At 34.4% G+C, this 72,089-nt stretch overlaps 3 protein-coding genes and 1 pseudogene across 4 annotated transcripts; 1 reads left to right on the top strand and 3 right to left on the bottom strand.

The window, feature by feature from the left end:
• The first annotated feature begins 26,383 nt into the window (after window positions 1-26,383).
• Window positions 26,384-35,828, top strand: LOC139861233 (CSC1-like protein At1g32090; annotated as a pseudogene).
• Window positions 35,829-36,214: 386 nt separating this feature from the next.
• LOC139886459 (phosphoribulokinase, chloroplastic-like) lies at window positions 36,215-39,392 on the bottom strand. The gene is made up of 5 exons (XM_071870280.1): window positions 38,752-39,392; window positions 38,500-38,584; window positions 38,177-38,261; window positions 37,428-37,672; window positions 36,215-36,708 (listed from the first exon to the last, which is right to left on the bottom strand). The coding sequence occupies exons 1-5, from the start codon at window positions 39,297-39,299 to the stop codon at window positions 36,457-36,459; spliced, it is 1,215 nt and encodes a 404-aa protein (XP_071726381.1). The 5' UTR covers window positions 39,300-39,392; the 3' UTR covers window positions 36,215-36,456.
• A 1,317-nt stretch (window positions 39,393-40,709) lies between these two features.
• Window positions 40,710-45,413, bottom strand: LOC139886460 (secretory carrier-associated membrane protein 4). 2 transcript variants are annotated; one of them, XM_071870282.1, is made up of 12 exons: window positions 45,253-45,413; window positions 43,319-43,432; window positions 43,169-43,231; window positions 43,001-43,034; window positions 42,779-42,901; window positions 41,967-42,029; window positions 41,783-41,876; window positions 41,656-41,701; window positions 41,495-41,562; window positions 41,352-41,400; window positions 41,017-41,082; window positions 40,710-40,927 (listed from the first exon to the last, which is right to left on the bottom strand). In XM_071870282.1, exons 1-12 carry the CDS (start codon window positions 45,304-45,306, stop codon window positions 40,895-40,897), a joined length of 807 nt encoding a protein of 268 aa, XP_071726383.1. In that variant the 5' UTR covers window positions 45,307-45,413; the 3' UTR covers window positions 40,710-40,894. The 2 variants fall into 2 exon arrangements, with proteins under 2 accessions (XP_071726383.1, XP_071726382.1); XM_071870281.1 differs by lacking the exon at window positions 45,253-45,413.
• A 1,470-nt stretch (window positions 45,414-46,883) lies between these two features.
• On the bottom strand, window positions 46,884-53,285 carry LOC139861222 (uncharacterized). Its single transcript, XM_071849542.1, has 11 exons — window positions 52,994-53,285; window positions 52,280-52,563; window positions 51,983-52,177; window positions 51,540-51,886; window positions 49,875-50,166; window positions 49,534-49,692; window positions 48,551-48,916; window positions 47,619-47,684; window positions 47,482-47,530; window positions 47,230-47,353; window positions 46,884-47,147 (listed from the first exon to the last, which is right to left on the bottom strand). The coding sequence occupies exons 1-11, from the start codon at window positions 53,208-53,210 to the stop codon at window positions 47,069-47,071; spliced, it is 2,178 nt and encodes a 725-aa protein (XP_071705643.1). The 5' UTR covers window positions 53,211-53,285; the 3' UTR covers window positions 46,884-47,068.
• Window positions 53,286-72,089: the final 18,804 nt, after the last annotated feature.

Below are 72,089 nucleotides of genomic sequence, written 5' to 3'. Positions count from 1 at the left end.
TTCAATCTATTTGCAGATTGAGTTTTAGTTTGTGAAAAAAAAATTCAATCTGCAAAAAAAAAAAAAAAAAAAAATGCAAAATAAAAACAGTCAATCTGCACACACAAAAAAAGTCAATCTGCACAAAAAAAAAAGTCAATTTGCAAAAAAAAAACTGCAAAAAAAAAAACTGCAAAAAAGTCAATCTGCACAAAAAAAGTCAATCTGCACAGGAAAAAAAATCAATCTGCAAAAAAAAAAAAACTGCAAAAAAGTCAATCTGCACGCAGATTGACTCAATCTGCAACAAAAAAGTCAATCTGTACAGAAAAAGTCAATCTGCAAAAAAAAAAAATCTGCACGCAGATTGACTCAATATGCACAAAAAAAGTCAATCTGCACGCAAGTATGAAAGGTTAGTCGATGATTCCATAGGTTCTCTACTACCTTTGGTTCTCCATGGATCCTCACCATATATATATATATATATATATATATATATATATATATATATATATATATATATATATATATATATATATATATATATATATATAATTTCTTTGTTAAGAAAAAATCAAAAAGAAAAAGAAAAAAATCTAAGTATGGTGGGTAATGTCATTAATCTAAATAATTTTAAATTAAATTTAAATCTTATTAATTAATTATTATTATTAAATCTTATTAATAATTATTTTAATTAACAAAATTAAATAATTTTGAATTATTTTAATTAATTATTTTGAATTGAGTACGAGAAGGTATAAAGCTAGGCAGAAGGAAACCAAAATTTATATTTTAATTTACACTTTTAAAATAAAATGATAATTAATATTATCTCTTATGATTGGATGTAGATTGTTTAATATGCATTTTAGGTGTTTGATGAAATGTTCAGCTGACGCGTTTCTTAGTGAGTAGACTCTGTGGTTCTACGGGTCATTAAACTAAATAACTTTATCATTTACGTTCACTTAATACTTAAAACATATCATTAAACTATTTCGTTTAAACAAATCCATGGTTTCACGAGTCATTTATGGAGAGGATCCAGTGATACTTTTTTAGTGTGAGAACTCTAGAAACTCCAAAATATACCCAAATACACTAAAATTCGAGCAAAAAAAGGGGGAATTCGAGCAAAAAAAAGGGAAGTCGAGCAAAAATTAAAAACACGGACGAACAAAAAAATCATAGTCGAGCAATTTTTTTTTTCTAATACCAAAATGTAGAACACAAATGTAACATCCCGCCTTTTTCCGTTTACTTTTCCGTTTATTTAATTATTTAAAGTCCGTTATATTATTATAACATCCTTCGTTGTTACGCGTATTCAAAAAAAAAAATCTTGTTTAGGTAATTCACGCACCCGCAACTGAACTCGAGGGACTAATTTCGCCAAGGGAGCAAAGATGTGACTAGCTTTTGACTAGTCAACACCCACCTCCCCATTCTTTTTCCATTTTCATTTTCATTTTCTTTCAATACTTTCAAGTTTTCTCTCAAACTTCATCACAAAGAATCATCATCCATTTCAAATCTAGCACGCTTCAATCCAAACAAATAACATATTTGGAATCCTTGCAACTTCCTCTTCGATTCCATACCAATTACATCTAATTTGGGTAACTTTCTAAAATCACTAGATTTTGTGTTCTTGATATTCTTAACTTATAAAGTTGTTAATTAGCGTCTATGACTCAAGTCTAACATGAATATATGAATTGTATATTCGATCTTGTTATTTTTGGTAACTAGCATGAACTTGAAAGTTTGGTGTGTTTGATTGATGAATTGGTTGCTTAAATGTTGTTGTTATGATAAAGTGCAAGTATTAAATGTGTTTCTAGTATCACTAGCTTCAATTTGATGCGTAGGTTGCTTTAGAAAACTTCATGAACTTGATTAGTGATTTTGGTGAAATTGGGTTAGGGTTTGATGAACTTGAAATGGACTTTTGATGCTTTGAATGACATGAAATGTTATTTGTAAGTGTTAGGTTGTATTGTATGCTTGATCACCTTCGAAACGGCATATCATTCATGTAAATTGGTTGCCGAATCATCGAATTTCATTTATGAACTTGAATGCATTAAATGAGGAGCTTTGAATGTGATTTTGGTTGTTGTAAAAGTAAATGTGATTGATGAAATATGTTTAGTTGTTTTCCTTGTCAAAATACCTTTTCGATGATATAAGATACATGTTTTGGTTGTTTGCGGGTCATAAATGGTGATTGTTTGAAGTTAGGTCCGTGCATTAAACATGAAAACTGCCAGAATTTTCTGCACAGGAAATGGCGCGGCGCGCCATATCCCCGCGCGGCGCGCCAAAGTGGGCTGACCAACTTGTCACTTCTAAGAAAAATGTTTGCTATGCTAGGGACCTCCGATTCACATGAAACTTGTTCTAACATGCTTAATATACATATATATATATATATATATATATATATATATATATATATATATATATATATATATATATACATATATATATATATACATATATATATATATATATATATATATATATGATTAAAAACCTCATAAAATTTGTTCGGGACCCGACCCGAACGTGTTGACTTTTTCGTTGACTTTGACCCGACCAAAGTTTGACTTTTTGTCAAACTTAACCAAATAATTATGCAACCTTTCTAACGTGATTCTATACTTGTATCTTGCATGAAACTTGGCAATGTGATTCACATGCTATACAATCGAGTCGTAACGAGCCATAGGACTAATTGAACACTTTGACCTATCGTGTTTACCGATATTGATACAAACCTATTTGTTTAGGTCAAGACTAGCATTCGTTCTTGCACACGTTACTTGTTGAAGTACTTTTGTGACAACCCGAAAATTTCCAATCAAATTTAAACTTTATCTTTAAATTATTCCGACACGATAAGCAAAGTTTGTTAAGTTAAATCTCAAGAATTTTAAATTGTGTTCATACATTCATTATAACCTCGACCAAATTCAGACGATTCACGAACTGTTATATATAAATAAATATGTATATATATGTATATATATGTATATATATATATATATATATTATAACTTGAGAATATTAATAAAGTATTAAACGTATAATACTTTACATGATCGTATTTATTTCAATATGTTTATCGATGGAATTAGAAGATAATATCAAATTGTTGATTTATCAGATATAATGTATATGAACGGGTCCTTTCAGTTGGTATCAGAGCGGTAGTCTTAGCGAACCAGGTCTGCATTAGTGTGTCTAACAGATAAGTCGATAGGATGCATTAGTGAGTCTGGACTTCGACCGTGTCTGCACGTCAATAGTTTTGCTTATCATTTTGTGTCAAAAATTAACTACTTATCATCCTCAGAAAATTACCTGCTTATCATTTTTAGTCTAAGACACATCTTGCTGCATTGATTGCATGAATAGTGTATAGACAAAAATTCATATCTTAGCGTATCTGCTAAATCATATCTTATCGTATCTATTACTGTAAACGTTGCCTGATATATCCCGTAAATTCCTCCGTAATTTACGAAATCTTTTGTTCTATATATATGGATATTCTATGTAATTAGAATACCATCCGATAACCGAAAATCATTTCATATCGAAAAAAAAATAAAAATCCTTATTCAATCGTACGAAATGGAATTTGTCATCAGTTCAAGTCACTCGGATTCCGAAATGGAATTTCACTCAAGCCCCGAAAGCAGTGTGACCGGAATGGATCAACCAATCAGTCATCACCTATTCTGAATGAATTGGGGATGGGTTCGTAGCCTCCTCAATCATTGGAAACAAGAAGAAGGTGATCCCTTCCATCCACCACATTGCCCTCTTGATGAAGAACCTGAAGCACTTACCGGCGAACCTGTTCGAAACACCATTTTCTCGCTCATTTCCAGAGTATCTCGTCACGATTATATATTACATCAAATTTTAGATTTTATTTATCCGCTCGTCCGAACCGACAATCACCCCGGTGTAATAGAAGAAGTCAACGAGCTTCGCGCTCGGGTAGTGGCTTTGGAGAATATGGTGCAGAGATTACAAACACCAGCAGCAGCATCAGCAGCATAACCAGTAACACCATCATCAACGCCAATAGTACCATTACCACCCCAACCACAACCACGTCGTAAACCTCAACTTTACACTCTGTCCCACGAGCACCAATGTCATACGCCCTGTAGATACCAAGGAATACCAACAACAATAACCGACGAAGTATTAATTCATAACTTCATTGGAGAAACATTCCGCGCAGATTATGTAATCACTAAAGTCTTAGAGATTATCTAATCTAGCCCTAACCATAAATCAGTTAAGCGAACCAAAATGATAGAAGGAAGAGTAGAAACCCTGGCAAAAATGGTGTGTGATTAACAAGCTAAACTTGTTTTACCAACAGCATCAACAGTACCGTCAGCGTCACCAGCATCATCAGTACAGTCAACATCAGAATCAACAACACCTATAACATCACAAACTCCGTCAGCTCAAGAATCACTATGGACATCATTACTAATCAATAACCCGTATATTGTATCAACGAGTTATGAAGAATTAACTCATTCCCTTTGAAGAAATTATATGTATATTTTATATATTTTGAAATAAAAATAAATCTTTCTGTGCTAAGCTATTGTGTGTGAATCTTAACTACTCGGTTAATTCATATTACAAATATGCAATAATGTACGTCCTTCGGTCGCAACTTAACCAGCGTTAACTACAATCTCTGTCGCAATTCAACAAATTCCAATTCATAATAAATCAAGTATATATTTGATTTTACACTTTCATCATCGATGTACCCGAAACTTTTCAGATAACATCATTCGTACTTTGCGAAATTCACAAGAATTCCACGAACCGAACATCATACATCAACAAATAACGAAGTATTGATTCATAATTTCAATGTCATTAAAGAAATACTGCGTAAAAGTTATGTACTTTTTAAAGCCTTTAGGGATTATTCAATTCTAGTTTCAACCGTAAATCAAATGAGTTTAATTTAACATTAACTCATTAAATCTATGTTACATCTGAAGAAAATATACATATATATATATATTTTCATAAAGACTGTAATAAAATTCTTTTGTACAAAATATTAATTGTGAAATTTTTTTTAACGGGTAGGTAATACCCGAGAGATATATAAATTCACAATTAATATATTACATTCTTCGAATCTGATTCAGCAAATCATCCATTATACTCCCTACTTTCACAACAATATACATTGTTTTATAGAAATCAAAATAACCATACTCATTCAAAATTTAATTACATATTCTGATTTTGAAATCTCAAAATTCAACTTGAGATATGACCAAAATCATCACTCTTAGATCCTTACATCTTTCACAAGCTATATTTTGACTTCAAAATTGTGTTAGAACATCAAATGTATGTTAACGATTACAATCTGTGTTCAAACCCTTCGAAAATTTCTGAAGACACTTCGAATGATGAGCAATCGAGATGATGATCCAACCACATGTTACCCACAGTTATGAACCCAAAAAACTCTTGAAACCAAAGTAAAAGTTTAAACAACGTATCCGCGTCAGATTCTTTAGCATTTATTAGCAAAAATAACTTTGCGACTCCTATTCAAAGTAGCCAGTTTTGTCACAGCTCCAGCAAGTCAACTTCGACTTTTCAGTCAGACTAACCTTATTATAACCTTGAGATATACACCATCGTTATCAGGGAACCTTTTACATTCCACCACATTATTAACAGATGTATCAACAACTTCATTACCCTTTGACTTTAGCCTCTCCAAAAAGTCATTATAATTATTCATTGAAACCCCATCATTTACTCATTCGCATCTTGTAATGAGAATTTCCATATGAATCATTGGGAATTAGCAATCAGTATTTTGAAATCTCGCAGCATGTCTACGCCAACAGTTATATGTGTATATATAACGTATATCTTCTTGACTTAATTTGAATGTGAAGATTCTGAAAAACACTTCGAACTACGAATTGGTTCTCCGAAAATGGAAAAATACTGATGAAGCAGCAAAAAAAAAAACTATAAACGACCTTAACAGTAAAAGTTTGATGATAATGAATAGGTGTGCTGGCAAAGCGCAGAAAAAGAGAAGTCTTGGAACTGGAAAACGGATTGAGCAAAGTAGGAAGGAGGCTGTGGGCAAATTACAAAGACTGAACCTGACTTCAAAGGATCCAAATAATTCAGTATCTGCTGAAGTCATTAACGAATACCTTGCTCCTAACTCTAAACCCCCTGCGGACAATATTCTTCATCATCCTCCGATATTAGAAATTCTAAAATATCATCATATCTTTCATTATAAATATCCTCCATATTTCTGAAGATATTTTCTTAATTTTTCTTATTTGAAATCATTTACCTCTTCGCGCTATCTGTATTACATCATAAAAGAAACTATTTTAGTTTCTAAATTCTGAAACATTCAAGTTTAAAATAGGAATATTTTGAAGTAGTGTTGGGAACTGAAGCATGAATTAGTATAATATAATGACACTTGATCAATGTGATTATATTACAGTAAGTCATGCTGAGTTTCTAAATGGAACGTGATTATTCACAGATCATAACATCATCATGTGCCATGTTATACGACTCTTGTATTCTATTTAACCTCTAAAATATCAAGAAAATATTTCTTGATGATTCGGCCTTTTCCAAGGTATTTTAGTAATTTGACAAGTCAAGATCGTGCCATCATAATTTCCTTCCTAGAACATTAACAATGTTCATTTCGAAATTCATATCTGTGAATTCTGGACCATTACAAGCGGTGCTTAATCGCAAGAAGAAGAAACGAAAGTACAAAACTCCGAAATAGAAATTGGGGTATAAATTGCAGCAAATAAAAGAGAGCATTAACTGTGAATGATAATGATTATAGAAGACAGAAGCAGAGACTTTGAAATATAAGGGAACATATAAAGCCCAACGACAAACCAGAAATTATAAACCATATATATCGATGCATATAGCAATATAAAGACACGGGAGAACTAGGAACACTATAAATCCAAGAGTATAGTAGAAGTAAATAGATTCTTCCGGCGGTAGATGAAAAAAAAAGAAGAATGACCGATATGAAAGTTAGAAGTATATCGAGAATCAGAACTGGATGGAGCATATTGATGAATACTTTAAAATATGAGTTGAGGGGGAAAGAATAGAAGGTGATGAAACATGACTAGGAACTTAGAAATCAACCGATTTAACTCACACAATGGCAGAATAAGTGAATCAAACCCTCTAGTGAATAGGTTAAGTTTTTTTTTGATTAATTTAGTCAAACCACAACTAAATCAAGTGTGATTAGATCAACACCTAGAGCTATTATTCACCACCTGGGTGATTTGGACTGAGAGAGAATCGAAGGAGCTCACTAGATCTAAGTGTGTGTAATAAATGAGAGGCTTAACCTAAAATGAAGAACATAAGACTTTATATACCCCTGCTGTTGACACACCCATACGATTCATTCATCACACGTACGAGTTGGCTTCATCAACCGTACGGGTGATCACTCACTCGTGTCTTCTCATTTAGATTGTAATTGTGACTTAGCTCAGCATCAACCGTGCGTATGAGCCTGTCAGCCGTACGAGTGAGGCTTCACTCGGACGTATGACTAAGTCTAACATAGTCAAACATCCACATCTCGTTCCTGCAGTTGCTGTAACCACATACAAACACGGATAGGATAATAACGAACGATCATGGAGGCCTGTAAACTGTTGTACCTGCAATGGACGTGGGTAGATGTCTAGGGACTTGCATAAAATGCATCAACAGAAGGTGTGAGTTGTAAGAAAAGGAAAGAGGTGAATTTATAAGAAAATCTCCGACAGAACAATTAAAATGGACGATCGCATTTAAAGCGGATCCTAATTCCTTTTGTTACCGGAGAATCAAATCTTATTACAAAGATTTTCTTCAAATCCCTTGAAATCTGGAAATCAATCATATCTACGTCAAATGATAAGATGAATCTACACTTACTCATTTCACTCTTCTATGTTAGCTTCATTCGTACTCTTCATATAAATGGATTGTTTATCCAAATTATTCGCTGATGATAAAACTCTAATTTTCAGTCTGTATGCATCATGAAAACATACTTATTATCATTCACGACCTTTCCACTCAAATTTCGGGACGAAATTTCTTTAACGGGTAGGTACTGTGACAACCCGGAAATTTCCAATCAAATTTAAACTTTATCTTTAAATTATTCCGACACGATAAGCAAAGTTTGTTAAGTTAAATCTCAAGAATTTTAAATTGTGTTCATACATTCATTATAACCTCGACCAAATTCAGACGATTCACGAACTGTTATATATAAATAAATATGTATATATATGTATATCTATATATATATATTATAACTTGAGAATATTAATAAAGTATTAAACGTATAATACTTTACATGATCGTATTTATTTCAATATGTTTATCGATGGAATTAGAAGATAATATCAAATTGTTGATTTATCAGATATAATGTATATGAACGGGTCCTTTCAACTTTTACATACGTACACTCAAGGTGAGATCATAGTCCCATTTTTACTCTTTTTGAACTTACATTTGGGATGAGAAAACATAAACGTTCTTTTTACTAAGTGAACACAAGTACAGGAAAACAAACATTCTACATACGAGTTTGAACAAAAATCCTCAATTCGATTATCATTAGTTACACTTGCCGGGTGTAAGCGAGAACTTATGTTATATGGCCATATGGGTTTGACAAACCCTCATTCAAACGGTTCGCTACCGTTTACGAATGGAATATATTTTCGAGAAACAGTGTATGTTCTAACACTATTGTGATGGGGTTCTATGGAAGGAATGTTAAGCATTGATAATTGGGTGCTCGTGAATATTAACTTTTGGAATGTATTACTATGATGTGTCAAGACGTAACCTTTAAAATGTAGACAATATGCTTAATAATTAACACATAATACAGGCAACTAAAACCCGATCATGTAGTAACTAGCAAGTAAATTGACCAGTTCGATCCACAGGGAGAAGTTTGTTTAAATGATTTTACCACAATTAATTATTCTAAAAAGGGGGTTTATATTTGAAGTTGTGTTTTTGTTTAACGAAACAGTAAATAAATATAATGAATAACAATAATGAGAATGCGGTGTTTACTTCTATGCTTGATAGATGACAGGGGTTGTTCTTTTATAATTAAAACCGTTATGCGATAGTTACAATAGAGTAGTTTATATCAATTTCACAATATCTATAAACTTAAGAACTATGTTTAATCAACAGGATTCTTTCTTGGTTAAATTCACATAAAACCTAGTTTACTAAGATCACTCTAAGTAAACTACATGATTTTAAAACCTAAATATCATCCAATTACCATCCTATATTCACATATAGGTGTTGAAGTACAAATTATAGCCTTTGATAAATTCACATAAATCAAGTCATAACTCGTATAATTGAACTAGAATGTAAAGATAGTTACAACAATGGATTTCTTGAAAGAACATGGTGATTTAGATTGATTTAACTAACTAGACCCAACCCGGTTAAACTCACGTAAAACCTAAATTACAACAATCACTTGAGGTAATTTCATAACTATATTGCTTTGGAACTTATTCAATTACCGAATTAAACACATAACAAAATCACTTAAGCTATGTATCTAATCGTCTAGATTACTAGGTGTATTGAAGTATAGATTGTTTTTCTAATTAACTCACATTAATAGATTAACAATCTATATAATTGAAGTAATGAACTAAGCAAGCATAACAATGGTTCTGATGGTTGAACTAGATTAATAAATCAATCAAAGCATACTTGTAACTATTATAACATCAAAATATAGAACAACCTCAAGCCATAAATCTTACATTGAAGTAAACACACAAGGTTTTTAGCTAGACATGATTAAAACAAGAACAATAACACAATACATACAATTGAAATTCATAATTTGAATGAAAACAAGAGTACCAATTGAAATGGCTGATCTAAATTCAATCCTGGTGTTGAAATAATGAAGATTCCTTCAAAACAAGCTCTTGAACCCTTCCTTCAGCCTTTTATTACGTATATATCTTACTGGTCTCAGTTCTTCCCAGATTATGAATGTTAACCATCATTAAATAGGCTTAAAAATTAGGTAAAATAGTGATTCAGGGGCCGATGTGCCGCATCTGAAAGGGATGCGCCGCATCTCTTTAAGTTCTATGGATTCCAGCTCGATTAGCACTCAAAACTGTCGGCAGGCAATGGATGCGCCGCATCACCCCTCAGATGCGCCGCATCTATTTACTAAAATGAGAAAATGTCTGAATGAAAGTTGTAGTGCTCTGAGTTACGGATGTCTGGGCTCCGGATTCACCCTTTTTCGAGTTCGTATGACCGAGTTATGGCCAAAACCGTGCAGGTGCGCAGAATCTTCTAAAATCAGCACTCTTTTCCATAAATCTTCGCTTCAACACTCGCAACGGATTATACACACATTTTAACTTATTACAATACACAATTACAACAATTACATACAAAATGATACAAAATCGAATCGAAATAACGACAACAAATATGTATGATTTTGGCGTTATCAAAATCCCCACACTTAAACCTTGCTTGTCCTCAAGCAAGACTTACAAGAAATCGAAATTTACTATAGTGAACACACACATTTAATTGAGAACACAAAAATGGGAATCACACTCACACTTTTTATTTATTTCACAATGTAACACACGCACGCGTTTTGAGTATACACACATCTTTGGAGTACACACGCTTTTATTTATTTCATAATGTAATACGCACACTTAGAGTACACACGCGAAATGAAATTACACCAAAGTCGAAAGGTGGGTTTTAAAGTCCACATTTCTTGAAAATTTGGATCCTTAGGGAAATTAGGACCTTTGCGAAAAACCTTTTATGTTTTGAAAATTATTCATGTTAGTTTTTACACTAATCAAGTTTTCCGGTTTTAACCTCAAAGTCCGGTTGAGGGTAACTGAAAATCGAAGCCTCAGTCGGCGATTAGCAAGCTACTCGCCCCCATGATTGAAGTATCATGGAACTTGAAACCGAATGTCCTAAAAATGGTTTTACATAATATAGTTCATAAAATAGCATAAGTTTTAGAAGAAACTATATCATGTCCAAATATCATCGGTGAACCATGAGTTTGCACACATCAATTTGTTATGGCATATGTATGTTGACCGCGGTCAAACATAGATGCAGTTGATCTTTACGGAGATCATCCATCTGGGGATTAGATTCATTAGTCTTAAAAGCTAATTTGCATTGTGCCCCCCATTGTACGAGACAGATCCATCTCATGGTTAGGATAAGTCTGACCACCAAAAACCCTGTTTGATGCTGAGGTGAGGTGGATTTCCAGCCGATGATAGAGATGACTTTTCAAGATTTTTCGTCAACCTACAGCTGTTCTGGACAACATCTTCTAACATAAGTTAGCAAGTGTGTCATTTTGGAAGACTTGACCTCCTTTACAATCATTACATAGATGAGCATTGGATTTGATTGTTACTTACTTTTGATACTTTCTCGGATGTCGAGTATACATGCATACGTGGAGCGTCTTTTGGCTACTTTTAAATTGTGTCGCATATGTTTCAATCGTACTTTAAAACTTTGTAATGTAACTAGTTGTCGAACTACTTTGTAAACCTTGAAACATCTTTACTTTTGAAATGAATGCGACATACTTTTGGTCAAACGTTGTTTTAAAGACTTATGACCACGTAACGGGACCTAAGTAGACGGCGCCGTCAATGACGATTTTGTCGGGTTGCTACAGATGGTATCAGAGCGTTGGTTATAGGGATTTAGAGTTCATTGGTGTCAACCCCGGGTCATAGGGTACATTAGTGAGTCTAGACTACAACCGGCATATAGACTTGAAGTAGGAATTACTTGACTACTTGTGCATTATACTCGAACGTTTCTACTCATATTTACTCTTTGTTCATCTTAATCTCACGTTGTTTAATTTGATTGACACGCCACCTTGACTATATGAAATGATGTCGAATGCACATATGAATCAGGGTAATATAATTTCCGGGATTATATTACGGTGACTCATATGAATGTCCCGACATTGTGGCATAAAGAATTTAAGGCGAGTCAAGGAAATTTTTTCTCTCTATCCTTATTCCATATCATGATTAGTATTATTGAAAATACTAATCAACGGTATTCTTGTGTTTTAAAGGAACAATGCCTCCTCGTCGTGTGCCACGCCATGAGACTCCCGAACAAGCTCTACAACGAATGATAGCCACCTCCGTGGATGCGGCCATGACCGGTCACTCCTCCAACAACAACAATAATAACAACCACAACAACAATAATCAAGGAGCCGGTAACTCAAGCGAGGGATGCTCCTATAAAACCTTCATGGGGTGCAAACCTCATACTTTTGATGGGACTGGGGGACCGGTTACTCTCACTCAATGGTTCGAACAAACGGAGGCCGTCTTAAGCATAAGCGGTTGTCGGGATCAAGATAAGGTCAAATACTCCACTCACACTTTCGCCGGTGTCTCCCTCATATGGTGGAACACCTATGTACAATCGTGGGTACCGATGAAGCTCACGCCCTCTCTTGGGCCGACCTAAGGGAAAATATGATCGTCGAATATTTCCCTCGTGAAGAAACCCGAAGGCTCGAACAAGAGCTAAGAACTTTGAAAGCGGTCGGAAATGATCTCAAGGCTTATAATCAACGATTTTCCGAACTAGCCTTGATGTGCCCAAACCTTGTGAACCCCGAAGCTTTAAGGGTTGAACTTTACATGGATAGTCTCCCAAAGAGCATCAAACACGGGGTAATGTCATCCAAACCCACTAATCATCAAGAAGCTTTGAACATGGCCAGCAAGTTGATAGAAACGGTGGATGAAATTATAGTGCCGACACCTAAAGCCGAGGATAAGTCGGGTAACAACAAAAGAAAATGGGAAGCCCCCCAATCAAGCAACAACAACTATACCAAGAAGCCTTTCACCTCCGACGGCAAGAAGGGTTATGCCGGAAACCTACCTCTTTGCAACAAATGCAACAAACATCACTTTGGTGAATGTGGCAAGCTAATTTGCCATCGGTGCCAAGGAGTTGGTCATAAGGTCAACGAATATAAAAATGTCACCCCCATCGCTCGAAAGGGGCCCAATGCACCAAAGACTTGCATTTGTTACGAATGTGGCCAAACGGGCCATTATAGAAATGCATGCCTGAAGAAGAAAGATAACCCCAACACGCGCGGCCGAGCTTTCAATATCAACACCGAGGAAGCCCGAGATGACAATGAATTAGTCACGGGTACGTTTCTTTTCAACAAATCTTATGTTACTTGCTTATTCAATTCGGGTGCCGATAAATGCTTTGTATCCAAGACTTTGACTCATTCTTTAGCACTCCCCCACTTCCATTAGATACCACTTATACCATTAAAGTGGCCAACTGGAAACTATTGAGCGCTGACACATATTATCGGGGTGTACGTTAAACATTTTGGGTAATGAGTTTGAAATTGACTTGATACCCATGAAACTAGGAAGCTTCGATGTAATAATCGGTATGAATTGGTTAGCCAAAACGAAATCTCATATCCTTTGTGATCTTAACGCAATCTGAATTCCTATCGAGAATGGTGAACCTTTGATTGTTTATGGCGATAAGAGTTGCACCGGACTCAACCTCGTTTCGTGCCTTAAAGTTAGAAAACTACTCCGTAAGGGTTGTTTTGCGATCCTTGCTCACGTTAAGAAAGTCGAGTCCGATGAGAAGCATGTCGATGATGTACCAATTGTTAGTGACTTTTCCGATGTATTTCCCGACGAATTGCCGGGTCTTCCACCTCATCGACCGGTTGAATTCCAAATCGATCTTATTCCGGGAGCCGCACCCGTAGCACGTGCACCATATAGACTCGCTCCATCCAAAATGCAAGAATTGCAAAGTCAAATCTAAGAACTACTTGATCGTGGTTTTATCTAACCTAGCCATTCACCTTGGGGCGCTCCGATTTTATTCGTTAAGAAGAAAGATGGATCCCTACGAATGTGCATTGATTATCGTGAACTAAACAAATTGACGGTTAAGAACCGATATCCTCTTCCTCGCATCGATGACCTCTTTGATCAATTATAAGGGTCTTGTGTATATTCGAAAATCGATCTCCGTTCGGGTTATCATCAACTAAGGGTTAAGGAGGAAGACGTCTCCAAAACCGCTTTCCGGACTCGTTATGGTAGTTATGAATTCCTTGTCATGCCATTTGGTCTCACTAACACACCGGCAGTGTTCATGGATCTTATGAACCGCATGTGCAAATCGTACCTTGACAAATTCGTTATTGTGTTCATCGATGATATTTTGGTCTATTCTAAAAACGAAGAAGAACACGAGGAACATCTCCGACTTGTGCTTGAACTTTTAAGACAAGAACGACTCTATGCTAAATTCTCCAAGTGTGAATTTTGGTTGAAGGAAGTTCAATTTCTTGGTCATGTTGTAAGTGATCAAGGTATTAAAGTCGATCCATCAAAAATCGAAGCCATTAGTAAATGGGAGACTCCTACTACTCCTACTCACATTCGTAAATTCTTGGGTCTCGCCGGATACTATCATAGATTCATCAAAGATTTCTCTTTGGTCGCTCATCCTCTAACCGCGTTAACTCATAAGGGAAGAAAATTCGTTTGGGCAACCGAACAAGAATCCGCATTTCAAATCTTGAAAACGAAGCTAACCACCGCTCCTATCTTGTCACTTCCCGAAGGCAACGATAATTTTGTTGTGTATTGCGACGCCTCGAAATATGGTTTTGGGTGTGTGTTGATGCAACGAACGAAAGTCATTGCTTATGCTTCTCGACAACTCAAAATTCATGAACGAAACTACACGACACATGATCTCGAACTCGGAGCCGTTGTCTTTGCACTTAAAATGTGGAGACACTATCTTTATAGAACCAAGAGTACTATCTTTACCGATCACAAAAGTCTTCAACACATCTTCGATCAAAAGCAACTAAACATGAGACAACGAAGGTGGATTGAAACCTTAAACGATTACGATTGCGAGCTTTGTTACCATCCCGGAAAGGCAAATGTAGTAGCCGATGCCTTAAGTCGAAAAGAAAGAGCGGTGCCTCTTCGTGTCCGAGCTTTAAACATCACCATCCACACAAACCTTAATAGCCAAATTCGGGTAGCCCAAGATGAGGCTCTCAAGGATGAAAACGTTTCACACGAGCTCTTGAACATTCTCGTCTCTCGATTCGAAGTTAGGGAGACCGGACTTTGATATTTCGCCGGAAGGATTTGGGTGCCTAGATATGGGGACCTACGAAGCCTTATTTTAGATGAAGCCCATAAGTCACGATACTCGATTCACCCCGGTGCCAATAAGATGTACCACGACCTTAAAGAACAATATTTGTGGCCGAACATCAAAAGGGACGTAGCTACTTATGTTGCCAAGTGTTTGACATGTTCCAAGGTCAAAGCCGAACACCAAAGAGCGTCAGGGTTACTTCAACAACCTGAAATACCGCAATGGAAGTGGGAAAGAATAACAATGGATTTTATCACCAAGCTACCAAAGACGGTGGGCGGTTATGATACTATTTGGGTTATTGTTGACCATCTCACAAAATCCGCACACTTTCTCGCTATGAAAGAAACTGACAAAATGGAGAAACTTGCACAACTTTACATTAAGGAGATAGTAGCCCGACACGGTGTACCGTTATCGATTATCTCCGGCCGAGATGGCCGTTTTGTTTCTAGATTTTGGCGTACTTTACAAGAAGCGTTGGGAACGCGTTTAGACATGAGCACCGCATATCATCCTCAAACCGACGGACAAAGCGAACGCACAATCCAAACTTTGGAAGACATGTTACGAGCTTGCGTTGTCGATTTTGGAAAAGCTTGGGACAAGCACTTACCTCTCGCCGAATTCTCTTACAATAATAGTTATCACGCGAGTATTAAAGCCGCACCTTTTGAAGCGTTGTATGGCCGAAAATGTCGCTCTCCTCTTTGTTGGGCCGAAGTTGGCGACGCACAAATTACCGGACCCGAACTCATTCATGAAGCAACCGAGAAAATCGTTCAAATCCGAGATAGGCTTAGGACGGCCCGTAGTCGTCAAAAGTGCTATACCGACAAGAGACGCAACGACCTCGAATTTCAAGTTGGTGACCGTGTAATGTTAAAAGTTGTACCTTGGAAAGGTGTAATCCATTTCGGGAAACGCGGGAAGCTAAATCCGCGGTATATTGGTCCTTTCGAAATCTTGGAGCGTATTGGAACCGTTGCTTATCGTTTAGATCTTCCACCTCAATTGAGCTCCGTTCATCCTACCTTCCATGTATCTAACTTGAAAAAGTGTCTTGCCGAACCCGATATCGTCATCCCTCTCGAAGAACTTACTATTGATGACAAACTTCATTTTGTGGAAGAACCGGTTGAAATTGTGGACACCTCCGTCAAGACGTTGAAACAAAGCCGAATTACGATTGTTAAGGTTCGTTGGAATGCCAAAAGAGGACCCGAGTTTACTTGGGAAAGGCAAGATCAAATGCAAAAGAAATACCCTCACTTGTTTCCGGTTCCGGAAACGCAAGATCCCGAGGAAGAAACAACGACTACTACGCCTACTTAAATTTCGGGACGAAATTTCTTTTAAGGAGTAGGTAATGTAACATCCCGCCTTTTTCCGTTTATTTATTTATTTAAAGTCCGTTATATTATTATAATATCCTTCGTTGTTACGCGTATTCAAAAAAAAAAATCTTGTTTAGGTAATTCACGCACCCGCAACCGAACTCGAGGGACTAATTTCGCCAAGGGAGCAAAGATGTGACTAGCTTTTGACTAGTCAACACCCACCTCCCCATTCTTTTTCCATTTTCATTTTCATTTTCTTTCAATACTTTCAAGTTTTCTCTCAAACTTCATCACAAAGAATCATCATCCATTTCAAATCTAGCAAGCTTCAATCCAAACAAATTACATATTTGGAATCCTTGCAACTTCCACTTCAATTCCACACCGATTACATATAATTTGGGTAACTTTCTAAAATCACTAGATTTTGTGTTCTTGATGTTCTTAACTTATAAAGTTGTTAATTAGTGTCTATGGCTCAAGTCTAACATGAATATATGAATTGTATGTTCGATCTTGTTATTTTTGGTAACTAGCATGAACTTGAAAGTTTGGTGTGTTTGATTGATGAATTGGTTGCTTAAATGTTGTTGTTATGATAAAGTGCAAGTATTAAATTGTTCCTAGTATCACTAGCTTCAATTTGATGTGTAGGTTGCTTTAGAAAACTTCATGAACTTGATTAGTGATTTTGGTGAAATTGGGTTAGGGTTTGATGAACTTGAAATGGACTTTTGATGCTTTGAATGACATGAAATGTTATTTGTAAGTGTTAGGTTGTATTGTATACTTGATCACCTTCGAAACGGCATATCATTCATGTAAATTGGTTGCCGAATCATTGAATTTCATTTATGAACTTGAATGCATTAAATGAGGAGCTTTGAATGTGATTTTGGTTGTTGTAAAAGTAAATGTGATTGATGAAATGTGTTTAGTTGTTTTCCTTGTCAAAATACCTTTCCGATGATATAAGATACATGTTTTGGTTGTTTGCGGGTCATAAATGGTGATTGTTTGAAGTTAGGTCCGTGCATTAAACTTGAAAACTGCCAGAATTTTCTGCACAGGAAATGGCGCGGCGCGCCATATCCCCGCGCGGCGCGCCAAAGTGGGCTGACCAACTTGTCACTTCTAAGAAAAATGTTTGCTATGCTAGGGACCTCCGATTCACATGAAACTTGTTCTAACATGCTTAATATATATATATATATATATATATATATATATATATATATATATATATATATATATATATATATATATATATATATATATATATATATATGATTAAAAACCTCAGAAAATTTGTTCGGCACCCGACCCGAACGTGTTGACTTTTTCGTTGACTTTGACCCGACCAAAGTTTGACTTTTTGTCAAACTTAACCAAATAATTATGCAACCTTTCTAACGTGATTCTATACTTGTATCTTGCATGAAACTTGACAATGTGATTCACATGCTATACAACGTGTTCTACTTTTTGTTCGAATATCAACGTGTTCTACTTTTTTTGTTCGACTATCAAAATGTAAAACACAAATTGTTCGCCCGCCTTTTTTTTTCGAATATCACGTTTTTTGTTCGAATAGCACATTTTTTGTTCGTCCGTGTCCTATTTTTGCTCGAATTTCATCTTTTTTGCTCGAATTTCCTCTTTTTTGCTCGAATTTCAGTGTATTTTTGAGTTCTCATGGTTCTCATACAAAAAAAGTTCTCATTTGATCCCTCTACTATCTATATATATATATATATATATATATATATATATATATATATATATATATATATATATATATATATATATATATATATATATATATATATATAGTGGTAGAATCAAGAGGGAAGTAACCAATCGGGGGGAAGCGGGGGGAAGCAATTTTTTTTTCGTTTTTTGAAAAACTTTGTTCACGAACATTATAGATTGGATGAAAATAAGAACATTTAGAAAAGACACTTCGTGATGAATGTTATTATTTTGGCGGGAAAACGCACGAAGAAGTAATATATAACAATTATCGTGTTTTTCGAGCGTATGTTGAGGTTTTAGACATTAGGGTTTAGATATTAGTGTTTATATATTAGGTTTTATATAGGGTTTAGATATTGGGGTTTAGAAATTTAGGGTTTAGGGTTTAGATTTAGGGTTTAGATTGAGTTTTTAACACGAACGGTTTAGAGTTTAGAGTTTAGGGTTTGATGTTTTGGGTTTATGGAATAAACCCAAAACACCAAACCCTAAACCCTAAACCCTAAACTCTAAATCGGGCTAAATTTTACTTCACAAAACATGAAAAAAAAAACGTTAACATTCTTCACGAACAATATTATCTTGAATGTTATTTGTGTCGATCGTTTTCCCGCCAAAATAATAACATTCATCACGAAGTGTCTTTTCTAAATGTTCTTATTTTCATCCAATCTATAATGTTCGTGAACAAAGTTTTTTAAAAAAACGATTTTTTTTTTCTTTCACCGCTTTCCCCCGATTGATTACTTCCCTATTGATCATGCCCATATATATATATATATATATGCTCCTCTCTCTCCCCCTCTCTCTCTCTCTCTCTCTATATATATATATATATATATATATATATATATATATATATATATATATATATATATATATATATATATATATATATATATATATCCCTATAAAATATTATGTGTGTTATAAATATAGTAGATTATAACTACCTTTAATGGTCTATATACTTATTATTAACTTATACTAATCTTATAAGAATGAAAGAAAGAAGAATAGAGAGAGAAAGGAATGATATATTCAGAAAATGTGTGTTTACAAGCTTTCATTGATGTAGTATTTATACTAAAAATTGGCCATCCATATTTGACTTTGTTTACATTTATATTATATTATAACACTCCCCCTTAGATGACAATTTTATTAAAGAGCAACTAGTACTGCCTCGTTAAAAACCTTGCTAAAGAAAAACCCAGTGGGATAAAAACTTTAGTCAAGGGAAAAAGAGTGCAGTATAGAGTTGACTCCCCCTCAAGTAGACATCGCTGAGTCGTCACATCTTTTGAATATGCCTCATGCCAATATTGTGAACGTGTGTTCTGAAAACAGCAGTTGGAAGTGCTTTGGTTAAAAGATCGGCAGAGTTTTGCTGGATTGAACAAATCTCATTTCAAACTGGTTGTCCTTGATGAGATCTTGAGTGTATGAGAAGAATCTAGGAGGTATGCGTTTTGTTCGGTCACTTTTGATATACCCTTCTTTTATCTGTGTTATGCAAGCTGCATTATCTTCATAGATAGTTGTTGGACTTTTATCGCGTTCTAGTCCACAAGAATCAGTAATGAGTTGTGGCATTGATCTCAACCAAAAACATTCCCGAGTGGCTTCATGTAATGCAATCACTTTGGCATGATTTGATGATGTTGCAACAAGTGTTTGTTTTTGAGAACGTCATGATATTGCGGTGCCTCTATTTTAGGAATACATATTCAGTTTGAGATTTAGCTTTATGTGAATCAGATAAATAATCTGCATCTGTATAACCAAACAAATCTTGTTTCGAGTTGTTAGAATAAAATAATTATAAATCGGTAGTTCCCTGAAGGTATCAAAATATGTGTTTGATCTCATTCCAATGTCTTTTGGTAGGGGCTGAGTTGAACGTTGTCAACAAATTAACTGCAAAGAAATGTCAGGCCTTGTACAATTTGTAAAATACATAATAACCCCAATTGCACTAAGATATGGAACTTTTGATCCGTAAAGATCTTCATGATCTTCACGGGGATGAAATGGATCGGTGTCAATATTGAGTGATATATCAACCAATGGTTTTGTCTTTAAAAATGTTTTAAAAGCTTTTCGGTATAGTTTGTTTGATGTGCAAGTAAACCATTAGGCATATGTTCAATCTGTAAACCAAGGCAATACTAGGTTTTTCCGATATCTTTCATTTGCATCCCATACGTTTCACATCTTTAAAAGTGATAACGATTAATCTGAAAACTTTTCTTTTATTGAGCGATTCTAATTCAGCTCATATTGCTCCTTTCCATTGAGCTCAATCATGTCTGTTTTGATATTCAATAACAGATTTTGGTTCCAGCTCATATCTTTATTCATGATGTCATTATATGAAAAAAAAAATCTCATCAATATTTGTCATTCCATTTCGGTTCCATATGATTGCATAATTTATTGCAATTTATGTATTTACATTTATCAATATCCTCTGCAGAAGGAATATTGATTTGTGGTTCTTCTTGAACACTTTCTTTTACCTCATTATCAGCTGATTTTTCTTTTCGAGGATTTTTATCTTTGGAACCAATTGGTCTTCCACGTTTCAGGCGTGGCAAAGACTCATGAGTGACATTTCCAGCTTTTAGAATTTCAATTCTAGCTGAAGCATTTACTGCTGGTATATATGATTTAGTCACTTCTTTTTGTATCTGTAAATGCATCAGGTAATTTATTTGCAAGTTCTTGCATATGCATTATTTTTTTTTTTTTAAACTTTCTTTTCGCATTCTTTTGTGTGATGATCAAGATACATTAATTTATGCTCACACCATGAAACATCATTTTCTTTATTTTTCATTTCTCCCCCTAATCTAGGGAACAATGATAATCAGCAAAACGTGCTGTAAAAACATCACCCGTTATAGGTTCAATATATCTTATAATTTAAGATATTTCATATTTAATATATATATATATATATATATATCCCCATCCTCCTTTGAGGGCACATTTTAGTGCGTTGTGGTTGTGCAACTAGAACATACACTGCACAATCAAATGTTCTAATGGTGGGAAATATTTGGCTCTCGGCCAAAATCAAGTTGTAGGGGAGAATATTTATGAGTTGCACTTTGTCTAATGTGAAATAATATCGCAGCATGTAAATTTGCATGTCTCCATATATATCACCTTGAATTTTTTCAAGAAACATTGGTGATTCTTTCTCAATGTGTTTTTTATTAATCACCATATGTGCTTTTCATTAATCACCATATGTGCTTTTAATCATATGTGCTTTTTCATTAATCACCATATGTGCTTTTCATTAATCACCATATGTGCTTTTTCATTAATCACCATATGTGTTATGGTCTAAAACCATTTATTTATGAGTGATACATAACAAGCTAGACATCTTAGAAAATTCAAACCATTCAAGTCTCAAGGTAGCTCAGGGTTTATGTAATCAAGATTTTTCAACAAATTCACTCTCGTTTTCTTTTCTGTTGGGACTTATTTGTAGAGCTAAATAAGATGTTTATGTATTCAAGAAATAGTTACGCACAAGGAATTCAAATGATTCCAAACTTTAATTGCGCTCACAATTTGAGCATCATCTTCCCTTTCATTAACTTTGGGAGCGGTTCAACCAAGAATATCGCAAGGTTCAACGTGGTCAGCTAAAAGAATATCTTTTACTGCCAACGTTTAAAGTTCACACGAGTGAACTTCTCAAGTTTCTCAACATGAGTAAGCACTATTTAAGGATCATACCAGAATCACAACATAGTTAATAAGCACTATAATAATTATTAACTAACATATACCATGATCTCATTATCCTTGTCATTAGGCATAAGTTAATAGCTTAATCCGGAACATGTTTATATGTATTATCAGTATCATATTAGCCATATTAAATTATCTACACAATATGTTGGCATAACATATTATAGGTAATAATTCCATTAAATTATTATTTATCATTGATATAAGTAAGATGATATTATATATAGGCCCGATTATATTTCATATCTTCTAAAGTCATGATCTTTATCAAATATGCATTATTATTACTTATATTCATACATCTGAATAAAAGTCCATATATAAGACAACTCGGCAGATTAAATAACACAAATATTTTCCTTGAACATGTGCATACGAATAAACCGATTCTTACATTTTCTAAACAGTCTTGTTTGTATACATATATAATCAAATATGTAATATTCGTGGCAGTAAACAATCTTAGTTTACACATCAATTAGCTAGCATACATATAATAATATATAACATGCATCTAGCACATATATGATGAAAGGTCATCACAATATATTAAGTCCACATAATATATTCTAATGCAATCAGTCCACAAATTATATATCTCAATATTTTACTACCAATAAAATATAATTTATAATTTGTATTAGGGTGCACAAGATAGCATAAGGATTTCAAGTGACATCACTCACAAAAATAGATAATAATACCACATGAAAATGGTATTGTCACATATATGTTATTATTTTATTAATCTTGGAGTGGTTATTATTATTACATAAAAGTCATTTACAAGAGTTAATGGCAACCCCTTATTGGCTCCTTAGTTACCGTTTGCTCGTCCCATCTTAGAATCAACACTTGAGTTACCAGAAAGACCACCACCTCCACCGTTGCTCCTCCACCGCCGCTACTACCACGTCCGTCGTCGCTGCTACAACGTGCGTACTTATACGCCCAAGTTTCTATTATTTTTTTTTTTATCTTCTTTTTTTTTTTTTTTTTTATATATTTTGGTCTTTCGTAATTGATATAAATTATGGATCCATGAAAGTGTTCGATTTTGATTTATGTGTTAACTTTAATCAAGGAGGAGGCTAATTGATGAAAGGAATTAGGGATGTTTATAATATAATTACAAAAGGAGGTAGTGCTTACGACGTCAACGGCAACGGCGGGGGTGTCGGAGGTGACGACGGTTTGAAGGTGGTGGGGCGGTGGCGGTTGAGAGATGAGAATGTGTGACCTTTTGTTTCTATTTGATACGTAGTATATTTTTATATAAAAATAAATAAATAAATAATATACTACGTACTAAACATCTAAAAAAAATACTCTGTAGTTGGAAAGCAGCTGTATGAGATTACCATACTCATTTTTATGCTTTTTAATTGAGGACATGTGGTAGGTAGAAATGAATTTGGATTGTCATATTTCATTTACTTTTTCATTACCTAAGTTTTTTTATTTATTTATTATATCTGTATAGTTTTATATATAATTTATATATGGAGAAATATATATTTTAAATATTTTTATTCAAAATATGTATTACTACGTGTATTCTAGCATTCTAATTTATATATATAGGTTAATAAATAAACAATAGTTGTTTCATTTGATTTGTCCAACGAAGTGGGCACACCATCTTTCTTGTTATCATAAAAAAAAAAAAACAGGTAACAACTATATTACTATCATCATCTTTCTTTCTTTTTCTTTCACGCTTCTTAATGCCCTTTCAATTATTAATCCTTTTTCATTTCTTAATTTATATATTTAATTTAATTTAATTTAATATATGAATACAATTAATTTATAATCCATCCATATAAATAAATAAAATAAAAGATTATATGAAACAGAATAATAATCTATATATCTTTATGTCTAAATTATTTATGTAATAAATAACTAATCCACAAAGCAAAAGATTCAAAGTAGCCGACTATTATGCAACAAGCCAACAACCTCTGCCAAACGAGTTTATAAATAAATAAATCCATATAAATAAATAAAATAAACTCATATATTATCCTACTCCCTAAATTAAATAAATAACCAATGTCAAATTAATAAAACGAAAAAAATAATAATTTGTTTATAACTGATTACAAGTTATAACATGTATTAGAATATAAGGAACTCATAATCATAATCAATTAACGCATATTAGTTTCATGGATTTGCATATATCAATTAAAATAATTAAATTCAGTTTCGTTAATGGGAGCTCGATTCTGTTTAAGTTTTTAAGTAAAATATATACGAAACTGAAAGCAAATATACATATTATCACAAACATAATAATATGTATAATAAATAATCAAGATAAGAGCGTAAAGTTAAACGATCTAACCGAATTGAAGGTTGAACTGGACTTGTGTTTGACACAATTCCCTTAAACAGATTATGCGTCTGTTCCCAGGGTACACCGGTCCGAAACAGCGTACTGTCGGACTTGAACACTTGTCTTGATTAGTGACTTGTACTTGCTTAGATAAACCTTGATTATACGGAGCACTTCGTGCTGATAACGTGTTATAAATATAGTAGATTATAACTACCTTTAATGGTCTATATACTTATTATTAACTTATACTAATCTTATAAGAATGAAAGAAAGAAGAATAGAGAGAGAAAGGAATGATATATTCAGAAAATGTGTGTTTACAAGCTTTCATTGATGTAGTATTTATACTAAAAATTGGCCATCCATATTTGACTTTGTTTACATTTATATTATATTATAACAATGTGCGTATAAATAGGAAATTCACCACTATCAACCCATTAGAATTGGTCCACCATATCCCACGTGATACTCCTCAATTTCAAGTACATCAATATCTAGTCAACTAATACCAACTAATTTATCTAACCTCTAATTAAACGTGACATGCCAAATATTAAATACTAATACTAACAAACAACATATTTAATCCAAACTTATAGTAATAAATTGATTAACCCCACAAAAACATTGATCTTATAAGGTCATGATGAATGCTAAGGTTTATTTTTTTTTTTAAGTTCTCCTCTAAGAGTGGACTTATCTTGAATAAATGGTTGTCGGGTATATCGTTAGCGAAGAAGGATCTCATGAAGGTTCCAGTATGGGTTAAGGTCTATGAAATTCCGTCGACGGGGTTCATTGAGATAGGGCTTAGTGTGATTGCTTCAAAATTTACAAGCACTATTTGCATGGAGGCATGGGGTATGTCAAACTTTGCTCGAGCAGTGATCAGAGGCGGATTTATAGTGTAAGGAGGAGGGCGCCCGCCCCCGGTGGATTTCGAAATTTTAGTGTAAAAATTTTGGATTTTTCTACTTTGCCCCGGTGGATTTTTTTTTTGCCCCAAAACCTATATATTTTGCCCCAAAAATCTCTAAATTTTGTTCAAAAATCTCTAAATTTTGCCTCAAAACCTTCAAATTTTACCCACAAATTTTCAAATTTTGCCTAAAAGCTTCGATTTTTTGCCCCAAAACCTCCATATTTTACTCAAAAAAATTGCTATGGTTTTAAAAAAAATTTCGCCCCCGGTGAAAAAAAATTCTGGATCCGCCACCGGTAGTGATTGAAGTTAGTACGAACCAAGAGCTTCGTGAATTGAAAGTTGCTACTCCTTGTTTGGAGGGAAAAAAATAATACTGTTGATCTGGTCAGGGTTGAATATGAGTGGAAGCTAGTTATCACTAATTAAACATGAATTAAAGTATATAATCAAAATTACGTGTGTTAAAAATGAATGCAGATGAGGCTTTAACATATAAACTTCACGCCTTCAAAATCTTATTTTTAACACGAGGCTTTAAAAACTTCACTAACTAATTGAACGTAATCAATATGAAGTCATATGACGTGATGATCCAGAAGATTAACTAAAAGTCATCAACCTATTACTTAAAAATTCGGTGGTGGACCAGATGATTAATTTGATTTGTAGTTAATGATAGTGTAACTTTAATTATTGATCAATGCTAATTGAATCTAATTATTGATGTTGTTTTTGATTATTTGTCCGATATATGTCCTTTTATACCCACACGTACACCCAGATATTCATACATCCAACCGTCTTTTTTTTTCCCCTCTTCTTAGTCACCTTATTCTCATAACACTTTCAATGGCTAGTCTTGGTGATATTGGTGTTTCTGCACTTATTAATATAATCACAGCTTTTGCTTTCTTAATAGCTTTTGCTTTACTTAGAATCCAACCCATTAATGAAAGAGTTTATTTTCCTAAATGGTATCATATTGGTGCAAGAAGCAGTCCAAAAAATTCTAATATGAGTAAATATGTAAATCTTAATTACAAGAATTATCTTACTTTCCTTAATTGGATGCCTCAAGCTTTGAGAATGAAGGAACCTGAGATTATTGAACATGCTGGTCTCGATTCTGCTGCTTTTTTGAGAATTTATGTTCTTGGGTTAGTTTGAGTTCTCATTTTTTAAACTGGGTTTTCATTCATGTTGTAGTTAAGGTATTTATTGGAGTATTAAATTTTTTTAAAAGTTGTGAAATTTGAGTTTTCACTTCACTTTTTTCATGATATCTTAGATGGTTGTTAAATGTTGGGTGGTTTTAATGGGTTTTTCTTGATATTCACAAGTTAATTAGTTTAGTTTTTACGTTTTTGAAAAACTAGGAACTAAATAAATAAAAGCTCTTTCATCAACAAATGAAAGAGCTGAAAATACAAGACAGGATACAACACCACATCGAACACCAACCTACAACTCGTGTAGGATCGATTTTAACATAATAAAACGATCGTATAGACAATCAATAGTGCAGTTGATTAAGTTTTCTAACAAAATAAACTTCAAGAACGGATTGATTCTAGTAATTAGATGAACGTTTTGATGCTTAAAAATCAAACCAAGAGTTGTACTAATGATCTGTAACGAAAGCAAATGAGAGAAAACGACCAGGGTTATGCAAAAATGTGTACACTTACAATGAAACTCATCCCTGCAGGTGAGTGTCATCCGTACGGACGTGTTCTTGTCTGTGCGGATGTATCACTCATCCGTGCAGGTGATTGTCATCCGTACTTATGAGGAGAACTTTGATTTTAACTTTACGAACTTATACTTGAATAACTTACGATTAATTAAACACATAAAGCATATAAGTAATAAAATAAACAATAACCAACGTCCATTTGTATACAAATGTTCGATTATAGATAATGAACTAGGAACTTATACGTATTATGCACCAATAGCTCAAAGAACACTACAACCTAAACTAAGCAAATGGAAAGCGCAACAAACAACTTGAAGAACCACCAACCACCAACCAAAGAAAACAGCAGCAACACAACAAACAAACTGAAGCAACAAACCAATCAAAACCTGAAATGACGAAGGAACCTAACAAAAAAGAAAGTCTCCTAACAACCGGGGAAAAAGCTACAAAGCCATCAACACCGAACCAACAACCAACAGGCATCGACCTAAGAGAGCTAACTTTCTTATAGTTCTTGCGACTATCCTCCAAGCTATCTATGGGGATACCAAGCTTCACCGAATCACTACTTAGACTTTTTATTCTTAAGGTTGATTAATTAACCCTTAACCATAACCTTAACCTTGAAGAATCTAATAGCAGGGCCTGTCAAAGTTTTTGTGTGCCCCGAGCGAAATGATTATAAAATGCCCCCAACAGTTACGCAAACATATATCTTTATGAGGTTTAAACTATGCGTATTAATAATTTTTTTCAAAATGATTGCCCCTAACCACGTGATGCCCCGAGCCGTCGCCCTCTTCACCCATAGCCTTAGCCGGCCCTGTCTAATAGCTTTGCTCGCTATAGCAGAAATCAGTGGATGTTATTAGAACTTGTGGCTTTATTTATTTAAATTGTTAGACAAACGTGTGCTGTTTCGGTTACGCGGATCTATGTTTGTAGCGGACTATTATGTGTTGGAAAAAATGGCTTCGCTAATTTCCAACGCAACCAATGAAAAACAGTTAGAAATTAAAACACAAGAATACATGTAAAAAATCCGAAACTGAAGAAAAATCACGGACCTTCAAAGAGAGAAATTCACTGTATGATAAATTGTTATAATCACATAGACCCCTCTCTTTAGTCCAACTACACTCTCTGAAGATTTGACTAACTATACTCTTAAGTAAGAGAATAAATAAATAATCAAATACTTCAGGTGTATTGATTTAGTGCAAATTGAAAGTAAGCCCATGACCTCCTTTTATAGCCAAGGAGTTCACCTCCAACTTCTTTCATTAACAAGCAACCAAATTTTTTCTTCAAGCCAAAAACCAACAAATCTTCACCGTAGATAGAAAAAAATAACCATGAACTGGCAATGATTGTCAAAAGTCAAAACTGACGATCATGATTCTTGTCGAATTATCATACTCCACCATAACTCATTCTAAGAATTTCACCTCGGCACATGTTGAAAAACTTGCTGAAACTATTATGGTACACCTTTCATGTTTGGCTCCCTTGGAAGTTCACATCAGTCATCCACATCAATTTCTACCACACAACTTGCAATAAAGCCAAACCAATGCCCATGTAAAACCGTGAAACCGCTAACAAACATCCATTTCCATGGTGGCGTGGACACACCATGAGGTTGACATGACTTAAGAAGAATTCATCATTCTCCGTAACAACGAAGACGTTGTTAGCGACGTTGGAGCCCTTTGTTGAATCCGCTTCACCTGGACAATTCATCCTAACATGCTCGGAATCCCGCACCACCAACATAACATATAAGATTCTTCCTGGAGTATTTCTTTTTCCTATCTTCACACACCAGTTTCGTCCCTTCCGATGAAGAGATGTCATTACCTTCCAGTCTTTTCTCCTCACATAGGAGTTTGTTACTAACATCTTCAAACTTCAAAGTTTCTTTCTCGTATATCAGAAGAGGTTATATGTGCTCATAGGACAATGACAAAGATAATATTTAGCCTCAATGTTTTATCTTCATCATCAACCTCAACTCCAATAGCCTCTAATTCTAAAACCATACAATTAATAATGCTGAAAATTGTGTACCTCCATCCATACTTAAACTATGGAATCGTTCCTTGAGATATCAACTGATTTGAGATGCCCTTTCACAGGTGCAACTGCTCCAGCTTATCCCAAACTCTTTAGCCACTGATAACTCATGCACATTTGTAAGAACTTCTTTTGAAAGACACAAAAGAATCGCAATTGCTACTCTCATGTCCATATCTAACCATTTTTCTTCATCGAACTTACTGGTTCTGCCAGAATTACTGCTAGAAAAAAGGGTGGGTTCCTGACTGAATCAACACATCCTTGACTTGAACGTGCCACAAGCCAAAGTTGATCCTTCCATTAAATTTCTCTACATCAAATCTCATTGGACCGAACTTCGACATCGTATTCGTATCTTATAAATAACTGGTGGTTATATATTAGAATAATATGACAGCAGCCACTTAGTAATACACTCGAAAGAAGATCTCAGGAAAGAGATGTGGGTCATTCCGGACTACTTAAGTACCAAGTCTTTCCTTAGCCCTACCTTTTCAACCATAGTAAATACTCCAGGCTCACATATAATTTTATCGTTACAAGACAAACCCAGATACCTTATACGATCAATATAATCCGTTTATGATGTGGAAGCTCGAACAAAGCTGCAATCATAGAGTATACTATGAACATCTATCATCGAGACCCCCGCCAAACCTATGCCTGTGATATTAGTTGTTGGAAATAATGGTCTTAGTAATTCTCAACACACAACCAAAGAAAAAAGTAAAGAAACTAAAACACAAGAATATACGTGGAAACTCCAAAACTAGAGAAAAACTACGGGCCTCCAAAGAGAAAAGTTAACTATAAATACTATTAGATAGTAGAAGAAATGAATAATTTAATACTAGTACTTAAAGTTTATTGATTTGAAAGAAACAAGTTAGGTGGTCACCGCGCTTCACGGCGGTTAATGATCGGTTAAAAAGGAAGGAGAAAAAAGGAAGTTAAAAAGAAATTGTAAAAAAAATGGATCGGATCAGGCCGGGTCAACCCGATTAACCGGGGCGGGTTGACCCGTTACTGCACTAACGTCTTGTCAAACCATATGAATTTTGATATATATGGTAATTTGATAGAAATTAAGCCCATGACCTCCTTTTATAGTGAAGGAGTTCACCCACTTCTTCCATCTACCTCTTATAGCCAAAAACCAACATTATGCTTGTAGAAAGCAATTTGTATGCTTTAAAAATAGACTTCAGTTGACTTTCAACCCCTTTTGACTCGTTTGAGACCTTTACTCATGTACTAATTTTAATGTTTCTTTTGATTTGGCTCATTTGACTTGTCGAAAATAAAACACCGAGAAACCTTTTGTTGTAGCTCATGTGATAGTGGTCTGCCTCTCTTAGCGAGAGGTCGGGAGTTCGACTCCCGTGGGGTGCAGGATTGCACACAAGGTTGCCCCTTAACCCTTGAATTCCACCCAAGGGTGTCTTCCGCACATCGCGTTGTTGGGGCAGTGGGGGAGGGGGTTTTACCTCCCATGCCCTCGGATTGGGCCGGGTTTCCTCATGGGCAGCAGTTGAGGGCGGGTTATGCAACTGCGGGAGATGAACGCATGAGTAGTTTAGTCCCCTGGGTGATCCCGAACTGCTGTTAAAAAAAAGAAACAAGACACCGAGCAAATTACCTCATTTAGTCATTTATAAGTTATTCATCAGGTGCATTCTCATCAACGGTTTATCATATTCATTTAATTTTATTAACTTAATACTATCCAACTTAATTGCAGCTTAAAAATTTTCGGGCCAGCTACGATTGTGATATTCTTGGTTCTTATTCCAGTTAATGTATCTGGAGGGCTTTTGTTTGACCTCAAGAAAGAATTGCTATTCAATGATATCGATAAGCTTTCACTATCAAATGTTGAACCAAAATCTCCAAAGTAAGTCTACATTCTTCATTATTTCTATTTCTATAAAGAAGACTTATGTCCCGTATATGAGTCTATGAAATGATATATAATCTAATGGTACTATAATATACAATGTTTGTTTGACCACGTACTTTACATTGCAACAATAATAACATTCAATCCTGCGTATGTGAGGTATGAGAGAGATAAGATGTACACAAACATTCCTTTACTTGAGGGTTAAAGAGACTAGTTCCTTAACCCTCAGGCAGAAAAAGTCATCCCTCTACCCTAAGGCAAAGAGTCTACTTTGGCCACATACTTTACATTGTTGGTACCTTTTGCATATTGAGCCTACATTTTCGGTTGAAAATTCCAATTATTTTGTAAAATTTGCCCGTAATGAGCAAATTTTATTGCATTTTCATAGTTGGAAAGTTAACTGGGTCGGGCAGGTTTGAGTAGGTCAAAGTAGACCAGCTCGAGTTAATGCAAAACGATTTCATGTCCGAAAAATAGATTTTGTACAAGTAATGAATGTATGACATAGAACAAGTAGTGTAAAATAAAATTTTTGTTCTCATAAAGATGTGTTCCTCACCTATTTAACCACATGGCAGAAAGACGCGTATTGCAAATAAGATCTTTTTGACCATTGATGTTTTAATTTTCAGATTTTTTGCTCACATATTTATGATGTATGCATTCACGTTTTGGACTTGTTACATGCTCTACAAGGAGTATGATGTGGTAACATCAATGAGAATGAACTTTTTGGCTTCCAAAAGTAGGTGTGCTGAGCAATTTACGGTATGCGAGTTCTAGAGTTTTGCTAACCCCTTTATATTTCAAAGTTGACATGACCTAATTCTATTCTATTCAGATTAATAATATCCATAACTAGCTACATTAGTACTAACCGTGTACCTTTTCTTTGTGACAAATATTTAAATCTAAAATTTCTAACCCTAAGAGATTATTTTTGCAGGTCATGGTAAAAAATGTGCCTCGTGTCCCTGGCCGCTCTGTCTCCGAAACTGTTGATGATTTCTTTAAAAAGAATCACTCTGCTCACTATCTTTGTCACCAGGTACTATCATTTTTTATTCTTTTTTTTTTTTTTTTTTTTTTTTTGCATATCATATGAATCCATGGACCATGTATGTACATATATAATATGCTCTGTAGTTACTAGCAACCATGATAATGTCTAATATTTACTCAGGTTGTCTACAATGCAAACAAGCACGTTGGAACAGTAAGGAAAAGACAAAAACTGCAAAATCATTTAGACTACGACCATCTTAAGTTTGAGAGACATCCAGACAAACGTCCAACAAAAAAGGTATCTCTTATGCACTGAAATCTTGTACACTTATGATGTGTACAAATACAAACATATAACCATCTTAAGTTTCGGCTAACATAACCTAAATTGCCTTATCTATAGTATATAGCATCACTATTGAAATATTCAACCCAAATATCTCAACTCTCAGATGGGCTTCCTTGGACTTTGGGGCAAAAAGGTTGATTCCATAGAATACTACCAACATCAGATTAAAGAGCTAGACGAAAAGGTGCGTTACTACTAATCACTTTAGTGTTCTATCAGCTGCATTCGTTTCTGGTTCTAAATTGTATGAAATGCATTATCATTAATTTTATATACAGTTAAGAGAGGAGCATCAGAAAATTGTTAAGGACCCAAAAAGCATTATGCAAGCTGCGTTTGTATCGTTCAACTCTCGATGGGGTGCGGCTATATGTGCTCAGACACAACAAAGCAAAAACCCGATTATATGGTTAACCGATTGGGCCCCTGAACCTCAAGATATTTACTGGAAAAATCATGCTATATCATTTGTTTCTTTGACCATTCGTAAACTAGTTATAACGGTTGCAGTCTTTGCTCTAGCGTTCTTCTACATAATACCCATTGCATTCGTTCAGTCTCTCGCAAATCTTGAAGGTCTTGAAAAAGAAGTTTCTTTTATCCGGCCCATTATTAAACGGTATGTAATGTCTTGATTGACAAATAGTAAATAAAAAATAAAAAAATTACTGTAATTTTATTGTTTCAATCTGTTTGACCTATCATTAGACATTGTATATAACCCAAACCGGCATAGTAAATGGTTCAATATTGCCATTTCCAGTATAATTGTTTCTGCAAGTTTTCATATGTATTGTCCCAACATCCCATGGAAACAGTAACATTTAACTTTATAGTTCACACATAGTTGAAGTGTAATTGCAACTTATATTCATTTCTGATTAGGTCAATGGATTCAAAATCTGTTACTAAACCCACTATACTTTTAAGTCTATTAACCAAATTAAAAGTCTGATCATAGCAATTTTGTCATTTAAAAAAAAAAAAAAAACCATCAAAAGAAAGGTGGAAGGTTTTCCCTATTCGGGTTACCCAGGAGAGCGAGTAATCTGACCCCATACTCTGATGTACGCAGCCCAGCAGGATTACTCCGGGACTGTTTCCAAACCATCCCTAGCCATCACTAAATATTCGTCCTTGACAGGATTCGAATATGAGATCTCTTGCAAAGAACTCAGGGCCCCACCACTGGGCTATCTTGTGATGGTTATAAAAATACCTTCAGATACGCAAAATAAACATATATATTGTGCAACATAATCAGTAACATCATGTTAACTTTGATGATTATGGAATGTGTACAGGAGGCTTATCAAGTCTTTCCTTCAAGGTTTTCTTCCTGGACTTGCTCTTAAGATGTTTTTGAGGCTTCTTCCGCGTATTCTTATGAGTATGTCAAAATTTGAGGGGCATGCTACATATTCTGTATTGGAAAAGAGCACAGCTGCAAAATACTACTTCTTCATGCTGGTGAATGTCTTCTTAGGGAGTATTGTAACTGGAACAGCCATTGAGCAGCTTTATTATTTCGTACATGAATCCCCAATACAGTAATATTTCTCTTCCTTTTTTACAATTGATACATATACATACCTACCTTCAAGCAAAGGGTTATTTTACACATTTTTAGATGTGGCAAATATGGGGATGTGAAGAGGGTTGGGTAACAGGTTAAAAAAAAAAAAAAGAGTTTTAGTACGAGTCATGTTTTGTTGACCCATACTCTTTTTTAATTAGTTGAATATGCTAACGAAAACTATATACTTAAATAACTTAATTCTTGCAATGACATGAGGTTCTAATAATTTTACAGGATTCCAAGGACCATCGGGGCATCGATTCCAATGAAGGCTACTTTTTTTATAACATATATAATGGTTGATGGATGGGCCGGAATGGGGGGAGAGATTCTTCGGTTGTAACCTTTGATCATGTTCCATCTCAAGAATACAATACTTGTGAAAACCAAAAGGAATAAACAAAAAGCAAAGAAACCTAAAGGCATAAAATTCCATAAAGCTATTCCTTCACTTCAACTATATTTCCTTATGGGTGTCGTGTATGCTGTAGTTACTCCGATCCTTCTTCCTTTTATACTCATCTTCTTCGCGTTTGCCTACTTAGTTTATCGTCACCAGGTAATTCTTGCTCATTTTTATGGCTTTGGATTTCCATTTGCATTTAGGAACGGATTATCTAAGTGTTGCACTTGTTGAAGTCGCAAATATATATATATATATATATATATATATATATATATATATATATATATATATATATATATATATATATATATATATATTTTATATATATATATATATATATATATATATATATATATATATATATATATATATATATATATATTTGATTACACATGTAAACATAATTTTATCTACATTCCATTTTATTACATAATCACTTTCAAGATGCACAATGCAGATAATTAACGTTTATAATCAACGATATGAGAGTGCTGCTGCATTCTGGCCACATGTTCACACTCAGATAATAGCGAGCTTGATTATATCTCAGCTTCTTTTGATGGGACTTCTTAGCACAAAAAAGGCTGTAAATTCTACTCCGTTACTTGTCGTGTTGCCCATTTTGACCATGATCATCCACAGATACTGTAAGAGCCAGTTCGAACCGACTTTTCAGAAATACCCTCTTGAGGTAGGTTCTCATCCATTCCATCCATCCATCCATCCATCTTATTTTATAAAGAAAAAGGAATGTATTTTAAAACGTTAAAGACTAGCTGTAGTCTAGGAAATTGAAGTGACCCATTTAATTGTTTTCTTTTTTAGCTACTACATTAATTGTTTGAGTTGTCTTGAAAGACGAGGTTACCGCAAATTGAATGAATAAATTTAAGTGATCAGCATTGCCACTTCTAATGATTCCGTTCTAAAACAAGAAATACGCTTTAATTTCGAGGTTAAACTTATGATTTCCATGCATTACGTACATGATCACAGTTTTCTTTCGAAACTGATCTTAGTTTTTGTTTTCTTGTTGGTCTTAGGAAGCTGTGGAGAGGGACACACAAGATGAAGTTAGCGAGCCTAGAAATGACATGAAAGCTAACTTACGCGATGCATATTTACATCCAGTTCTACGTTCATTTGAAGAATTTGAGCTATCCACATCATCACCACAAGACATGGAGCCTTGATGTGAGCTGTTAGCAGATGTGTTATATATATAGACCACGTTAGCTCATGTCCCACTTTAGGTTGCATAGGGGCCGAGCATGTATTGTTATCTTTATATTCGTACGCCTTGTACTGATTAGGGTTTTAAGGAAATAAAAATATTTACTATTTTCATGGTATCATAGCAATATCTTAAAAACCTTAAACCCAAAAAGCCCTAACAATCTCATCTCACGACTTGTACTGATTAGGGTTTTTGGATGTTAAATTTGAAACTATGATGATGCGAGCTATTAAAAGTTCACAAGTAAAAAGATACAGAGTGATTCTTTTATTTTATTTTATTCATGCATTCCTCATGTATATTGATACACAAATGTCATAATATTAATGTCCGTAGCGTTTTTTCGGCTGTTTCTTGTCTATTCAGTTTGCAGTTGCCAAAAATTCTGTAATCTGTGATACAAAGAACTTGTTAATCTTGATAATAGAGGTTTTTTCATGTATTTAAGATTTGATTATGAGTTTGATTTCTATATTACAGATCTCCAAGTAATAGACGAATTCAACTAAATACATATAGGAGTGTAACTCTCATGAGATCGACACCTGATAAAAAGCCTAATACTCGAATGTTTACATTAAAAAAAGAGGTTGTGGTGGAAATAAAAAATCAAGGGATTTTTGTGTTCCATGTTAACGTCTTCTTGTTTCTGTACTTTATTAAGCTTTTGTAGCTTCCAATGGAGCTGAGGCCCTGGTGGCTGTAATTTGTTCAAACAGGTCTCTGATTTTCAAACCGACAATGGTTTGGAAAAGCCCGGTGCCATTGTTGCTACCGGGGAAGTCGGAAAGCTTCAACATTTGTTGTGTAATTTCTCCATAGAATTTAGTGGAGATGTTGCTCAAATGGCTCTCAACGTAGATGAGCTCGTCCAGTCTGTCGAATTGCCCGTCCATCTCCAACACAGAAACCTGGAAGGTCAAAAAAGTCTTTCAGTTTGAATTCTTGCTTATATCAGTGTACTAGAGGTCTCAACGTGGGCGGGTCACGTTGACTGGGTAACGTGTCAAAACAGGTTTTGTTACTGTGGTCTAGTTGGGTTGACCAATCACCACATATTTGAATTTAGAAGACTTCTTTTATCATCAATTATGATAACAAATTGTATAATATTACAGTTCAGATTTTAAAATGACCCAAAAACAAGTAACTTGCACTTTTGGGTCGGATTAGGCTTAAATTATAGACAATAACATCATTTCTATAACTAAGTGCTTCTATCAACATTTAATGCCATAACAATATATCATCCCAAGAACCATACATATATATATATATATATATATATATATATATATATATATATATATATATATATATATATATATATACATACATATATATATATATATATACATATATATATATATATATATATATAATAATAATAGAAGTTTTCAAATTTAGTGATATAGGAGGTTGTATGCTATAATGATAGTGATATATGAGGTTGTATGCTATAATAATACGATATAGGGGACTTTTTGAGCCGTTTAACCCATTCAAATTTTCGTTAGCTATATAATACTCCCCTTTTGAGATAATATATGACCTTAATTAACCCATGGAAATGGGTCGAAACTACCACGTAACTAATGTGCTTGCTAAAGTAGATATCATGTGAACTTACCTCATTACCAAAGTAAGAATCGGGTCCATATGCAAATTTGATGCCAGGGTAGGAACAAGTGAGCTTCCTCCCACATGGGACCCACGATATGGTGGAGCCTTCATCGAACAAGTAAACCGGGCTAAAATATTTCACTCCCTCTTTCATTATCAACTTCACTCTTAATACTTTCCCCTCGTTGTCACCTGGAATTAGTTGCGTAGGCAACACTTCTATAACTGCGTCCGCAAATTGCTTTTGTGGGTCTGCATAACCAAAGTGAAGTTTAAAAAAAATAAGACACAAAGACACTTTGTTTAGGTTCTATATCCACTAAAATGTTATGTTAGATGTGGTAAGATGGGAGGGTAGGTTGGGATTCAGTAATGGGTAAAATCATGTGAGTCTAATATATAGTATGGGCTGGGTTATATTGATCCCAACATTTGTTGTCATTTTTCTTAGAAGCGGGGCGAATATTTTTTATGTCATCGCAATTATAAAATCTTTTTCTCTATTAGCAAGCGCGTTGGAAAAATTAATCGATTTGATCAGGTTACATTTAACTTTTTTTTGATAAAATTTACCCGTTATAGAGAGAACCAGAAGATTGACCCATTTATAAGTAAATGGCTCAAAATTGCCTCCTCTAGTTTATGTATATGTAAGTATATTTGCTTTTGATATTGCATGCTAGGGCAGTTTTGCAGGAGGTTATATCATAAAAATAACATGATTAGGAAATTGAGGGTATATTTGTCAATGTTTACCAATATAAGCATCAAAATCGGGCTTTCTTGCCTCAATACTAGCTTTGATACTTTCAAGGCTGTGTCCTCTTTCTGCCATGTCTCTCTGTAATTCATCGTAAACCGTTAGCGCAAATCTTGATACATACAACATGACCAATATCACCATTTAAGTACGATAACAAAAATCATATCCTTACAATACTAATCCAAGTTTTGTTAATAAAGTGATTTAGGAGGTTCTATGCAATATAAAATACATCTTGGCATACTTTCATCCCATTTGACCCGTACCCTTTTTTGGTTGACTATTTTGATCTGGTCCGTATGAGATAAAACAGTACCTGAATTTTCCAGGCAAATTTAACATCGTTGCTGATATCCAAGTAGATACTGAAGTCCAAAAGGTCTCTTACTCTTTGATCATACCTACATATATTAAAACCAGTAATATTATATAAATAAATTTTGCATACAACATAAACTAACTTAGGGTGATGTACAGCCCATTAATCCATTTGACTCCACACAAACTAACTGCTTCAATCGCGAGTATAATATTATACGATCTAACCCATGAACGAAATTGAACTTACATTGGGTGCAAACCTTCAATGACAAGGATCTTAGGTGGCTTGATAAGCTCAGGAGGGTCCAAAAGACCACTAACATGGTTATAAATCGGCTTTTGAACCGCAATACCGTCTTTAAGAGCCTTAACCTGTTCATACATAAGATCAAAGTTATTGGCTTTTGGATCAAGTGCAGTCACACCTTCAACTTTCCTTCCTGTTCGATCCAACGAATGGTAATCATCCAAACATATAACCGTTGTTGTGTCACTTATAAGTGTGTTCGAGTCCGGGTTGCCTCCTTTTGGTGGTTCGGCTGCACCGCCAAACACGCTGGTTAACCGCCTCATGAATGTACTCTTCCCGCACCCTGAGTCGGCTGCCAAACCGATAACGATCGTGTCCCCTGCACATCTTATCACACCAGTTCTTACACTGTTCCTATTAGTTTTTTTACCGGCATTGTAAAACAATACTTGTCTTGGTTGAATTGTTAAGTTAGATTTTGTTGGTGTTGAGATTGAACATGTTGAGTTTAAAGATTGAACTGTGTATACTGTGGACACTGCCATTTTTTAAAAAATCTTAAATGTGTGAAGTTTATGATAGAGAATGATTTAATAGCTTTTTAATGTGTCAACTGCATTGTGTTATTGGTAATTTTTTTTGCAAGTGATAGTGTTTGTGAGATACAAAATGAAAGAAGGGGTTCAAATGTGGACAAAAGATTGTACAACTTGAGTTCTAGAGAGTACAACACTTGATACAAGTTAGACAATATATGGGACTAATCTTAAGGTAGAGAAAGAGTGGTCATAGTTTTGGTGTCATTCAAATGTCTGAGGGCATTTTAGTCATTTCCTTTTTTGAAAAAAGAAGGATTGGGTTAATGAAGATGAGGTGATGGCCTTTGTGAGAACAGTAGGCATGAAGAAGCTTGGTTGTTATTTGTTGCAGTTAGGATATTTGTCATGCCACTTGGCAGTTCGGAATTGGTTGATTGAGGATGAGGGTAGTTTGTGTGGAGTAGAGTTTTGGGTCCCTATTTACCAAACCATGTTAAACATTTGCCATCTTTTTTGCTATTTTGCTTCTCACAGGCTCACATAACTTGAATTCACCTCCTTTTTACCATTTAGAAACTAAAAATCTTAATTCATGTAGGTATTTTTTTTTCAGTTTAACGTACTATCGTTGAAGCAATAGGTACAACTAGTTATGCTAATTCCTTTGACTTCAGTTGACATGTATTTGCATGCTAAATTTAGATTAAAAATGAAAAACGTTAAAGGTAAAAAGGTATCAAGTATCCAACCATTTTGGAGGATATATTTTATGAATGAATTGCAATACTTGCAAACTAGTTAATTTATCAACTTAATGTGTAAAACGGATAATATTTTTCTGGCTACCGGGGAAAGGGAGGGCTGATTTGCGGATGAGGAATTAGCATACCAACTCGCTTTCATCATTCTCGTTTGTGTTCATAGGCCTGGGAAGGGGAGTATTTTTTACTCAGATATATGCAGCACCTAAGTGATGTTTGAACCTAATACCTTATGTGAGGAAATAAGTGCCCCAACCATTGAGCTATCTTTAGATGGTAACAACTTAATGTGTCAATCGTAAAAAGAACAACTCCCTTGTAAGTGGTAACTCGTATTTACCATGGTCATCCACTTAAGCTGTGACTTTTTACATATACTGTGCAAAACTTAACGAAATCAGATGGCAGTAATCCGTCCAGGTTTAAACATTCATCAATTTAAACTTCAGTTTTCTACAACGGAAAACGAAGCAATTTTAGGAAGCATTCTTCAAAAATCGACACTTGAATGCAAGAACGTAATTATGGTCCAACACATGAGATATGTTGTGACCAGTTAAGCATTGGGAACACGAGTCAAGACAGTAAATGAGGCATATGAAACAACAAACAAGTAATACAGATACGAATAAGAAAACCTATAAAAAATGCAGCCACACATGTTTTATTTTTATGTTCCTATAATCAATTCAATGACACATATGAGATGGAACAAGTATATATGCTTTTTAGAAGTGAAATAAGCAAAACCCTCGCAATCAATTCATATACGGATTCTAACTCAACTACTAGATGTGCTTTATAGATAGGTACAAAACCAACGCACAGGCGAGCATTACATCACTTGTTCCCACGGAAATACAGGTAAACTTTCTGTGTAACACAAATAAAAGAGGACAAAATCATTGAGCTTATTACTATAAACAAGAAATGAAAAATGCCGAAAATAATTAGTCACTAACCTGAAGCACCCAAAAGCTCAGAAGTGATTCTAAGCAAAATAGTCCAAATCCCACCATATAGAAGATCTGCAATAACAAAATGGTCAAAAACGTTTTCCCAAAAGGTAGGTATTTAAAAAAAAAAATCTACAAAGAAGATGCAAAGTTTAATATGGTTGACATTATTAGTAGCCAACTTAACCCATAAAGCTCATGAAACACAATTTTTTAAAAATATGCAGCTCTTTCACGAGTACGAGTATATTTAGGTACTTTGCACGTACTTAATAAATGCATACTTGCATATTATAACATCGATTTATGTAAGCATAAAACAAAGACAATGTAGGACTTACCCCTGCTAGTGCATCGTCAGAAAAAACATCGATTGCAGCTAGGATGCCCCTGGTGAACAAAAACAAGTGAACTACAATCAGAAGATGGACACCAAGATGGAACATTTAAACACGGTTTACAAAGTTATAAAACATGAACTTACGTCAATGACTTTCCATGAAACACTATAGGAGGAGCGATAGCAGCAAGTATACAGAAACCAAGATGGAGCTACAAAATGAAAATAGATACAAACTGTTGTAAGAATGAATTACTAAAAAAAAAACCACCAGGATTTAAGATGTTTCCTCAGTAACATCTTACCAGGTAAAACAAGAAAAACGAACCAAATTTCACAGCACTGTCGGTCCTGCATATCAAGAAAATAAAAACTTACAGCTTCCAGATATAACTAGACAACATAATGTAATGGGTGACATAAGTTAAATACCTCATTGCACGATAGAGTGGCCTGTACCATAAGACATAGGACATTGGTACTCCAAGAAGTGCATATATTGTTGCAAGGAAAAAGATCTTCACACCTATATATACAGTAAGTAATAGAGCTCAGAGCATGACATATTGGTTTATTTTGCAGCAGTTTAAGGTGTGTGTTAAATGTAAAAACTTACCACCGCCTTTGATCCAGCAAACAATCACTGCTATCACGTTAAATACAAGGCAGAGAACTATACCTGCATGGAAAGTGTTAATATTAATAAACAACATTTAATGATTGTAATGTTCACTTTAGTAAAAAATTTAGAATGTGATAGACAAATTTTCTGAAATACATACATTATTGCATATAAAAAAAACAAAACCAATTCATCGTAAGACCAGATATTTACATCAACCTCTATAACAACTGATTTCAATTTATAGGTTGATTGTGTAAAATAGTTTTCCAACTGAAATAGGTTTCACGTTTGTGCTTTAAATCTTGTTGATTTAATTTAAAAAATGCAAAAGAAAGCAACAACATATTTTTCAGAAAGAATTGAAAATTTTCACTAGAAACATCCAATATGGCTTAACTTTAAAATTCATACCGCACGGCTCTAGTTATTGAGTCGACAGCAAGCGTCGATTTATTGGCGACTTGACTGACTCTTAGAGCCTAAATTAAATTTCAGGCAGGATTTAAAACCCATGGAAATTTGATTCTACCATTTTCATGGCGTCTCAATTTTATTTTTAATTTTTATTTTTTTTAAAAAAAATTCCTACTTATTGGTCGGAGGTCCACTCGGAAGCAATCTCTCTATCCGTCGAATAGAGAGAGGGATGACTTTCTCTACTTTTGAGAGTGTTTTTTCACTCTGGGTGGAGAAATGACTTGTCTTTATTCTCGGATAGGGGAAGGATTGTCTACATCTCACCTCCCCCATACACCACTTATGTGGTATTGGGTTTTGTTGTTGTTGTTGTTTAAAATTCATACCTAACCAGCTTGCAAAAGCCAAATACTGCAACTTTTGAGCATGAATTGGTATCTCATTGGCTATATCATGATGAATTATTGGAAAAAATTGAGGCCAGTTTCTATCATCTTCAGGAATCGCAGCTGTTTCCACATGTAACAAGAATAATAAATAATAAAAATAGAACCATAATAAACATAAATAATAAATATAGTTCAAGTGAAAATATCAAACATACTCACCACCAGCAACAGCTTCTTCTCTCCGTTTGATGTCCTGTAAGATACATGGTATTATGTAACTTGAAGTCTTTCTAGAAATGCATTAAACTAATAGAAAAAAAAAAAAAAAAAAAAAAAAAAAAAAGAAGTAATAATTTATAATTTATCTCATTGAAATGTAAAACTGACCTTTTCCCGTCTCTGCAAGTCAGATTCCCAGTTGGAAAGTTCTGTGGCTTTTTTCGTCGGATTCTGAAACATGACATTATTCAATACAGTAAGCATCTTAACAGATAGTTTGAAGGAATTAACATAAGAAAATAAATAAAACCATATTACATTCACTGAATCCAATGGTATATCCACTGTTGCATCATGCTTTTGACCAAGACCAAATGTATTAGCAACCATTTGAGGGATTCGGGATTTTGATCCAGCAGCAGCATTTCCATTCTGAAATTGAGACAGTAAATGGTGAGGTTGATTGAAAGGTAATCACAATTCAATCGAGTCAATATATATCACTTTTCAGTTAACATGATATACAGAATTTATACTTTAACTCTCCCATAAATATATTCTGTTGTGTGATATATCTTGGTCCACTACTTTCATGTATAGTGTCTCAAGGATGTGCAAAACAGAGGTTATAACTCTTTGCAAAGGACAACGGTTTCTCAAAGATCAATAAATTTTGGTTATTATGATCCGTTTGCAAGTGTATTTCATATCTTATTCTTGATTCTTAATTATATGAACAACAAAGAGAAGTGTATCTAGTTGAGTGTAGATGCTTCAGTTTGTTAACCAATCCCGCAAGCAACATTAAAACTATAACGTCCCCTACATCTGTAACTTTCAAACATACAAACCATTTTTTTTCTAGTATATGGTTCTTTGTGTATATATTTTGTGTTTAATCCAATAAGTACAGCTACATTTACCAAATTTACATTTATTTAACTTGAAAATATTCCACTGTTAATAGCATACCTAATAAACAATTGGTTTTCCAATAAGCCTAAATGCAAGCCAACGGTAAATGATTCAACCACCTTTAACAGACGTGATTGTCGTAAACTAAGTCATAGTATAGTAGCCAAAAGTGATATGAAATTGTTTAGTTCATGAGAATACAATAGGTTTATTCTTTAAATCTTAGGTGAAACTGTATCAACGGATTCAAATTCGACCTATTTTGAGTATAAACAATCAAATGTTGATATAAAACAAAGGTAATTGGATTTATAGAGGCATTTAAATGCTTGTTTGTTTGATTCATATAATGTTCAGAGTAAAAGAATCTCCATAAAAAGTTATATATAATTACCAAATTATCAACAATTAAGGAGGTGTAAGACTACCATTTGGTCCTTAAAAATGTAACGTTTCTCATTTATAATATTTTTAAAATATTCCAGATCTGGATGTAGATCTTTCCACGTCAGATGTCAGAAATTATTGAAGATACTGATAATGGACTTATGGCTCTTGAATATCCTATCATAGAGTAAAAGTCCATGTATGCAAGACTATTTAACGGTGGACAAGAGTTGACAGTTGCAATTAAGTTATACACATATGAATAGTTATTAATTATGAAATTGATTTTCTTTATTCTGCAAAGAATCGGTGAACAAATCAAGCCACACAAAAAAAAAAATAAACCGTTTTCTTTCGAGTGGATATCTTATTCAATTCTACCTTCATATCCTACAATTCAGATGTAGAGATGATTTAATGGTGCACCAGGGTACAGAATTTACCTTATACCTTATCCAGAGGATAAAACAAACATAAATAAATTTGACAAGTATATTATATTTGACCACATTTGAGAAGCTATCATTATTTTATCAATTTAATAACAGAAATATGCATACACTAACATAAACGCACTTCTATCATTATTAGTATTCTAAATAGATCCAAATCCTACCATATCCCTATCACAGACCGACATCATTAACCGCAATCTAATTTTCACTGACAATCCATAAATACAGTAGAAAAATAGCAATTCACCATTTATCATCGCAATGCTATACACATCACAACGATATACACAGATGATTAACATTTTCACAATCAATTATCTCAGATCTACAGCAAAATCACTACAAATCTACATGCAGAGCCAAATTTTGACAGTGTATGTTGAGATTACAGTTTAATAAGGAATATAACGATTAGTTAAACACACAAACAACGCAAAACCTAATTTATTAGCTTAAAATTAGGCAGATCTAGAGTGTAAAATTTATCGAATTTACCGAAAATGGATTAACTTCTTCGTCGAATGGATTCGGATCGTCACGGCGATTCATGGCTGAATTTTAGCTTCTTTACTTATTCTAGAAATCAAATGCAAAATTTGTGCAGAAATAACTTCCGTAAAATGTGCTTTATTATTCACTTATATTTACCTGTACGACTGTATTGGTGCTTGAGTATGCATTTGTTTATCGGTGCATAAAGCCATAAAGCGGCATATGCTGAGATTTTCATTTTTAGTCCCTTCAGTTTGGACGTATTGCTCTATTCGTTTTAGTGTTTCTTAATAACTAATTACATGCAATGAAAAATTATCCGTTTTACAATATCGGACAAAATACATTATAAAAAAACAAAGAGAGTTGTTATTTCTGCACAAATTTAGGATTTTATTAATAATCGACTAAGGATGAGCATTTCATAAAACTATAAACCATGATGTTTTAATGTTTTAGTAGAATAGGATAGGATGGAGATCGTCAGATTGATTTAGTGATTGAGCTTCGTAAGTAAAATGCAAGTAAAATGAAGAAGATAAAAATATGTTTGGTACACCTACTTTTTTTTGCCGGAAAAACGAAATACCATACAATCACTTGACTAGTTGAGTTTATCAAAACAATTAAGCCCCAAATAAACAAGAGAATCGAAAAGAACTTTCGAGCTCAACTAAACAAAAAACCTAACTTGAGTTCACAACTCAACGACAAAGGTCAAACCAAATTAAAAAAAAAAAAAAAAAAAACATACAATCACTTGACTTCATCAAGACAATGAAGTCCAAATAAACAAGAGAATCGAAAACAACTTTCGAGCTAAACTAAACAAAAAAACCTAACTTGAGCTCACAACTTAACAACAAAGATCAAACCAAACAAAAAAACATAAAAAATTGAAACAACATAAAACAAGCTACAACCAAAAGACTATAAGAGGGTGCCTAATAAAATCGTCAACAAAAGGTTAAGAACCATCTATCTAATAAAAGAAAAACCAAGGACAATGAACCCATCGACGGACTCAAATGTCATTTTCAAATTTCGTGAATTGCTTCATCTCGGTTCCTTGAACCGACATCCTAATAACGTATTGATAATGTAGTTAATTAATATTTCAATCGAAAAAGTTAAAATTTAAAGAATAGAAATATTTCACAAGGTCATTGTTAACATAATATTGTAGTTAACAATCATCAGTCACCAACGAAGCTTCGCTTCAACGGTATCCTCAACACCTTGTGCTTTAGGGCGAGAGTTAGGTCATGGGTTCGAACCTCGTTCGACCCATCCTATTAATCAATCTGCCTGAAATATGGAACTCCATATTGACCTTAGGGGGGTTTTCTCCCGGATCCATTCATGATTCAAACCCGGCCCGCGTGCCCCTTGGGGTGGTTTAAGGACCGGGTTCCTGCAATGCGATTCGGATTTCCTCCCGAAAATGCGTGCGTGAGTGACAAATGAAAGTATTCGATGCCGACTGTTGTCTTTCAAAAAAAGTTAACAATCCTCAGTCTAAAGAACTATTAGTGTAACAAATTTTAAAGAAAGTCGATAGCGTAATTAAAGATTATAAAGTACTACTCCTATCAATAAGTTACAAGTAAACATAACGACGATGTATAGGAAAAGACTCATTAATTTATCAAATATATATTGTTGTTGTTGTATATATTCATTACTCTATATACTATTTTACAATATAGTATCTATATCATCTGTGATACTCAAATTTTATTCTAAGCGAATTTTATTAAGAGTAAGAAAAGGATTTTGAAAAGCAACTTATTATCAACCACCTTAATGCAACATAAGTTTAACCAAGAGCAGGGACCATGTTCAGCATCTTCAGAATGAAGGTGTAGGTAAATGCATCCTCTTGAAGCTTCTCAAATCTGTAAGTTATTACCACGATGCATAAATTACACGAAGAGATACAGTATCAAATATATAATCTGCTAACGATAACTACATTACCTTCCTGACTTTGAAAAGTGGCCTGCTCCCATTTCACATTTAAACAACAACACATTATCATCTGTTTTCATCTCTCTCAATTTAGCAACGAACTTAGCAGGTTCAAAATATTGTACCCGTGGATCTGTCAAATATAAACGCTCCGAATCAGTAATAAAATAAACGGAGTACTGAATACAAATATTATAGGGACAAGAATATGGATGGAGAAGTTATCACGTTAACACAGAAGCTGAATTTGTAACTGCCTACCGTTTAATCCACCAGTAATAAGTATGGCCGGATAATTCTGAGCCTTTACCTGTTAACATCAAATCCATTAATAATTAAAACTCAAGAATTTTGATAATTATCTTTCAGATGGATATTTGTAGGTCATTGTTACTCACATTATCAAGAGGCGAATATGATTTCATGTAGAAATAGTACTCCTCTTTACGAGGATCACCCCATTCCTGCGAATATACAACATCATCCACGAAAAATTAGGTTTTAAAAAAAAAAAAAAAAAAACTTACAAATCCACCATCTTCCTCAAAGCTCTTATATTACTCAAATTTTGAAGATCACTTTGGACACTCATATGGGGCAAAATGAAAGAAGTGGGTTGAATGGGTCAGGAGTCCCTAAATACATATTCAAAAGTTCACAATATCCTAATTATTTTAGGGGGATGATTCTCACACACACTTTTTTGATCCTCACACACCAATTGAGTTTTATTAGAAGAGTAAAAAGTTAAAATAGGTGTGTGAGGATCAAAAAAGTGTGTGTGAGAATCATCCCCCATTATTTTATCTTATCTTATTTTATTATTATATAACCATTTTTATATTATTATGTAAGCATAATCTCACCATATCAATACAACAACAACAACAAAACCCAATACCACAATGAGTGGTGTATGGGGGAGTCAGATGTAAACAATCCTTCCCCTATCCTAGAATAAAGACAAGTCATTTCCCCACCCAGAGTGAAAACACTCTCAAGAGTAGAGAAAGTCATCCCTCTCTTTATTGGACGGATAAAGAGATTGCTTCCGAGAGGACCTCCGGCCTTTAAGTAGGAAAAAGTTTAAAAAAAAAATAAAAATACTAAAATAAAAATAATAATAACTGACGCCATGAAAATGGTAGAATCAAATTTCCATGAGTTTTAAATCCTGCCTGGAATTTAATTTAGGCTCTAAGAGTCAGTCAAGTCGCCAATAAATCGACGATTGTTGTCGACTCAATAGAGCCGGGATAAAAGTTAGTTTTGCCAACTCTAGTAAATGTTGTAATGTAAAAGCATACGATATTATTAAATGATATATCACCTCCCATTCTGCTGTAGTTAGAGGAATTGTTGGATCAAGCATTGTGGTCACAACATCGAAAAAAGGTACCCTTGCAACAACTGCTTTAAATAAATCGGGTCGCATGTTTAAAACAGCACCCATAAGCAACCCACCTGCACTTCCTCCATTGATGCACAATTTTTCTTTGCTACAATATTTCTTCTCTATTAGATACTCTGCGCAGTCTATAAAATCGGTAAACGTATTCTTTTTTTGAAGATATTTCCCATTTTCATACCACTTTCTCCCCATTTCTCCACCACCACGAATGTGAGCAATCGCATATATAAAACCACGGTCTAATAAAGACAACCGTGACGATTTAAAATTAGGATCAATGCATTCCTGCAAGACAGATGAAAAAACATAAGTCACAAGTTTATTTGCTTTAATTAAAATAACTAATTACTTATTATTTTGATTCAACCATTTTGGGAAAAAATTTAGTATATATGGAAGGCAATATTGCTTATAGAAAAATGGATTTCCGGTTGCGAGCTTCCCATCTACGCGTCTTATTATAAGTTTGAAGAGGATTTTAGCATGCATGTATAAATGCAATGGAAGGATGTAGGTTTAACATTTGAAACTTTATAAATTAATAGATACAGCTGAAACAAAGAAACACATCTGCAAATAAAAGTATCTTAACACAACAAGGAACATTTATCTGATGCCACGGTAAAAGAGAGAACATAGTGAGAAGCTAAACTTGATCTTTAACAAACCAAAAAATATATACTAAACGTTTAATTCAATTCAATTTTACTGATAAAAGAACGTAATAATTAACTGAAACACAAAATTTTGCAAGTAGGGGAGCCAAACATGATGTCTAATAATCTAATAAAGGCACTTTTCGTGCATGTTATAATTTGAACTTATAATCATTTATCACGCTTAGTTCCTTCAATTAGGGATTTGAGCAAGTGAAAGTTGTACATGTATTATGAATGTATTACCTCATACGATCCATATCCATATAGATATAATGGATCAGTTCCGTCAAGCTTGACCAGATCCTTTCGATAGACAATAGACATAGGTACATGAGTGCCATCTTTAGCAACTGCCCACTCCCTTCTGGTTACATATTTTGAGGCATCAAAACCACCAAGTACCTGATTATATCAAAACATAGATATCAAACATATATTTCGTATTAGTAATTTATGAAATAAACGAGTGTTTGTAGATGAGGTTGAAGTGTCAAAACATAATAGCAGAGTACGTATGAGAAAGTATATATTATAAATAAAAAGAAGAGAAAGCAAGGTAGGTTATATAATAACCATCAACGCACCGTTTCAATTTTCTTTACAACTGAAACTCCCGTATTCATATCGTAATCATATGTAGAAGGGGGTGTTCTCAAAGAACTATATTCAAACCGCAATATACTTGAAGAAAATCGTGACCCAACTGGCTCCACTGAATAAACAGGGTCAATAAAGTCAACATTTCGGCCACCTTGAAGAGTGTGAAGTGGTTCACCGACAGGTGGAAGAGAATAATAAATTACCCGAGGTAGACCATCTTCACGCTCATAAACAACAAGGTGATCACTAAAAAGTGTCACATGCTGTATTTTTACACTGGAACACGACAATAACATATACAAAACAAAGGGAATGAGTATAAGCCAAGTAAAAAAAAAGCATGATTAAATAATAAATAGAGATATTATTCATTATTTATATTTAATGAAATGACAGTAGAAAGTATAAAGGTGCGTTTGATAAAACTGAATGATTTAGCGCTGAATGGTTCATCATCTGAATGATTCGGAGTCCCTGAATAAACTTGGTTCCGAATGAAAATAAGTTGTTTGATATTGTATAAACGTTATAAATTGAGTAAAATTCATATATTAACGTGTTACTTAATAAATATTTCAATATACTTGTTTGTTAAGTGTTTTGCATATGATTTGAGAAGAATATAACTGAAAATTTAGGTGCTTAATGGTTAAGAGAGTGTTTCAACTCTGAATGATTCAGCACTGAATGTATGTTGAACCATTCAACATTCAGTGTTGAACCATTCAATTAAGAGGTTAACAAACACACCCTTAGACACATAATACAAAAAGACTCAAGCAACTTAAACATTCTAAACATAATCGCTTCAAACAAAAAGACCTGATCCCAACTCCCAAGCAACATAGGTAAGACATATAATACACTCCATTTTACATGATTAAACATTATTTTTTATGCACGCTACGAGAATCTGGAGCTTTCAGAAAGTGAAATGACAACGTTATATTATTATATACAATTGAAAGCTATAGCGCCAATGATGAATCGAGTAAGCAGGTCAACTGAAAACCTAAACATGATCTTGCGAATTCTATAACTGCACCATTTGACTGATATATGCATTTGTGTGATCCTTGGTATACCTTACTATTTACCGCATACTGAGTAGCCATTGTGGCAAGTAAGCCTGGCAAAAGGTTCGGGTTTGGTTAAAATGGGTCATGGGTCGAATGGGTCTCAAATTTCAAACGGATAGGGTCGGATATAAATCCATTTTTCATTGAATTTTTTTTATAATTATTATAATAAAAAAAGTTCTTCATTTTTATATTTGTTTCTTACTTTTTTTTTTATAAAAAAAATATTATTTAACTTATTATTTTTTTCCCAAATTGAAATGGATTTTGAAAGGGGTTTCAGCAGGTCCAGATGGACCTCATATATTAATGGACTAAAGATGGGTCCATTAGACCCATTCCCTTTGTTTTCTCGAGACCCAACGGACCCAAGTTTTGGTGTATGGGTCTTGATTGCCAGGTATAGTGGCAAGTAATATGCTTTCTCCATATATATTCATTAACTTAGCTGCTTCAAGTAAGTGCATGCAGTTACAATATCTGAACTCGACAAGAAAGAATATTCATTTTACAAAATGAAAACAATTTTGCACACACTAAAAGGATTTTAATATTTAAGTTCATCGTTACCTTTCTCTGTGAGGAAGAAGGGTGACAGTTGCATTTACATCATCGAGTGGACAAGCTAATAATTCTGAATTGAAAGTGTCAGCACTCCTTTTTTTGATGAAAAAGTGATTACCACGATGGCTAACTGAAGTATCGATACCCTCTAACCGTGGTGTTAAAACCATAAGGCCTTTTTCAGGCTTTGAGATATCCAGATAGAAAATAGACTTAGTAGTTTTACTTTCTGATCCAACAAATATATACTTTTTGCTTTCGGAAGTTACGAGATCTACAAAAAACATATCATCCTTTTCATGATAGAGACATGAATCAGTTGATTGGTTTGTACCCAGCTTATGAAGCCACACCTGTATGCAACAAAATATGTGTTAATATACTACAAAAAAGATTAAAATTCTTCAGCCCAGAAAGATGATTGATTCAGCCCAACTTAATACGATTACCTTATATGGCCTCAAAATTTCATCCCTTGTGATGTACATCAAAGCCTCATCACCTACCCATTCAAAATAACCAACTACACTAACCAAGGGCTCACCCACCGGTAAACGAGTTTCAGCATCCATCACATGTATAGTATATATCTCATCTCCTTTTGTATCTTCTGCATATGCTACCAATTTATGATTTGGACTGGTCTAAAAATGGACAAACAATTTAGAGTCAGTCTGAATTGTTTATCCTTTTATTATTAACAAAGATGAGATCATAAATTTCACAACATGAAAAATTTGTCTCACTTTAAAAGCACCAATGCTATAATATTTATGCTCTTTAGCCTTGAGATTTTCATCCAAGATCACATGCTCTGGAGGAGCATCTGGTCCTGTTGGCATTACATCATCAACTGATGACACATCACCAATGTTTACTGCAAGGCGTCGACAATGTGTCTTATACTCCTTCCCCTCTAAAGTCCGCTTGTAATAGTAGTAAGGCCCTTTGCGTACGGGTGCAGATATATCATCCTCTTTAATGCGCCCTCTTATCTCGGCATAAATCTCATCTTCCAGATGTTTGGTCCCTAAAATTTCAGCAAATTAATTCATATTTTAGAATAACCGCCACCACCACCACCACCACTGAAACTCTAATGCTTGTAAAATTAAAATTAAATGTTAATATATGTGATCCTCCAAATTTTATAAAATCGCGCATTATCTTAGGTGTTTAATCTCCTATTTATCCTATCAATTTACTATAACATCTTTTCAAAATTCCTATCGTCACTAGGATTAGGGTTTATAATTTTAACAAGTGCTAGGTTTTTACCCTATCTTTCACAGTTATGATATTCATATTTAGAACTTATAATAATACACAACATAAATGTATAGATACAAATAAACATATACACATTAAAAACTGTTTATCACACAAGTAAACATCATTATTGTTATTGTTGTATTAAATTAAATAATTGTACATAAAAATAAGTTAATTTATTAACATACCAGACATGACGTAATCAGTATACGAATTCTCTTGTTCCAGATACGAAAGCATCTCAGGATTCGAACGAGAATCATCACGAAGCCAGTAATAATTATCAATCCGAACGTCACCAAACATCTCCATTTCATGCTTCACCTTTTTAGCAACAGGTGGATTTCGTTGCTGCTGTGCACAATCGATTTTAGCCGAAATCGAATCAGTTGCAGTAGCAGCCATTGCTAATTTTCTGGTTGTACGGGAATGTTGCTAAGTAGACTTTTTATGGTAATTGACTAAAAGTCACTTTCAACACGTAGTAGTGCACAATTAGCAGTGTATTACTATTTTACGAATATCACCCATTTTCAACTATTTGACTTTTAAAGAAAAATATAGATAAAATATAGACGTACTAGTCTTTAAGAGCTCGTGAATTGTACGGCGATTCTTAATAACAGAACATGTAAGTTGTTAACGAATGTATATAAGATCAATATAAATATATTGTTTTAGTAGATAAAACATACATAACCAAATTGCGCATAAAAGTTGTTCATTCATATTCATACATTTATTTAAAATGGAAGCATAAGTTTTTAGTTGTTGGAAACATCATATAAGTATTTGAATAAACATCTTGACCCAAGTTTGAGATTATTTTCTCTTCGAAAACGTGTAAATCGATAAGAGACGCAGATGTTTGGCTTTTTCTTCGATTTCTCTTGTTTCAAACACCACTTGTACATTTTTTTTATCGAGATTGATGCATGTTACTCTTTTGCCACTCCGTAGACCAGGTATTAACAGCAGTTTGTTTGGAAGACGCTACAATAAAACATAGTATTTATATAAATGTATGTAGACTGAAAAATACGAAAATGTATTGAAGTAAACCCGAGACTGACTTTATATTAGTGGATTCAATAAAGAATTTAATTACTTAAAAAGCATAGTTTATAATTCAATAATTATGACTATATAGTATGCTTACCAATACATTACCGCGTGGTATGACCATTTCGCAATCCCATACATTGACTTCTTTGTGCAATTTAGTAGGCGGATCCATTTCACCAATCATATCATTTAAAATGCTTGTATTTTCACAACCATCTTGGTTATATATTATTAACTCTATGTTTAGTTCATCAAGTGCATAAAAGATTAGACAATCTCCAGTCTGAAGTTTCAGATCTACCTTTAAGTCTGCCCAGCCTCTATTTATGATCAACTTTCCTTGAAGGATTGATATTCCTAACCTTTTTTTTTATAGGATCCTTGATAATGAACAACAACGTGATCTGTTGGGGTTAACCTCCCTTTATATGCTAAAAGACATTTCTTTTTCATAATTTGTTAGACAAACAATGTTCATTTTTAAATAAACATGTAATTATAAACAATAAGGCCACTTGTTATGATCCGCCACCACCACCGCCACAGGACCGCCACTGTGTGACCACCATCGCCAGCAAATTGTTAAAGGGCCCGTTAGTGAAGGTAGTAACATATTGTGAAAGGAGGTGTGTGGGTCCCAATTTAAATCATGTGTGTATTTGTTTAATAAATTTAAATGGGTTAAAGTTTGAAATGGAGTGTATGATAGTGAGTATTTAGTGAAATGAATGTGAAAGGAATGTTAAAGGGTTTGTGCTGATGTGGCACTGATGTGGCAGGGAAATGATAGTGAAATGGTTGTATGATAGCAAGTGGCCTAACTATTAAATGTCTGGAATACATTTTTAAAACATAATTTAGTGACAAAGTGATTTAATATTACTGAAATTTCGTACCGATTCACTTTGATTTATACTCCCTCCGTCCCAAAATAATTGTCTACCTTACTGTTTTTGGTTGTCCCAAAAAAATTGTCCCTTACCCAAAATAACAATAAAAATCCCTTAAAGTTCCAATTAAATCCCCTCTATTATTGGAAGATACAATTAAATATAGCAACACATTAACAATTTTAAGAATTCTTAATCAATTAAATTAAGGGCAAAATGGACAGTCCGCGCTTATCTCTTAAATCCAAAGAAAAGTCAAACCAGACAATCTTTTTGGGACGGATGGAGTATCATTTATAAATGCCATGAATGAAGGAAATCTCATGTAAGCCGCTACTTCAAAGATTATTTTTTGAATTTCCAAGACTTTTGTCCAATTTTTGTTGATATTAAACCAATTTTTGGGAACCATTTTTCTTGAATAGATAACCAATTCGTAATTGCCTTTGACAATAGCAGTAACGCATAGAGTATCTTTATTTCCAAATTTAAGATCATTCATGATCTTCTTCCATCCAACACTTAGAAATAACCTATGATGATGTAGTTCGAAACCTACTTATGCGTTATATCCGTCTAGAGTGTGTATTCATGCGTTATATGTAGGCATTGAGTCATCATAATATACGTTGAGCCACCTAACTGGCAGTGACTGTTTTAAACAACAGTTTTAAATATTACAATTGTAAGTATAAATAAAATATATATAAAAAAACTGAAGAATATTTCAATACCACTTCATACTGATATGGATTCCCAACTATATGTATGAACGAATGTGGATGCATGTTTGGTTCCGTTGATGACATGTTAGTTGTTACATCTGTCAAATTATACACGTATTTATTAACAATGTATATGTACAATCCTTAAATATACTTTTTTTTTTGCAAGTCAGTAACCAATTTTTTTTTCTAGTATGTTGTTGTAATTGAAAACTGCAAGTAAGATGCATTATTGTATTATGAGTTATTAGAAAGGCAGTTTCATGATGTCGGTATTTGATTTTCGCATTGTTTTAATCTGCTACAGAAAGTAAAAATTATATAAACCTATCTAACTATTAATCAAATAATTAAAAAATTTAATGTATTGAAAATCGTTGTAACATATATAAACTATCACTATGGTCCATATTACTTTTCTTAATCTGATTCCTAAAAGCAAAACGTTAGTGATAAATTAAAATACTATTTTTACAAACAATATTCGTATTATAATTTGCAAGTAATTTTTAACATAAGGTAGCCCAGAATTTGAGTTTCATTATCAGATATAAAGTGTAAAATTTATATTTAATCTGAAAGTAATAGTTATATAAAACAATCACTGTTTAACTTTTTGGTTATTTTGATCCTTTTGCAAGTGTATTTCATATCTTATCTTATTCTTGATTATAAGAACAACAAAGAGAAGTGTATTTAGTAGTGTAGATGCTTTAGTTTGTTAACCAATCCCGCAAGCAACACTAAAACTATAACGTCCCCTACAACTTCAGCTTTCAAACATACAGACCATTTTTTGTCTAGTATCTAGTTCTTCGTATATATTTCTTGTATTTGATCCAACTAGTACAGCTACGTTCACCGAAATTAACATGCGACTTAAAATATCCACTGTTGATAAGGTTGCAAAATTCGCTATTCGGAGATTAATTGGTCGGAACTTTGGAAGGAGTAATCGACAAATCGGGGATTAATTGGATTGTACTTTATACATTTACGTATTAAATTTTAACAAATAAGGAGTGGAACGGTTCCATTTGGTTCTTAAAATGTAACGTTTCTCAATTAATATTTAAAATATTTCCAATCTGGATGTACATCACTCCCCATCTTGATGTTAGAAAATATTAAAGATAAAGATACTGATTAGACCACTCCCTATGGTTCCATTATCCGTCATTACTCGCTCATTACTCGTAGTTACCCGTAACGAACCATAAGCACGGCTTAGTTACCCGCACTCACCATGGATTTAATGGAAGAGTTTTGGTTAGTTATAGGAATTGTGGGTACCAGTGGCTTTTTATTGTTAGACTTGATGCTTTATTGCTTGTACGTTGTATATTAAGAGGAGTATTGTTTTAGCCATGATAGGGAGTGTTTAGTTATGAGTTAGTTATAGGATATTGGTGTTGATGTGGCGATGATGTGGAAGGTTAAGAGGATGAATAGTTTAGTTACGATAGGGAGTGACCTTATGGACTTATGTTTCCTGGAATTCCTATCATAGAGCAAAAGTCCAGGTATTCAAGGTTATTTTACGGCGTACAAGAGTCAACGGATGCAATTAAGATACATATAGATAGGAAAAAATTACGTCCATAGTACCTGTGGTTTGTCAAGTTTTTCACCACAGCACCTAAACTTTATTTTTAACTTCGATGGTACCTCAAAAATGTTAGACTAACATGAATAGTACATAAGACTAACTATGGTCAAAATTTAACAAGTTATCCCTCACATGTGCCATGCATGTGAGGGCCATTTTATCAGTTTACATTGAAACTAAATAATTGATTGTTTGTGAATAAAGATAGAACTCATGCTTTCCTTTTAATGAATGTAACAAGAGAAACGGTTATGCTCGCTTTGCTGAGCGAGATTTATGAAATGTGCTACTGCGTTCCGTTCGGTTTCTTTTATGGCATATTATTATATACCTATATCTAAAAGGTATAGGCGAAATGAATAGTACTGTTCTTTTTTCTACTTTTCGCAAACTCAACCCCCTAACTTTTATTAAAATACAAATGGAACCCCCACTTTATATGTACATTTTTTCAAATTTCACAAATTAGCCCCCTAACTTTTATTAAAATACAAATGGAACACCCACTTTACTAACTTTTTTTTTTTTTTACTAATATTCAATTTTCACAAACTTAACCCCCTAACTTTTATTTAAATACAAATCGAACTCCCACTTTATACGTAAATATTTTTCAAATTTCACAAACTTAACCCCTATCTTTTATTAAAATACAAATCGAACCCTCACTTTACTAACTTTTTTTTAAATAAAACCCGAACGCTAAAAGAAGCAACTTTCACAAAAGGAACAATCCTTCAATGTTAGATGTCGAAAAAAATTCTTTTTTACAAAATAGATCAAGACTTTTTTTTAACTCGCATTCAAAACGGAGCCCCCGGCGCGAAGCGAGGGCTCCACAACTAGTTTGTTCTAATGTTAAAGATTATGGTCAAACACTATTTATTATTAAATTGCAGTCAACACATAACAAATTACTCCGATATATACATGAAAATGAAACTACGGAAGGAGGAATACATAATTAAAAAACGTTAAAGCCTTGTCCTCATCTTTTTTTTTTTTTCTTTTTTTTTGAAATCACAATTCACAATCTTCTATAAAATGAAAACGAATGTTACCAAATTATACATTACCCACAAAACCGTTACAAAAATAAAGAATGGATAATAATAGTATCTTTTCTCTATTAAAACCAAAAAAAAACAAAATAACCTCTCTCTCTCTCTCTCTCTCTCTCTCTCTCTCTACCTGCATCTTCTTCAAATGTAATTTCTCAATTTATAGCAGCTGTCGTAAAAAAAATTAAATCATCTCTAATAAAATAAAAAAGGGAAACAAATCATAGAATTTTAATTAAAGAATACATGTAACCTGTAATTTCGAGTTGAAGAATACCTTTCGATTGAAGCGAACATCTACAATCTCACTTTGTAAAAAAAAGTTCAAACACAAATATCAAAACTAAACATCATCTGGAAATTGCATATGATGTTTAGTTGAAGAATACCTTTCAGATGTTTTATGTAACTAAGGAATACGGGTAATAATAGGCTTTCTATTATTTGGTTAATTCGCGCACATCATCTGTATTTCTGCAAAAGAAGCCAAATGATAGACCATTAAAACTAAACATCAATGACAAATAAAAATACCAACAAATATTATGGACACGTGTACGTTTACTTGTTTTTACCATTTTCTAAAAACAATATAAAATCGAATGAGAATGGAGTGTTAAAGCCTTTGACAAATCAGAAGAGAACCTATAGTTGTGTAAATGAAAGACAGGATAATATTTGTATCATAAACGTAAAGTGTATATGTCATGAATCAAATTTACTACTTACATGCAATGAATGTAAATTGATTATTTAATCGATCATTAACAATTTATTATAAATATATATTAAAAGTTTTAATAAATAATGTAAACGGACAAAAGTGCACTCACATGCATGGCACATGTGAGGGATAACTTGTTAAATCTTAACCATAGTTAGTTTTAGGTACTATCTACGTTAGTCCAACATATTTGAGGTACCATTGAAGTTAAAAACAAAGTTTAGGTGTTGTGGTAAAAAACTTGACAAACCACAGGTACTATGGACGTAATTTTTTCTATAGATAGTTACTGAGTATTAATTATGTAACGACCCGTCAAAATCGCTATTGACGCGGCACGTTAATCATTGATTTCACAGTGAGGTTTTGACCTCTATATGATACGTTTTGATAAAATATTGCATTCATTAAAATAAGTGACTTTCTAAACATAGAAAGTTATAAATATGTGGGCGAGTGCTTAGGTATAAGCAAAACCCCAAAACACATAAGTCTTTAATTTACAGGTTGACATCACAGTCCAATTATTTATTACACAACGCAGTTTTATTTTGAATGCAATAAACTTTGTACAAAGCATGAGAGACTCCATGCAGGCAACAAGCACATCACAGCGGAAACAGTTTAAGGACCTGAGAATAAAACATGCTAAAAAGTCAACACGAATGTTGGTGAGTTATAGGTTTAATTGCTCGAGTCATAAACATATATAAAGATAGACCACAAGATTTCATCAAAAGTTTATCAATAGATTCTACGTAACAGAGCACCCTGGTAACTAAACTTAACGCTATAGTGATAATTACCCCATTCGTTTTAATACACGCAAACCAACGTGTCTTAAACTCAAATAACATACGTCCGTTAAAAGGCTAGCGCTCTAGCTTGGACGGGGATGTCAAGCCCTATGGATCCATATACAATTATTCGCGCCCACCGGTCCATATCCTATGTACTGGCAGCTACTAGTTACCAAAGCTAAGGGATTTTCGGTTTAACTCAGTGTAGAATTTAGTATGTACTTGTGTCTTATTGCGTTTAAAATAAATTGCATGTATTCTCAGCCCAGAAATATTTAAAGTATTTAAAAAGGAAGACTATAACTCACAGTTCAATATTAAGACTCAATATTGTAGGCAAATTGCGTAGACGTAATGATGGTAGACGACTGTATGGTTGGCCTTGGATTCAAGAACAATATCCCGAACAATACCCAATATTTCCTTAGCTTAAAGCGGTTTGAAACCCGAATTAAAAACACCCTTGTATATACCTTATTATTATTAAACTTAAATTTAAAATTATAATTATAATTTAAATATAAATTTTGATTACTGAAAAAGTTGTGAAGAATCCGTCGAGCAAACAGGCGTATTTATGATACTTTTCCATTTACTGTAGCTCATGCGATCGCATGAGTTTTCAGTGTTTTTGCCATGCGATCGCATGGCCGCCTTTTTCGTTTTTGTTTACTAGTTCGTCGACATCAAATAGTGTACTGTGGCAAATAGTGGACTGTAGCAAATAGTGTTTACTGTAGCAATCACTGTAGCAAAGTCATTTTCACTGTAGCACTGTAGCAAAATACGGTTTCACTGTAGCAAATAGTGTTTTACTATAGCAAATAGTGTTTTACTGTAGCAAAGTCGTTTTTACAGTAGCAATTAGTGTTTTACTTGTACATCTTATAATATATATATATATATATATATATATATATATATATATATATATATATATATATATATATATGTGTGTGTGTGTGTGTGTGTGTGTGTGTGTGTGTGTGTGTGTGTGTGTATTTACACAATATTAAATCATATAGAGAATTGGTTTAAATTAGTCGAAATTTTCCGGGTCATCACATAACCTCCCCGTTAAAGAAAATTTCGTTCCGAAATTTTGAGTAGTACCTGTTTTATGAGCGATATCAGTGAACAAATGTGGATACTTTTGCTTCATTTGATCCTCACGTTCCCAAGTAAACTCGGGTCCTCGTCTAGCGTTCCAACGAAGTGACGAACCCTAACTATCGGTATTTTGCTTTGTTTTAATTGTTTGACCTCACGGTCCATGATTTCAACAAGTTCTTCGATAAAATGGAGTTTATCATTGATTCGTATTTCGTCAAGAGGAATTACGACATCCTCTTCAGCTAAACATTTCTTTAAATTTGACACGTGAAATGTGTCATGAACACTACTAAGTTCTTGCGGTAGCTTTAATCGATAAGCAACTACTCCAATTCTTTCGGTGATTTCAAAGGGTCCTACGTACCTAGGACTTAGCTTTTCTCGTTTACCGAATCGTACAACACCTTTCCAGAGTGACACTTTCAACATGACTTTGTCGCCCACTTGAAATTCTAACGGTTTTCTTCTTACATCAGCATAACTCTTTTGGCGACTCATGGCCGTTTTCAATCGCTGTTGTATTTGAATGATCTTGTCGGTGGTTTCATGAATAATTTCTGGTCCAGTAAGTTGTCGTTCTCCTACTTCACTCCAACATATAAGAGATCTGCACTTTCTACCGTAAATTGCTTTAAATGGCGCTGCGTTGATGCTCGTATGATAGCTGTTATTGTATGAAAATTCTGCCAAAGGTAAGTGTCGATCCCAACTGGTTCCAAAGTCAATCACGCATGCCCGTAACATGTCTTCCAATGTTTGTACTGTTCTTTCACTTTGACCATCTGTCTGTGGGTGATAAGCGGTGCTCATATCTAATCGAGTTCCCAATACTTTTTGTAATGACTGCCAGAAACGTGATGTGAATCGGGTGTCGCGATCAGATATGATGGAGATAGGTACACCATGCCTGGAAACTACTTCCTTCAAATATAGGCGTGCTAATTTCTCCATACTGTCTGTCTCCTTTATTGGTAGAAAGTGAGCTGATTTAGTTAGACAATCAACTATCACCCAAATAGTATCATGACTACTTGCAGTCCTTGGCAATTTCGTAATGAAATCCATGGTTATTCTTTCCCATTTCCACTGCGAAATTTCCGGTTGTTGCAGTAATCCCGACGGCTTTTGGTGCTCAGCTTTGACCTTTGCACACGTCAAACATTTGCTTACATAAGTAGCAATTTCTGTCTTCATATTAGGCCACCAATAGAACTTCTTGAGATCGTGGTACATTTTTCCGTTTCCTGGATGAATTGAGTACCTCGTTTTGTGTGCTTCATCCAGTACTAGTTGCCTTAGGTTACCATGTTTTGGTACCCATATCCTACCAGCAAAATACAGGGTTCCATCGGCTTTTACTTCAAGTTGTTTTTCTAATCCTTTGCTCATTTCACCTTTTTCGTTTTCTTCTTTTAAGGCCTCTAACTGTGCTGCTTGGATTTGCTTTGTGAGATCAGTACGAATTGTAATATTCAAAGCTCGGACCCTAAGAGGTTTTACTCTTTCTTTCCGACTTAGGGCATCAGCCACAACATTAGCCTTTCCGGGGTGGTAACGGATTTCACAATCGTAATCGTTTAACAACTCTACCCAGCGACGTTGCCTCATATTGAGTTGTTTTTGATCAAAAATATGCTGAAGACTCTTATGGTCAGTGTACACTATACACTTGGTGCCATATAGATAGTGTCTCCAAATTTTGAGTGCAAAAACTACTGCTCCAAGTTCCAAATCGTGCGTCGTATAGTTCTTTTCATGAATTTTTAGTTGTCGTGAGGCATATGCAATAACTTTTGTGCGTTGCATTAATACACATCCTAAACCTTGGCGCGAAGCGTCACAATAGATCACGAAATCATCATTCCCTTCTGGTAATGACAAAATGGGTGCAGACGTTAACTTCTTCTTTAATAACTGGAATGAGGATTTGATGTACGTAGAGGTGTATACGAAATAGTTATATTTTTACAACAAAATACTATTAAATACGATACAATTTTACACAAGTAATTTATTTATTTATAGAGTGGATATACCTAAACCTTGCTACAACACTTATAGGCAGTGTATCTAATCGTACAGTAGTGTAGTTTTTAGTAAGTCCGGTTCGTTCCACATGGATCTTTTAAACAAGCTTAACGCTATAATTTTAAAAACTATATTTGTAAAAATACAAAAATATATATAAGTAATATTATTATTATAAAAGGGGGTTTTTACCATTTAATGACCGGTTTGTCGATTTTAAAACTTTAGTCGCAGTTAAAACCTAATGTAAAATATTAAAAATAAATACAACTTAATTTAAAGCGTAAAGTAAATAACGATAATGAAATTGCGATAAATAAAAGTGCTATAAAATAAAATTGTGATAATTAAAAAGTACGATAATTAAAAGTGCAATTAAATACAATAACAATAAATAAGAGTGCAATAATTAGAAATGCAATTAAATATGAAATAAAAGGAATTATGCTTATTTAAACTTCCGTAATCATGATGTTTGACGTGTTGATTTTTAATTTATTCCCATGGGTTAATTGTCCTTTGTCCTGGATTATTTAATATGTCCGTCTGGTTTTTGTCCATAATAGTCCATCAGTCATAAATATAGAGTGCGAGTGTCCTCGTCAAATTATCCTTATATCCGAAGTCAAATATTCCAACTAAATGGGGACTTAAACTGTAACAAGGTTTTAATACTTTGTTTAATAATTACACCAGGATATCGACTACGTGTAACCCAAGGTTTTAATACTTTGTTAACAATTACGCCAAGTGTCCTTGTACATAATTCACCCTTGTTTTAATAAGTCTATTAACTATTAATCCATTCCCGTGTCCGGTTAAATGAACGATTATTCATACATATAAATATCCCGCCCATCGTGTCCGATCGAGTGTATATGGTTATTTATAGGTGTAGCGACCCGACCAAATCATGTTTGACGGCGCCGACTACTTCGGTCCCGTTGCGTGGTCATAAGTCTTTATTATGACGTTTGACCAAAATATGTCGCATTCATTTCATAAGTAAAAGGATGTTTCAAGTTTACAAATGTAGTTCAAAAGACTAGTTACATTACAAGTTTAACGTACGAATGAAACCTATTCGACACAATTTAAAGCAGTCAAAAGACGCTCCAACTATGCATGTATACTCGACATCCAAGCAAGTATCAAAAAGAGTGCGGAAGTATGTATCAAGTAGCTTTCAAGGACCTGAGAAAACATATAGAAAACTGTCAACAAAAACGTTGGTGAAATCATAGGTGTTTTAGTAAACGTTGCATTTGAACCACAAGATTTAATATAATATGATTATCAAAATCATTTGCATTCCAAAGTTGTTATTTGTTTCGCGGGCACCCAATTATCAAACTTAACTGTTTTGCACCCTTTGCGTAGTGTTAGAACATACACTAGACCCGAAAATATATTTCATCCGCTAACGGTAGCGAACCGTCCGAATGAGGCTCGTCAAGCCCATGTGATCACATAATATAAGTTCACGTTTACACCCTAAAAGTGTAACTAATGATAATTGAATTGAGGATTTTCGTTCAAACCCGTACGTGGAATATTCGTTTTCGTACTTGTGTTCAATGTATAAAAGTATGATACGTATATGTTTCTCATCCCATAGTTTAAAGCATAAAAGTTGTTTGAAAGATGGGACTATGATCTCACCTTGAGTGCACGTATGAAAAGTACTTCACAAAGTAACGTGTGCGAAGGATAGTGCTAGTCTTGACCTAAACCAATAGGTCGTGTCAATAAGGGTAAACACGATAGGTCAAAGATGTTCAATTAGTCCTATGGCTCGTTACGACTCGATTATGTAGCATGTGAAATCAAATTGTCAAATTTCATGCAAGATACAAGTGTAGAAACAAGTTAGGAAGGTTGCATAATCATTTGGTTAAGTTTGACAAAAAGTCAAACTTTGGTCGGTCAAAGTCAACGAAAAAGTCAACACGTTCGGGTCGGGTCCCGAACTATTTTTCTGAGGTTTTTATTCATATATAAACATGTTAGAACAAGTCTCATGTGAATCGGAGGTTCATAGGGTGCCAAACATTTTTCATAATTTGACCAAGGAGGTCAGAACCTGACCACGACTTAGGCCGCGCCGCGACCCAGGATTGTCGCGCCGCGACAATACACTTGAGCTGGTACCTGGTCAGTCTCAAATTTCCAAGTCTCAATTCCAAACACTTTCAAGCATAACTCGCAAACCGCTAATACTTAGAACTCGTATCTTATATCTTTAGAAAGGTAATTTGACAAAGAACACAACTAAATACATTTCACCAACCAAAAACGTTATTTGTAACAATCGACTTTCCAAAGTAAATGATCAATTAATGCACACATTTAATACTCAAATTTGATAAGTGCACATTTATGATTTGGGCATTTAATACATACATACAACATGCCGTTTTGTAGGTAATCAAGCATACAATACAACTAACTACTTACTAACAATAATTCATGGCATTCAATGCATCAAATATTCATTTCAAGCTTATCAAACCCTAACCCAATTTCACCAAAATCACTAATCAAGTTTATGGAGTTTTCTCAAGCAACCTATACATCAAATTGAAGCTAGTGATACTAGGAATACATTTAATGCATGTATTTATAACATTTAACAACATTAAAACAACCAAATCACCAAATCAAACACACCAAAGTTCATACTCAAGCTAGTTACTTCAAATAACGAAATCGAGCATATAAATCATATATTCATGTTATACTTGAGCCATAGACACTAATTAACAACTTTATAAGTTCAAAATATCAAGAACACAAAAATCTAGTGATTTTAGAAAGTTACCCAAACTTGATGAAGTCGGTATGGAATCGAAGGGGAAGTTGCAAAGATTCCAAATATGTAATTTGTTTTGCAAGACACCCGCTAGCTTGGATTTAGATGATGATTCTTTGATATGGAGTTTGAGAGAAAATTGGAAAGTAGTAAAGAAAAAGAGAAATGAAATGAAAAAGGTGGGAAGAAGGGGTTGACTAGTCAAATGCTAGTCACCTCTTTGGCACTATGGTGAAACTAGTCCCTCAAGTTCGGTTGCGGGTGCGTGAATTACCTAAACGAGATATTTTTAAAACGCGTATTAACGGGAGATGTTATAAACATATAACGGGATTTAAATAGTTAAACGGAAAAGTAAATGGAAAGAGGCGGGATGTTACATTACCTACTCCTTAAAAGAAATTTCGTCCCGAAATTTAAGTAGGCGTAGTAGTCGTTGTTTCTTCCTCGAAATTTCGCGTTTCCGGAATCGGGAATAAATGAGGGTATTTCTTTTGCATTTGATCTTGCCTTTCCCAAGTAAACTCGGGTCCCCTTTTGGCGTTCCAACGGACTTTAACAATCGAAATTCGGCTTTGTTTCAATGTCTTGACGGAGATGTCCACAATTTCAACCGGTTCCTCCACAAAATGAAGTTTGTCATCAATAGTAAGTTCCTCGAGAGGGATGACGATATCGGGCTCGGCAAGATACTTTTTCAAGTTAGATACATGGAAGGTAGGATGAATGGAGCTCAATTGAGGCGGAAGATCTAAACGATAAGCAACGGTTCCAATACGCTCCAAGATTTCGAAAGGACCAATATACCGCGGATTTAGCTTCCCGCGTTTTCCAAAACGGATTACACCCTTCCAAGGTGCGACTTTTAATATGACGCGGTCACCAACTTGAAATTCAAGGTCGTTGCGTCTTTTGTCGGTATAGTACTTTTGACGACTCCGGGCCGTCCGAAGCCTATCTCGGATTTGAACGATCTTCTCTGTGGTTTCGTGAATGAGTTCAGGTCCGGTGATTTGCACGTCGCCTACCTCGGCCCAACAAAGAGGTGAACGACATTTTCGGCCATATAGCGCTTCAAAAGGTGCGGCTTTAATACTCGTGTGATAACTATTGTTGTAAGAGAACTCGGCGAGAGGTAAGTGCTTGTCCCAAGCTTTTCCAAAATCAACCACGCAAGCTCGTAACATGTCCTCCAAGGTTTGAATTGTGCGTTCGCTTTGCCCATCGGTTTGGGGATGATATGCGGTGCTCATGTCTAAACGCGTTCCCAATGCTTCTTGCAAGGTAAGCCAAAATCTAGAAACAAAACGGCCATCTCGGTCGGAGATAATCGATAAGGGTACACCGTGTCGGGCTACGATCTCCTTGATATAAAGTTGTGCAAGTTTCTCCATTTTGTCTGTTTCTTTCATAGCGAGAAAGTGTGCAGATTTGGTGAGACGGTCAACAATAACCCAAATGGTATCATAACCGCCCGTCATTTTTGGTAGTTTGGTGATAAAATCCATCGTTATCCTTTCCCACTTCCATTGCGGGATCTCGGGTTGTTGAAGTAGTCCGGACGGTCTTTGGTGTTCGGCTTTGACTTTGGAACATGTCAAACACTTGGAAACATAAGTAGCTACGTCCCTTTTGATGTTCGGCCACCAATATTGTTGTTTAAGGTCGTGGTACATCTTATTGGCACCGGGGTGAATCGAGTATCGTGACTTATGGGCTTCATCTAAAATAAGACTTCGTAGGTCCCCATAACTAGGCACCCAAATCCTTCCGGCAAAATATCGGAGTTCGGTTTCCTTAGTTTCGAATCGAGAGACGAGAATGTTCAAGAGCTCATGTGAAACGTTTTCATCCTTGAGAGCCTCATCTTGGGCTACCCGAATTTGGCTATTAAGGTTGGTGTGGATGGTGATGTTTAAAGCTCGGACACGAAGAGGCACCGCTCTTTCTTTTCGACTTAAGGCATGTGAAATCAAATTGTCAAATTTCATGCAAGATACAAGTGTAGAAACAAGTTAGGAAGGTTGCATAATCATTTGGTTAAGTTTGACAAAAAGTCAAACTTTGGTCGGTCAAAGTCAACGAAAAAGTCAACACGTTCGGGTCGGGTCCCGAACTATTTTTCTGAGGTTTTTATTCATATATAAGCATGTTAGAACAAGTCTCATGTGAATCGGAGGTCCATAGGGTGCCAAATATTTTTCATAATTTGACCAAGGAGGTCAGAACCTGACCACGGCTTAGGCCGCGCCGCGACCCAGGATTGTCGCACCGCGACAATACACGGGAGCTGGTACCTGGTCAGTCTCAAATTTCCAAGTCTCAATTCCAAACACTTTCAAGCATAACTCGCAAACCGCTAATACTTAGAACTCGTATCTTATATCATTAGAAAGGTAATTTGACAAAGAACACAACTAAATACATTTCACCAACCAAAAACGTTATTTGTAACAATCGACTTTCCAAAGTAAATGATCAATTAATGCACACATTTAATACTCAAATTTGATAAGTGCACATTTATGATTTGGGCATTTAATACATACATACAACATGCCGTTTTGTAGGTAATCGAGCATACAATACAACTAACTACTTACTAACAATAATTCATGGCATTCAATGCATCAAATATTCATTTCAAGCTTATCAAACCCTAACCCAATTTTATCAAAATCACTAATCAAGTTTATGGAGTTTTCTCAAGCAACCTATACATCAAATTAAAGCTAGTGATACTAGGAATACATTTAATGCATGCATTTATAACATTTAACAACATTAAAACAACCAAATCACCAAATCAAACACACCAAAGTTCATACTCAAGCTAGTTACTTCAAATAACGAAATCGAGCATATAAATCATATATTCATGTTAGACTTGAGCCATAGACACTAATTAACAACTTTATAAGTTCAAAATATCAAGAACACAAAAATCTAGTGATTTTAGAAAGTTACCCAAACTTGATGAAGTCGGTATGGAATCGAATGGGAAGTTGCAAGGATTCCAAATATGTAATTTGTTTTGCAAGACACCCGCTAGCTTGGATTTAGATGATGATTCTTTGATATGGAGTTTGAGAGAAAATTGGAAAGTAGTAAAGAAAAAGAGAAATGAAATGAAAAAGGTGGGAGGAAGGGGTTGACTAGTCAAATGCTAGTCACCTCTTTGGCACTATGGCAAAACTAGTCCCTCAAGTTCGGTTGCGGGTGCGTGAATTACCTAAACGAGATATTTTTAAAACGCGTATTAACGGGAGATGTTATAAACATATAACGGGATTTAAATAGTTAAACGGAAAAGTAAACGGAAAGAGGCGGGATGTTACAATAGGTACGTCCAATTGTAAATCTTTATATTAAATTAACAAACTATTATTTAATTAAACAAATAAAAAGCCCATTAATAGCCCATAGTCTAATTTCCACAAGTGTCGTTCTTTTGTCCAAACCCCAATTATGGTACAAAGCCCAATTACCCAATTTTAATATTTAGCCCAACATCACGATTACTTCGGCTTAAATAAGCATAATAATAACTTAGCTACGAGACATTAATTTAACAATAAAATTAAGCATAACTTACAGTGGTTAAAAATAATGTAGCGTTACACGGACAGAATTTTGACTTACACCCTTACAACATTCGCTAACATACCCTTATTATTAGAATTAAAATTTAAATTAAAATTATAATTAATATATATATTTTTACGTATGATTGAGAAGAAGAAAGATGTGTAAAATTCGTGCAGAATTCGATGGCTTTTATAGGCCCACGTTGTACTGTAGAGTTCTGCGAGTGCGGTGGTTTCCTTCACAAAAGTACCGCGAGTGCGGATCTGTGGATTCCAGCTCACTCTTTGGATCCTAGCTTTGCCGACGGTTTTTAAAATATAAATATAATATATATATAATTTTAAGAATTATTTATATATTATATTATATTTATGTGCATAGTTGACTTGTAATTTTTAGTCCGTTGCGTCGAGCGTTGAGAGTTGACTTTGGTCCTTGTTCCGGATTTTCGAACGTCCTTGCGTACAATTTAATATATTGTATTTTGCGTTTCGCGTCTTGTACTCTTGTAATTTCGAGACGTTTCTCATCAATAATTGGAACCACTTTGATTGTATTTTGTACTTTTGAGCTTTTTGGCGTTTGCGTCTTCAATTCGTCGAATCTGTCTTTTGTCTTCACCTTTTATTATTTAAACGAATATCACTTGTAAATAGGACAATTGCAACTAAAAGCTTGTCTTTCTTGAGGGATAATGCTATGAAATATATGTTCGTTTTTAGCATTATCAGGATTCCTGTTCCGTGGACCAATCATACTTCTTTCCCTTTTGAGTCAATGCAGTTAAGGGTTTGGCGATTCTAGAGAAATCTTGAATGAATCTTCGGTAGTAACCAGCAAGACCTAAGAATTGGCGGATTTGTGTTGGAGTCTTCGGTGTTTCCCATTTACTAATGGCTTCGATCTTGGCAGGGTCAACTTTAATTCCATGTTTACTGACAACATGGCCCAAAAACTGTACTTCTTGTAACCAGAAATCACATTTTGAAAATTTTGCATACAATTCTTCTTTCTTGAGTATCTCTAGTACCAGTATTAAGTGTTGCTCATGTTCTTCCTTGTTCTTCGAGTAAATCAATATGTCGTCGATAAAAACAATGACAAATTTGTCTAAATACGGTCTACAGATGCGATTCATTAGATCCATGAATACTGCTGGAGCATTAGTTAATCCAAAAGGCATGACTAGAAACTCATAGTGACCGTAACGGATCTGAACGCGGTTTTAGGAACATCTTCTTCCTTCACTCTCAGCTGATGATATCCGGAGCGTAGATCAATCTTAGAATAAACACTTGATCCTTGCAATTGATCAAACAAATCATCAATCCTCGGTAATGGGTACCGATTCTTGATCGTTAATTTGTTTAATTCTCGGTAATCTATGCACATTCTCATAGATCCATCCTTCTTCTTGACGAACAGAATAGGAGCATCCCAAGGTGAAAAACTGGGACGAATAAATCCACGGTCCGATAATTCTTGCAACTGGTCTTGTAATTCTTGCATTTCTGATGGTGCAAGTCTATATGGGGATCGAGCTACAGGTGCGGCTCCTGGTATGAGATCAATCTGGAATTCTACACATCTGTGCGGAGGTAGCCCCGGTAATTCTTCTGGAAATATTCTGGGATATTCTCTTACAACTGGCATGTCATCAATGCTTCTTTCTTCAGTATCGATCTTCTTTACATGTGCCAGAATAGCATAACAACCTTTTCTTATAAGTTTCTGGGCCTTCATACAGCTGATAAGGTTCTTCTTGGAGTTGCTCTTCTCCCCATAAATCATTAATGACGTTTCATCCTTACGAGGGATGCGGATTGCTTTCTCAGCACCAACAACTTTCGCTCTTGTTTTGGGCATCCAGTCCATGCCAACGATTACGTCAAAACTTCCTAATTCTACGGGTATCAAATCAATTTTGAAGGTTTCACCAGCGAGATTTATTTCGCAACCGTGGCAAATTTTACTGGATTTTATCAGTTTACCATTAGCTAATTCAATAGTATATTTATCATCTAGAGGTAATGATGCACATTTTAGTTTAGAACTAAAGTCTTCACACATATAACTTCTATCAGTACCCGTATCAAACATAATAGAAGCTAGTTGATTATTAACGGTAAACGTACCCGTGACAAGATTAGGATCCTCACGTGCTTCACTGGTACTAACATTAAATGCCCTCCCACGTGCAGGTTCTTTGTTCTTCTCCTTATCAGGGCATTGATTTATAAAGTGACCAGACTTCCCGCATCCAAAACATTTCTTGACATCGGTCGGTTTTGTCTTTACTTCAGAAACGGTGGCATAACAATCTTTCGCCACATGTCCTTTCTTGTTGCACTTATCACAGACCACTTGGCAATAACCTGCATGATGTGTGTAAGATCTTTTGCAGAACGAATGGGGTCCCTTATAGTTTGGACTTGCAGTTTCCCCATCTTGTTTACCTTTAAAAGTTTCTTGTTTCTTCAGGTGAGTACTTTTGCCCTTATAGTCTTTCCATTTCTTCTTTCCTTCAGTTGTCTTGACTTCGGTAATTGGTGCCTTAATCAAACTCTCTGTGATCTGGTCCATGAGTTGGTGTGCCATTGTCATGGCTTCCTGCATCGTATTCGGTTTGGACGATGTAACATTTCCTTTGATATTGATCGATAAACCGTCAATATACATTTATATCTTTCGTTTCTCGTTTGGAACCAATTCGGGACACAACAAGGCTAGTTCCATGAAACGCTTTTCATAGTTATTGAGATTCGCGCCGAAAACCTTCAGATTACGTAACTCAGATTCCATTTTTCTGATCTCGTTTCGAGGACAGTACTCCTCGATTAGCATCTTTTTCAGTTCTTCCCAAGAGATA

This window comes from Rutidosis leptorrhynchoides, chromosome 1 (genome assembly GCF_046630445.1).
Source record: "Rutidosis leptorrhynchoides isolate AG116_Rl617_1_P2 chromosome 1, CSIRO_AGI_Rlap_v1, whole genome shotgun sequence".
NCBI lineage: Eukaryota > Viridiplantae > Streptophyta > Magnoliopsida > Asterales > Asteraceae > Rutidosis > Rutidosis leptorrhynchoides.
Note: the sequence above shows the minus strand (reverse complement) of the source record. Positions and strands in the feature narration are given on the sequence as shown.

What these genes read in the sequence shown, in the direction of transcription:
- LOC139861222 (XM_071849542.1), bottom strand. Translation starts at nt 53,210, where the DNA reads ATGGCTGCTACTGCAACTGATTCGATTTCGGCTAAAATCGATTGTGCA. An exon ending in TTGTAAAGAAAATTGAAACG is followed by an intron (nt 49,693 to 49,874) that starts GTGCGTTGATGG and finishes TGATATAATCAG; the next exon opens with GTACTTGGTGGTTTTGATGC. An exon ending in CACTTTTCAAAGTCAGGAAG is followed by an intron (nt 47,148 to 47,229) that starts GTAATGTAGTTA and finishes AATAACTTACAG; the next exon opens with ATTTGAGAAGCTTCAAGAGG.
- LOC139886459 (XM_071870280.1), bottom strand. Translation starts at nt 39,299, where the DNA reads ATGGCAGTGTCCACAGTATACACAGTTCAATCTTTAAACTCAACATGT. An exon ending in AATTTGCCTGGAAAATTCAG is followed by an intron (nt 38,262 to 38,499) that starts GTACTGTTTTAT and finishes GATGAATTACAG; the next exon opens with AGAGACATGGCAGAAAGAGG. An exon ending in ATTCTTACTTTGGTAATGAG is followed by an intron (nt 36,709 to 37,427) that starts GTAAGTTCACAT and finishes TTGACCTTCCAG; the next exon opens with GTTTCTGTGTTGGAGATGGA.
- LOC139886460 (XM_071870282.1), bottom strand. Translation starts at nt 45,306, where the DNA reads ATGAATCGCCGTGACGATCCGAATCCATTCGACGAAGAAGTTAATCCA. An exon ending in TTTCATGGAAAGTCATTGAC is followed by an intron (nt 41,401 to 41,494) that starts GTAAGTTCATGT and finishes TTTGTTCACCAG; the next exon opens with GGGCATCCTAGCTGCAATCG. An exon ending in CTGACGATGCACTAGCAGGG is followed by an intron (nt 41,083 to 41,351) that starts GTAAGTCCTACA and finishes TTGTTATTGCAG; the next exon opens with ATCTTCTATATGGTGGGATT.